At 38.3% G+C, this 72,089-nt stretch overlaps 3 protein-coding genes across 4 annotated transcripts; 2 read left to right on the forward strand and 1 right to left on the reverse strand.

Moving 5' to 3' along the window:
• The first annotated feature begins 27,149 nt into the window (after nt 1-27,149).
• LOC149851455 (ACT domain-containing protein ACR6-like) lies at nt 27,150-32,559 on the forward strand. The gene is made up of 7 exons (XM_090015198.1): nt 27,150-27,379; nt 27,961-28,006; nt 28,136-28,250; nt 28,378-28,445; nt 30,338-30,934; nt 31,692-31,796; nt 31,874-32,559. Exons 1-7 carry the CDS (start codon nt 27,333-27,335, stop codon nt 32,216-32,218), a joined length of 1,323 nt encoding a protein of 440 aa, XP_089871324.1. The 5' UTR covers nt 27,150-27,332; the 3' UTR covers nt 32,219-32,559.
• An 868-nt stretch (nt 32,560-33,427) lies between these two features.
• Nucleotides 33,428-45,816, reverse strand: LOC149851456 (SWI/SNF complex subunit SWI3A-like). Of its 2 annotated transcripts, none has more exons than XM_090015199.1 (7): nt 45,643-45,816; nt 44,626-45,176; nt 35,040-35,510; nt 34,574-34,740; nt 34,410-34,459; nt 33,844-34,007; nt 33,428-33,764 (listed from the first exon to the last, which is right to left on the reverse strand). In XM_090015199.1, exons 1-7 carry the CDS (start codon nt 45,788-45,790, stop codon nt 33,573-33,575), a joined length of 1,743 nt encoding a protein of 580 aa, XP_089871325.1. In that variant the 5' UTR covers nt 45,791-45,816; the 3' UTR covers nt 33,428-33,572. The 2 variants fall into 2 exon arrangements, with proteins under 2 accessions (XP_089871325.1, XP_089871326.1); XM_090015200.1 differs by having other exon boundaries at nt 33,844-33,959; nt 45,643-45,810.
• A 2,490-nt stretch (nt 45,817-48,306) lies between these two features.
• LOC149851457 (uncharacterized) lies at nt 48,307-55,979 on the forward strand. Its single transcript, XM_090008450.1, has 3 exons — nt 48,307-50,158; nt 50,668-50,726; nt 55,890-55,979. The coding sequence occupies exons 1-3, from the start codon at nt 48,307-48,309 to the stop codon at nt 55,977-55,979; spliced, it is 2,001 nt and encodes a 666-aa protein (XP_089864576.1).
• The last annotated feature ends 16,110 nt before the right edge of the window (nt 55,980-72,089 follow it).

The raw sequence follows: 72,089 nt of genomic DNA on the forward strand, positions 1-72,089 counted from the left end.
ATATTTAGTCCCACAGTAAAACATTTTTTTAAAACACATTTAGTTTAAAATGTGTAAGTTGACTTAGAGGGCAATGCTCTCACATGGCTTGTCAATTGAACTTTAAACTTTAAACTTTGGACTTGAACTTGGTTTTGGCTTTGGATTTGGTTTGGTATGATTTGGTCATGATTTGACTTTGACCAATCCTTTTATCACCTTTTTTTGGATATTTTTGTACCTCATAAAATAAAATAAAAACTCAATTTTACCAAACCATTTTGAAGGTTGACTAAGGCAGTCATAAATCATTTTTTACCTATTTGAGGAGCGACATCTAGCCTTAAAGGCTAGACTCAACGTCTTTGACATATTGGGAATGTGAGTGAGTACATGAGGTTTATTTAAAGCCTTAAATGGGAGCATGCTACGTGTTTAAGCATTAATGAGTGCATGCTACCGGTTTGGCCTTTATAAACTCATGCAAATGGTCTTTTGAATCATTATGTTGAGACCTATATAAACCTAAGGTGTCTCATATTAGAACAAGCTTATGATCTCCTCTTCTTCTCTTCTCACTCTCCATTTCTATGTTTTATCTTCGAAGTTATTCAAGGTAACTATGTCATAGTGTTCGGAGTAACTGGTATTGCATGTAAGGTGTAGGTTTGATTGTATCCCATAAGGCACCTAGTTTCAATCCTAGTGAGGTAACTATTTCTTTTAAGAAAGTGTCATTGTTGCATGCCTCCAAGCTTTGGTCCCACCTATTACAAAACAAATTCAGTTATTGTCATCACCATGGTCGACATCCAAATCATGAAGAATAAAGAGTGCCCCTGAAAAAAAATGTTGCAACACCTTTGTAAAATTGATTGTTCTAAAGTTCAGCTAAAAGAGTAGGGAGACAAATCCACAGGGCCAAGTACACGGTTAGTCATGTCTAACTTAAGCTCCATGTTGGGAGCTCAAAGATTAACAATTAGAGTTTGACCAGCAACTTTCCAAGCGACATGATACCTGATAATTTGCTTATCATCCTCATTAGTAACCCTTATAAAGAAAAGTCCATTGATGAGTTCAGAAAACTAAATATTCTTGATGGACGGTCAAAAGGAACTCCAAAGTCTATCGTAAGACCAACAGAAAGCATGTATTTCAAAGGAGAAACCATATCTGACCATAAGAAGCAGATTCCTACCAGTTATACAACTATACCATTGGGTTTTGAACCTGCAAAGTCCCAACACAAGGTGATGTGCACTTGCTACTCCTACCAGAAAAGCGGAGCCCCTTGTTGGTAAAGGAGGTGAAGGTTGGGAAGAAGACGATGACTCCTCAACAATATCAGCCCAAGATTCATGTGGAAGAGGTAGAGGAGTTGAGATCAAAGAAGCGACTAAGTGCCATGGCTACGTGACTAGGGATGGCAGTGGACCGGGACCGGGGCGGGGGACAAGGTCTCCACCCTCGCCCTGTTTCAAAATCCGAAGCTCCATCCCCGTCGGGGATGGATTTAACCTCCACCCCCGCCTCCATCCCCGGTTCAAACGAGGACGAGGCAGGGCAGGGCCCCGTTTCCCCTTGGTCTATAGTCATCACTTGAAGGATTGGGGACAAGGTGGGGGCGGGGCAAGGCGGGGATTAAGATGGGGACGGGGTGGGGCGGGGGAAAGCGTAAAACCATCCCCGCATGGGGATAGATTTTAACCTTCATCCCCGTTTCATGCCCTTCATCCCCCGTCCAAACGGGGTGAGGCAAGGCGGGGCCCCGTTATCCCCCGGTCCACTGCCATCCCTATACATGACACTAGCCAATCACATGATGACATTGCATGAGGCCCACAACTAAGTAGTGCAGGTCCCACATGAAATGCTGTCATGTGATTGCCTGTGTCAAATAGCCATGGCACTTAGCCGCTCAAGGGATCCTTGCTCGGGGTAGAATAGTAGAGGTGGAAAGAAGGTGCACCATCATTAACCATGGTCTCAGTTATGCGTTAGGGGTCGTCAAGAGTTGCTGGACTTTAAGTGCTTCCACTCATTTGGTAGAAGCTACATGTGAATGTGAATGTCACCAAGTTGAAGGGATATCACCAAACTCGCCGGTAAATTCCTTGGCATGCAAAAGGACCTTAAGGTTTTTACACCTATGAGTTCATGAGCAAATGAGGTGGTTTTCCCAGGTTATTCAAACAAGTGAAATCAATCAAGCTAGTTCCTTCTTAAATCTTTTCCAAATCAACTATCCAACTTAGCAAAAAAAAAAAAGGAAAAAAATCATTTGATTAGCTAAGGTATCCCTAAAAATACAACCAACAGGGGCTCTGCTTGTCTGGTAGGAGCAGTTAGTGCACGTCACCTTGTGTTGGGACATTGCAAGTTCAAAACCCAATGGTACGGTTGTATAAGGGAGTCGGTCTCAATGTTGTCAATATCCGAATCGGACATGTATGGTTTGGCCACCTGACTGGACTCAGTGAACCTAGCCAAGAGACCATCAAGTCCAAGCCTATTGGGAAGGTGGTCATCCATTGATTATGCTAAGTTGACCAATAAAGAAGATAAAAAATGTGGCAATTAACCATTGGCCAAAAACTAAAACACCTCGGATATCTTTATCTTTTCTTCCTCCAACTTCTCTCATTTTCTAGCAAGATTTTTGTCATCATCAACTCAAGTTGGGCAAAACCTAGATGTGGACATTGGGCCAGCCCGGCTGGACCCAACCCAAGGCCCATAAAAAACGCAACCCAACTGCTGACGAGTTAGAGCGGTGCTCAAGTCTTATCAGGCTAAGTTCTAAGTGGGTTGGGCAGAGACCTTTAAACACAACCATAAATAGGCCCAAGCTTGCCCAGGCTCCATTGACTTGGCATTTCAGCTAGCCAATTGAAAGGAGTGAGAATTTCAATTCCATTATTAATGAGAATTCCGAACTAGCCAGCCCCAACTTTATTTGGCCTGGGCTACACAAGACAGCCTAGGCCCAGCTGGTACTGGGCTGGATAATTGACCAATGTCCAGCCCTAGGCAAAAACCCATTAATCCAGCACGTTGACACACCAACTACCGGTTCTTTAGTTCTGGTGTTAGCACCCCGAAATATGCTTCCACTTTCGTGGAGTCTAACGAGTCTCATGCGCAAAGCCTTCCACTGTAGACCGAGACCAGAGTTACCGGAAGCTTCTTAGACAGGGAAGAAAATCTCAATTCCCCCACGCTTCTCTTATGTTTTCCACATGGCTTCATCCATTCTTGTTTTTATGTTCTCTTTCTCAACATTTTATGTTTTTTATGTGTTTTCTCTATTCGCAATCACTTCCGTGTGCTTTCTCTAAATTAGTAGTCATCATTTTTAGATTTTGTTAAAAATTTAATTCTTACACTAAAAAATCATGAAATTTAATATTAGTCACTTTTATTTTAGTTTTTATTTGTGTTTCATTTTGATTTTCATTTTAATTCTTATACATATAATATACTTTTTTTTTATTCCTCGCTTGTCATTTCTTATGCATTTTTAAATGCATCACTTCTCACTTATGCTCCCGTATCGTTTCCTGCTTTCTAGTATGGCAACCTTGACTGAGACTATGCATCATTGAGATTGACCCATAAATTTTCACAAGCATGTGGTGCCATTAACTAACTAAAACATACTAGGGCTGCACGACAAGCTAAGTTTGCTGCAGAGAACTCAGGCTCAGGTTGACATCGCTTGCTTACACAAACCTGGTGTGATATTCGTTGTAAACAAGACAAAGCTGAGCTTAGCCTTCCTGATGCCATTTAAGCGTCACTCCTCTGTGCTTTGAACCCGAAACCCTACGATTATGAATTTATGATAGCTACTGTGACCCAACCATCCAGCTATTTCATTAGTCCCCGACTCAAATATTATATTACTATTTGATAAATGACCAAAAGCATATGAAAAGTTAATCATTAACAAATAAAATGTGGCAAGCTTATGTGTGCTCTGTGTGCGTACTTACACCCGCCCCCTTTTCAAACAGTGATTTTATCCACGGTGCTGCCCAACATTATTAGCAAGTCAGCCAGACAATGACTTTATCCACCCTGCTGCCAAACACTACGACCAAGTTAATCACCCCGCCCCCCTCTCTCTCTCTCTCTCTTATATATATATATATATATATAATCATAATTTTTACGATTTTTTTTATTCTTTTCTTTTGAATCTAATGGTACAGATGTGATCCACATGCTTCTCGCTTGAATCATCCAAATTTGATGCATAAATGAAATTTTTTAAGGCTTTAAAATCAATGGCTCATATTCTTCATAAATATTCAAGCATTCAAAAATCATATATTTTCATCAAAAATACACGATCCAATCGTTGATTCCTAACAAATTCATCATGCCAAGCACATCCACATGGTTGGATTTGCAAAAAAAGTACTGAAAATGCTCATAGTTTAAATTCTCATGTTCTAGTGATTATATATATATATATATATATATATATATATATATATAGGTCACAAGAATATGTCAACTAGAAATTCGTGAGATGGAGTGTGAACTAAGCATATTTCCAACACTTTTTTTGTAAATTCAACCATTTCGATGCATTTGGTGAGGTCCATTTCTACGGATTGAATCGATTGCTGGAAAAATGAAAAAGTATAATTTTTAGATGCTTGAATATTTATAAAATTTCTTAGCAGTTTATTTTTAAGCCTTAAAAGATCCCTCATCATAATCAGATGATTCAAGAGTTTGTTTCTATAAAACCAAGCATCTAGATCACAACATTATGGTGAAATTTAAGAAAAAATAAAATAAAAACCCATCAAAATCTTGATTTATACTCCATTTCACATATTCTCAGTGAACATATTCTAGTAGCCCTATATATATATATATATATATATATATATATATATATATATATATATATATATATATATATATATATATATATAAAGTGTAATGTAGTTCGACGTTATGTCGGATGCAACACACATCGGATCATATGCACATATTTTTTTCATTTTTGGGACATTTAGTGGTGGTCCCAAAAATGAAAAAAAAAAACAAAATCAGATGCCTCTAGTGTAACATATGAGATTTTCTTGGCTTTTGAAATTCTTGATTTCGAGTTATTATGAAATTAAGACTTAAGTTATGAAGAATATTACATGAATAATTATAAATTTTAAAATATGTGACTTAAACAAGTGAATAAACAATTTTTTGTATACAATTGTATTATGGATTTTCGATTGAGCTAGATTTAGATCCAAACTTGAGTTTGAATCCAGTGTTGTTTTAGATTTTGGTGTTTGGATATGAATTTTTAATTGGGTTTTGGATTTAGATCTTTTTGTTTGGTTCTTATATCCAATCCAACTAGGTTTTTGGATTTGGATCTGTTTTGAACTTGGATCTGGTTTTAGAACTAGATCGGGTTTTTGGATCCAAATCACCTTTGGATTTGGATCCAAGTGGGATCCACTGCAGACTTTAGAGAGTGCTCTAGACCCATAGAAGGCTCTAGAGAGGGTGGGACGCCCTTCCCTAGTAGAGCCATAATCGATTTAAAATTAATTAGGAATTAATTAAGGTTAAAATAATAGATAATTAAATTAATAACATAATTAATTAAGAAAATAGTTAGAATATACATGGATTATGACTCTTAGGAATCAGCCCTAGAGTATACCACGTGAATTGGTACTCCAAGGAGGGGACGCCCCCCCTTGGTGGATTTTTATTATGAAAAAAAATAAAGAGAAAGAGTTCTCGCTTACTCTTCTTTCCTATTATTTTCTTCTTTTTCTTCTTTCTCTTCTTTCTTCTTCCTTCTTGAAACTTTTTCAGCAGTTATTGGAGCTCTACCAAGGTTCTAAGATGGGAGACGAAGGTCGATCTACAATTGGAAACTTGATTAAGGAAGGTATATTAATCGTGTAAACACCAATTTTTTTGAACACATGTAATATGCATGGGATGATTTTCAGATCTGAACCAATGATGGATCAGACCATGAAACACCTTTCTAAGATTGATATTCAATCTAGAGAACATGTTTTTATGGATCTATATTACCAAAGAATAAAATAGAAATGTGGTTTTTGAAACAAGATGATTTACGGGCCTTTAAAGAAGAAAAAAATGATTTGAGGAAAAGCTTCTTTATTGTTCTTTGTTAGATCTTTTTGTTTCAGCATGATTAATATGTTAATCTTAATTTACATTGATGAGATATAGGTTTTATAAGTTTTGAAAAAAAAATTAAATGCTTGAATTCATATTCTTGTATGCGAAAGATCGATTTAAATAAAGTTTTGGCAAAAACGTTTTTAGGGTTTTGATATTTTTGATAAAGAAAGTTGATCTAAGCATGTATGAGAGATTATTTCATGTTTAGAATGATTAAACAACATGTTAATGTATAAACAATCCATGTTTACATGATTGATTAGGGTTTATTACAATTCTTGCATAGATGAAACCTTATTCGAGCTATTTCTTAATGGTTTTATGATTCTCTAATAATGTATGTTATTTGTTTCAGCAAGATTAACATGGATATGAGCAAATAAATATTGTATAATGATATAAACATGATTAGGGCATCAAAAATCATGATTATATGGATCTTTACCTTTAATCTTGTTTTTTGTTAATAAACCTTGCACGAGTTTGAATCTTGGTTTTTCTGTCTTCATTTTTTATCTTGACTCATTTTAGAAACAAATCTATAACTCCTTCAAAATGAAGTAAATAAATTAAAATAAAAATACTAAAGTATTTTACACATCTAGGACTTCAATTTAGACTCTTGAATTGCTTTATTTGGAGTAGTGTTTAAATGTCCTTTGCAACAGAGCACTGGTTTTCTGCCTTGTCTGCAGAACTGTTTTGACCCATGATTTTTTTAGTTCTAAATACCCAATAAATATTGATCAAAATAATTTAATAAAAATCTGAGTGAAAGAAAACAGGTATAAAAAGATCTTGTAAAATGGGTTTTGTAAAAAGATATTTTTGTAGGCGTGGAGAAATTTTCCAATCCGGGATAAATATCTAGAGATGACAAGATCTGGTTTGTATATTTCCTTAACAGGGTTTAGTCCAAGAATTTTTGTGATTTTTATATAATAAATTTTTGGGTTTTGTTTCTTGAACTATTTTTGTAAGACATAAGAACATTATCAATAAAATTGAGAAAGTGTAGTTCAGTTTTTAAAATTTTTGGTGGGTTTTCTAAGAATGAGTTACTAGGGATCTGAATTTACCCATTAAGGCATGTATGGATGCTAAGGTGTATTTTACATTATGTCGCATGGTTGTTGATGTTTATCTTGATAAATGATCTTATATGCATGCAAACTAAATGTATTTCATGTTATTCTTGATTTATAACTATTCATATGACATACATTGTTAATGAATATTGAATATTATAAGTCATGATCAGTGTAAAGTGAATTGTTACCCATGATGTTACTTGTTTAAGCATAATCATGAATTGCATGTAGTTGCAGCCTTTATGTATGCATGTGGACATATGACATGGTAATATTGATGTGTGTTATGAGCATGTGTGTGGCTCGAGTGCGAGTCAGTGTTCGATGAAACCTATGGGTGTATGTGGTGCACCAGAAACAGAAAAAATATTCATACACATAATCACATAATCGCCTCGTGAAGGTCGTGCTACAATGTTAACTATGGAAACTGGATGGGTCAAAAACTGACTTGCTTATGGAATCTCTAGTAGAGAGATTGGGTTGGTGAGCCCGGGTGTATGTGCGATGTGCACATGTAATTTAATTTATAAGCCTAATAATTAAATAACACCCATGACTCATTCAGAGTAAGTCCTTTTGATTGTGACCCACTTTAGAGAGAGTTGGGGTACACACGACCGGGTGACCATTGAGTCATTTTGGAGAGCGATGACATCTCCTTGTCCTCTGTCTTCGGTCGTAGGGGACTTGGACTACCATGTGTCCTAGGTGGTAGGTCCAAAATCTTTGAAGAGTAAGAATCGATTTCGCGCTAGACCACTGAAAGTTTCTCTCGATTAAGGACCGATCCAGTGGGACCTCAGTGAGAGGTTGACAGGTTCTTTCAGTTCAATGAAGTTAATAAAATGCATGGCATAATATACTCATCATTGAATTGGTTGAACCGAAGTTAGAAATCTGAATGTATACCATCGAGCATGAGGAAAAGTGACACATAAGAAATCAAAATAGAATCATTGTAATATTTTAGTTTGTACATAAAATTGTATGTCATTGACATGATGTATTGTAGCATGTTTATTCCTATAATATGAATGCAAGCATGATTAGTTACGTAAATGTGAATTATGCTTAATTCTGATAATGTGAAGTTGCATGATATAAATGTTATCTAAAAATGTACCAATGCCTATTTATGTGATTGAAATATTTGTGTTCATGTGTTTTGGTGATTACCTACTGAGGCCATGGACTTACACCTCTACTTATAATATTTCAGGCAATGAATAGGCCAATGAGTGATGACAGTAGGTTCAGAATGGCGCCAAGAGGGTCACAGTTCTTTATGGCTTCGATGGGGGACTTAATATTTTGATATTTGTTTATTTCATTAAGTCCTGTTAATTCTAATAAAGTTTGAGACTAGTATTTAATTTATTAAATGCATGGTTTGATTTAATTATTCTAGTTTCATACGTGTGTGTGGTGTCTATAACCCGCCCAAGGCTTGAACCGTATTTAAAAAGAGTTTTTGTTGTATTTCTTGAAAAATAATAATTTAAGAATTTTATCATTTGGATGCTTTAATTTCAAAATTGATTCTACGGAGCTATTAAACACCAATGCATGCGCAGGCTTTCTCCCTAGAGCTTATTTCGGTTAAGACAAGGTCAATGATGAAATACTAGGTTTAAATAATTTTTGTAATGTAATGATTCAATCGGATTTGTTGACGATAGTTCTGTACCGAATCTAGTACTAGGAGGCTAACACACGCTCACGCTTGTGCTCAGGGCCGTTTAATACTTGGTACAGTTGAAACGAGTCGTTTGCATTATTACATTAAAAAAAATTCTAAATTTTTTGGTTTAAAAAATTAGAGTATTACATCTAGCGTGTCCAACCTCATTTGACGCCACAGGCATCCAATGTTACTTGTTTTCATGTACATATATATTGGACCGTGTAACCAAAAGAAGATGCAACATTACAATCAACGATGATCTGATAGTTCTCCTTCTCTGTTGTTTGATGTTTCATCAATTGGACCATATATATTTATTTTTTATAATGTATTTAATAAATAATACGCTTTACGTGAGGATTTTACAACATCTAGGCATATTTTTTGAAACATGAAAATTGGATGGCTTACAATTTTACAATACAAAGTATTGTAAGCCGTTGATTTCTAGCATTTAAAAAAATACATTTGAATATAAAAAATTTATAATCTAAAATATGTTGCTTACTAAATAAATAATAAAAATGCAATAAGTAAAGCTTGATTCACAAAAAACTTCATCGTTGGACCAAGAATGTCGCTAGATCATCGTTGGTTTAGATGTTGCACCTTCTTTTGGTTGCACAACACCCCCCCCCCCCTCTCTCTCTCTCTCTCTCTCTCTCTCTCTCTCTCTCTATATATGTATATATATATATATATATATATATATATATATATATATATATATATATATATATATATATATATATATATATATATATATATATATATATATAAGCATTTTCTACCCTCATGGGTAAGGAACTTGAGAGGGGGTGTTCAGCATGGTCTGAATAGTATGAATCGACTTTTGGATTATAGTTTTTCAATATAAAAATACTATTTTATTAAGGTTGAAAATTTGGTGTATTGTAGGCCATTGATTTTTCATCTCCCATAAAATCATACATACACGTTGGAATAACATGATTCAAACACTGCATGCTACTAAACCCAAACGGGTAGATCACATATTATGCAAACGTTAAAAATTATAAAATATTATAATCTTTTATTAGGGTTTTTTACCCACGAGCGTAGTGTGTGTATATATATACATGAGAGAGAGAGAGCTGTGAACAACCAGCTAACCATACTTTTGAAGGAGTTTTTTTCACGTTTTCTTTAAATCCGTTCGTACATATATGTTCTCCATGCATGATTTTATAGGAATCGACTTGGATCATCCAATTCCGATACACACGTAGGTTTTTATAAGGTTTAAAAATCATTGGTCTAAGATTTTCATAAATATTTAAAGTTTAAAAACACATTTTTTATAAAAAAAAATGACCCAAGTATCGTTCCATAGTAAATTGATCATATACGGTCAGATTTAAGGAAAACATGGGGAAAAAACCTTTTAAAAATCAGGTTAGCTGATCAGTGAGCTATAAAAGTCGTTAGCAGCTACCACCTTCTCGTATATATACAAATTAACTCTCTTAAGGCTATGTTAGATGGCCAGTAGCTACGAGCTTAGAACTGTCAATGAGAAAAGTTCAAGTTTGGTATTTGATATCAATGTAGTCAGTGACAATCTGGATGAAAGCAACAATCTAGATTGTGTGCCCCGCCGAAAGTGACAGGAAGGTCCCATGAAAACCAACAGCTTTCTCTTAAAGCATATTTTAGTTAGGTTTAGAATTCTCAGGATTTGAAGAATTTGCTCCTTCAAGTGCAATATTATTAGTAAGGTCTTTGGAACTCTGCCTATAATATCTGTCTTTGACTCTTTATCCAAACTCTCCTCTTTGGCTTCTTCAAATCAAAAGATGCCCCCCCCCTCTCTCTCTCTCTCTCTATATATATATATATATATATATATATATATATATATATATATATATGAGAACTGAACATACTAGGCCGCATTTCTCGTTCTGCCCCAATAGGTTTAAAGTGTTTTATGATAGATCTGAACCGTTAGATGTGTTTAACATGCTTGATTTAGTAGGAATCTACTCTTAGATCATGTTTTCTCGACAAAAAAAACATATTTTTAAGAGCTTGGGAAAACTGGTACCTTCATATCCATTATCACTGAAAAAACCTGTATACAGGTCAGTTTCTGGTGATCCAAAAGCCTGTTCCCACTAAACAAAGCCTATAAATCACATCTAGGGTGTTAAACGTGAGAACAAATAGTTAAAACTAAGATTTTTGAAGGAGCCTAACGAGACCTAACCAAGAAGAGGGCCTAAAGAATGCATTACACTCTCTATATATATACATATAGAAAGAGAGAGAGAGAGTTTAAGTTCATCCCCTGCCTTATTTTCTAAGCATATCCGTGGGAGCAAGTAGGCTCCACTCAATTATGCTGATTGCAACCGCTCATGCATAGGTCATAGGCGGGGCTTGAATTTCACATCATATATAACCCACTTTCAAGACCCTGTGACAAGGAGACACTGTTAAGACCAAGTCAACAGTTTATCATTTCATGGGGCTGATATATATATATATATATATATATATATATATATATATATATATATAGAGAGAGAGAGAGAGAGAGAGGTTTTTTTGTTAAATTCTAACGGTACATATGTGATCTATGTACTTGATTTTTATAGGGATCAGATTCGATTCCGACACATGGGTGGGGTTTTTATAAGGTTCAAAAAATCAACGGTCCAAAATCTTTATAAATTTTTTAGGCTCCAAATATAATTTTTTTCATTGAAAACACATGATTGAGGTATATATTTCTCGTAAATCGACCATGCCCAACACATTTATGGGCTCGAAACTGCAAAAGATACTAGGAAAGCAGAAAAACCCATTAAGCACGAATCATTAAGCATATTTCATTAAGCACCTACCCAATTCTCATAATATATATGTGTGTGAAGGGAGAGAAAGAGGTATATGCAGACGGAATTAGGTTCAAACTGCATACTAAAGGGATACAAGGGATACTTTTGATGTGTTTTTTTTGAAAATTCAACTCCTCAAATGTGTTTGGCATGATTCTTTTGCTAAGAATTTGAAACTTGAATTTTTTTTGATGAAAATGATGACTTTTTAGCTTTGAATATTTAAAAAAAAAAATTTGAAACCGCTGATTTTCAAACCTTATAAAAACCTACCCACATGTCAAATCAAAATATGCAAGAGTCAAATTCCTATTTATGCCAGACAACATAGAGTATCCTACTCTGGCTGGCACATGCAACTTGCAGCACACACAGTTATTCCGCAGTAATTACCACTTGTAGAATTTGTTATCACAAAGCATACTTTTTTTATATATTTAGTGGGAATTATGCATATGTTCAGGCATGCAATTATGCATGTGCACTCATGTTTATCGTGAAGATATTAAACACCATGATAGCGATATTTTAGGCCTCATCAACTGGAGCCACTGGGCTAGGTGGACATCACCAGCAACTCCAGTGTTGGCACTAGATACCAAGGACCATGATAATGACAACTCTGTATTAACATTTTTTTCTTTGTTTGAAAATATCCACTCCTTTAGTATTTTGTCAAGAATATTCTTTCCTAAAATGCCTGAGAATTATACAAGTCCTTTCCAAGCTCATGTTCTTAAAGTTCAAGATCTTAGTTGCAGATTTATTTATTTTTTGAAAGGCAAGCTGGGGTTAGGCAAACCTCCACCAGTTATTATTCAACTTACCACTAGGGTTTGAATCTGCAACGTCCCACAATAAGGAGATGTGCACTGATAGCTCCTACCAACCATGCGTAGCCCCCATTGGTTTCGTTGCAGAATATTTATTCAGTGGTAGGGGTGGCAATCGGATCGGTCTGTGGCAAACACGAACCCGACCTGTTTATTAAATGAGTAACCCGACATGACACGGTTAACCCGTTTAATAAACAGGTCGGGTCAGGTAAACGAGTTGGCGGGTCGAGTTCGGGTAAACGGGTTGACCCGCCCTCATAACCCGTTTATTAAACGGGTCAAGCGGGTTGGCATACCCCTAACACAAACCCGACCCGTTTAATAAACGGGTTAGGCAGGTCGACCCGTTTACAACATGAACCCGTTTAAGCCAAACCCGAACCTGCCTAAGAAGCGGGTTGGCGGGTCGTGTCAGATTTTGCCACCACTATTCAGTGGTAATGATAATGTGCTCCCGGAGTACCTGCTCCCACCTAATAGAAGCTTTAGATTTTCAAATTTCTTAAACTTTTTTTTTTTTATCAGACCCTATTTCTACAAACATTATTTAGTAGAAAACAAGTTTTGGACCATGTAGTTATAGCATACATGTATGTTTTTTAAGACCTTTAAAAATCAACGGCTCACAATGTATTAAAATTTCATGACTTAAAAAATCTTATTTTTATGTCAAAAAAACATTATGATTCCTATCAATTAAACTGTTGAGTAATGTTGAGTACATTCATAAGGTTTAATCGAGAAGATACACCTACAACCATGATTTCTAGTATGTGGGAGTAGGCAGAGCACCTTAGCATTACTCTTTATTCAGTCAGATTATGTTGCCATCAGACCAAACGCATCAAGTTTGGTTACTTTCTTTTTTCAATAAAATTGTTAAACGTACATAATCATCCAAAAGCCCACAAAAGCTCTATTCAATTGGTAGGGCAACTCCCAGGCATGTTTGGTAACCTCTCATGAGATTCAGAATCCCAGGAAAACCAGAGAATGAATATCATTTGCACAACTGACTAAACATCAGAAAATGAAAATGAGAAACAGAATATGATTTGAAATCACACTACCCCAAATCACATGTGATTCTAAATCATATGAGATGCAACCAAACATATTGAAGAAGGGATGTTACGGATCCAAGATGACACTGTTGGATCATTTTTTGGATCACACAGTTCCATAATCGTCATCATGAAATATAACACGATATGAATCAGGAAATATAATAGTGTAAATAGCATGATAAACAAACGAAAGAAACAATAACAGGGTGCAGGCATGTCGGTTTCCGCAAACAACCAAAATCCAGACGACAGCATAAGAGCAAACAGATGCAAAGAACATAAAGAAAACAACAGACACATGTTTAGATTATGCAACAGGCTAAGGCGTACGAAAGTACTCCCCTTAGAGAAGATTCGCCTCCACATACAGTGCAAACCAGGGTCTGGCATCCTTCCCCCAGGATACAATAGCCACGATGAACCGAACGGTGCACTCCGGCGGATCGTCCTTCGAAAACAGCCTCTTCGAACTAAAGTTGCAGAACAACCCCTTTCGGGATAACTCAGGAAAGAGAGAGAGAGAGAGAGAGACAGGGAAAAGAGAAAACGCAGAGGTTCAGAAACCAGAGCGTCTGTCTCTCAGCATATCCGTAACCCCACCCCTGACCACGCTTTTATAACCCACGAACAGTTGTGAAACGTGGCAGGAGCCCGTTACGGAATCCGAGGGGACGTGACCCGTTAACGGACTTCGAAAGATCGAGATCCGTTACGGAATCCGAAGAGCCATAACGGGCACGGACTCCGAGGAATCGTGACTCGTTATCATTTCCCATAACCTGTGACAGAATCCAAATCCAAAGAAACTTTGGGTAAAAAGGTACTTTGTCTTGATTGGATATGGCCCTAAAGGGCCAATTACCCAAACCCAAACCCGAGCCCGGCTCGGCACGACACGGCGGGCGGGCGCGCGCGCGCGCGTGTGTGTGGTGGTCATCCCACTCCCTTGTTTTCAGGAACAAGTGTATGAGTTCACTAGTTGCTTATAAAGCCCTCAAAAAACTCAAGCAAAAGAAATATGAGACTATTCCACCTCATCAAGACCACCTTCTTCAAGACAGCCCAGTTTCTCCTTTGAATTCTCTCTCCCTTCCTTCTTACACCTAACATTCCCCCACAAATTCAAAGAATGAAACGGGAGGAAACCAAGATGCAAGATGAGAAATCTCTAACAGGACATATCATGCTTTCAGCAATGGTACCTTCCGGTTTGAACCACTACCTTAGTTGACTAACTTTACCCCCACAGGAACGAAGTGAACTGAAGTCTTGAACTTGAACCTTTGGTGTAGGAGTGTCCATTAGCAACAACACGATAAAGGTTCTGGTTGTAATCTTTAGGGGCGGCGCGTTAAAGGCCATGCGCCCGAATCCTATTTCATGAGTGACTTCAAGAATAACCCAATTCCTTAAACTGCGGCCACACGGTCACACTCACATAGGTGGGCTTCTCCAAAGATGCACTGCTAACATCTCGCCTTGAAGGCTTTGAACCCATTCAGAGTTTTAACTCTTCCTTAACTTGCAGCTACAACACCTTTCCAGAGTAAACAGGGGAACAGACACAGATACATAGTATCATATAAATAAGGTGCTATCCAGTTCACCCTACAGCTTGTTATTACAACATTGAACCTACTTTGTGGGATCTCCACTCAGATAGGTTGGGTTGCTACTGTAGATGAACTACTGATGGGTTTCAGTCTCATCCCCTCTCTGGATTTTAGGACTAACGCCTTATCTAGTCCTTTCGTTAATGGATCAACTGTGTTCTCTTTGGATCCAACATAGTCCACAGCAACCACTAACTGAGACACCAGTTCCCTTACAGATTTTATTCTGACTTGGATGTGTCTCCTCTGCTTTTGGTTATATTTTGTGCTTTTAATCTTTGCAATAGTGGTCATATTGTCACAATGCACAGATATCGCAGGAATTGGCTTGCACATTAAAGGAAGTTTCTCAAGAAGTCCCTTTAACCATTCAGCTTCCAATCCTGTGACTAGGGGTGGCAATTTCTGACACGACCCGCCAACCCGACCCGCCAACCCGCCTCTTAGGCGGGTTCGGGTTGGGCTTAAGACAACCCGTTTAATAAACGGGTCGACCCGCGTAACCCGTTTATTAAACAGGTCGGTTCGGGTTGGGGGTATTTCAACCCGCCTGACCCGTTTAATAAACGGGTTAGGCGGGTGGGTCAACCCGCCAACCCGCCAACCCGTCTGCCAACCCGCCAACCCGACCCGCCAACCTGCCTACCTGCCAACCCGATCCGTCAACCCGCCAACCTGACCCGCGAACCTGAAAACCCGTTTACCCGACCCAACTCATTTATTAAATGGGTTGGCGGGTTGTGTCGGGTTACCCGTTTATTAAACGGGTCGGGTTCGTGTTTGCCACAGCCGACCCGTTTAATAAACGGGTCGGGTTCGGGTTGAGGTATGCTGACCCGCCAACCCGACCCGATTGCCACCCCTACCTGTGACATCTAAAGCACAGAGTTCAACCTCAAAAGTAGACAGAGACAAGATGGTCTGCTTTACTGATCTCCAGGCGACTGCGCCGCCACCCAAGGTAAATACATACCTTGTCACGCCATAACTTCTAGAGTTCATGGCTATCCAGCTCGCATCACTATATTCCTCAAGAACTGCAGAGAATTTCTTGTAATGCAAACTCAAGGATATAGTTCTTTTCAGGTATCTAAGTACCCTGTCCAATGCCCTCCAATGAGTGTGATTTGGACAACTTGTGTATCTACTTAATTTTGTCACGGAGAACGAAATATCCGGTCTCGTGCAATTTGCAAGATACATCAAACTTCCAATAATCTGGGAATACCTCAATTGAGACACATGAACACCAGTCATATTCTTATGAAGAGGGATAGAAGGGTCATATGGAGTTGCTACAGATCTCCTTGGTTATAGCCAAATTTCACAAGTACTTTCTCAACAAAGTGAGATTGAGAAATGGTTAACCCTTCAGTTGAACGAGTCAGCTTTAAGCCTAAGATCACATTTGCAACACCCATATCCTTCATGTCAAACTTGCTACTAAGAAACGACTTTGTCTCATTAACAATTCCCATATTGGAACCAAACAGTAGAATATCATCTACATACAGGCATAAAATAATACATCCATCACTTTTAACTTTACGATAAACACACTTATCAGATTCATTGACAACAAAGCCAAATGATAAAATAATATTATCAAACTTTTCATGCCATTGTTTAGGGGCTTGTTTTAGTCCATATAATGACTTAACAAGTCTACAAACTTTATCTTCATTACCAGGAGCCACATAACCCTCAGGTTGATCCATATAGATCTTTTCTTTAAGATCGCCATGCAAGAAGGCGGTCTTCACGTCCATTTGATGGACCGAGAGATCATAAATGGAAGCCAGTGCAATAAGCACCCTAATAGTGGTCATCCGGGTAACCGGAGAATAGGTATCAAAATAGTCTATTCCCTCCTTTTTGTTTGAACCCCTTGGCAACCAGTCTTGCCTTGTACTTATCAATGGATCCATCTGGTTTCAACTTCTTCTTAAAGATCCATTTGCACCCAATTGTGGAACTACCACGAGGGAGGTCAACCAGTTCCCAAGCACCATTAGAGATAATGGAGTCCATTTCACTCTTGATGGCATTTTTCCAATGTTTTGCTTCAGGTGAAGCCATTGCATCTCGGAAAGTGGGAGGATCATCTTCGATAAGGTAAGTGATAAAGTCACTTCCCAAATCCTTGGTAATTCTTGGTCTCTTGCTCCTTCTAGGTTCAACCACTTCCTCAGACTCACCGGGTCTAGGATGGGAACAAGATGGTTCTACCCCCACATCTGTCATCATTTCCACATGTTCGGGAATGAAACCAGAAGTTGAAGGTATATCTAAAGAAGACAGATTCTGAGGTACACTAACTTTCATGGGAAATACATTCTCAAAGAATGTAGCTTCTCAAAGCTCTACAATAGAGTTAACATCTATGCCAAATATCTCAGACTTAATTACTAAGAACTTGTAGGCATAGTTGTTCTCTACATAACCCAAAAAGACAGCATCTATTGTTTTAGGACCCAGCTTCTTCCTATTGTGTTCTGGGATAAGTACCTTAGCAAGGCACCCCCACACTTTAAGGTATTTTAAGTTGGCTTTCCTATTTCTCCAGAGTTCAAAAGGGCTACTATCCTTATGCTTCTGAGGTACTCTATTCAGAATATGGCAAGCCGTATTCAGAGCATCCCCCCACATATAGGTAGATAATCCAAAACTCCCAAGTAGAGTATTTATCATGTCAGTTAGGGTTCTATTTTTCCTTTCTGCAATCCCATTAGATTGAGGAGAATATGAAGCAGTAAACTCATGAACTATTCCAACAGACTTGCAATATTCATCGAGTTTATTAGAGGTATATTCTCCTCCTCTATCAGACCTCAATCTTTTAAGTTTTCTACCAGTTTGTGTTTCTGCTTCATTCTTAAAAATAAGAAATTTATCAAAAGCTTTATCTTTTGATTTAAGCAGATACACATAACAGTATTTAGTGTCATCATCTATAAAAGTGATAAAATACTTTTTATGATTTCTGGTTAATACTCCATTAAACTCACAGATATCTGTATGCACCAGATCCAATATTTCAGAATCTCTAACAATCGTATGGAATGGTTTCCTATATTGTTTTGCTTGCACACAAATTTCACATTTTTTAGTTTTATCAATGGAATGCTCAGGAATCATTTTCAAGTTCATCATGTGTTTCACAGAGTTGAAATTCACATGACCTAATCTATTATGTCATAAGTCAGATGATTATATGTTATATGCAACATTAGACAATGAATCAAGAGAAACATCATTTTCTAATTTATCACTGCAAACATGTTCAACACGAAGTTTAAATAAACCATCATCTAAATACCCCTTGCCAATAAAAGTTCCAGAATGTAAAATAACAACTTTATTATATTTAAAGTTAAATTCATAACCCTCTCTAACAAGACATGAACCACTCAGAATGTTCCTTCTAACTACAGACACATGGTGCACTCTGTGTAAAGATAGAACTCGTCCTGAAGGAAACTTCAGATCCACGCGTCCAATCCCTAACACCTTTGCAGGCGTTGAATTGCCCATAGTCACGGATCTGCCTGCAACAGCCTGGTATGAGACAAAGACAGACTTATCAGCACAAACGTGCATATTAGCCCCAGTGTCAACCAACCACTCTTTTGGCTCATAGACGTGATAGATTTGCGGGTTAACAGAAACATACTCAGTACTGGTCTCAACGACCTCAGTCACCATGTTGACTTGAGGCATTCTTTCTATGGTCCCATGATCTTTGGCCTTCTTGGAAGGACATTCCTTAGCCCAGTGCCCAACCTGCCCACAGTTCCAGCAAGGTTTATTCTTTGCCTTTTTCTGGATTTTGGCCTTAGGTTTAAACTGGTTTTTCATTGCAGATTTCGATTTTTGTCCTTTGCCTTTAAAAGCTCTGGTCATCATGTTCACCTTAGGCGGTTCAGTTGGCATCATGATCTGTTTCTGGCTCCTATGCTCCTCTTCAATGGCAATGGCTACCATAAGATCATCTAGGGAAATCTTCCCTCTACGGTGCTTGAGAGACATACCGAAGTCTACCCAAGACTTAGAAAATTTCTCTATGATGGTCATAACTTGAAACTTTTCAGGAAGTTTCATTTCAGCCTCAGCCAAACTATGGAGCAGTAGCAGAAACTCGTGTGCTTGCTCAGTGACCGACTTGCCTTCTACCATCTGATATTTCAGAAACTTGGCAACAGAGTACTTTTCAAGACCTTGGACTTCGGTATTATACTTCTTGTCAAGTTGGTCCCATAAACCCTTAGCAGTGGTAGACGAAGAACAGTACACATCGAACAATGTGTTGGACAGAGCCAACAGTATGCAACCACAGCATATACTGTCCTTTTATTTCCACTCTACAGCCGCAGTGACTGCAGAAGGGTCAGGGTTAGTATCAGACACCGAAGGGCAGTCGATTTCCAGAACATTCAACAGCCCTATCGTAGTGAACCAGATCTTCATGCGTTGCTGCCAACGTTTGAAGTTCTGACCGGCAAACTTTTTCGGCATACCGGACATGTCCACTTTTGGTACAAACGCAGAAGAAGACGACATGCTTAGAATCTTCTCTAAGACTGTTGGATCATTTTTCGGATCACACAGTTCCACAATCGTCATCATGATATATAACATGATATGAATCAGGAAATATAACAGTGTAAATAGCATGATAAACAGACGACAGAAACAATAACAGGGTGCAGGCATGTTAGTTTCCTCAAACAACTAAAATCCAGACGACATCCTAAGAGCAAACAAATGCAAAGAACATAAAGAAAATAACAGACACATGTTTAGATTATGTAACAGGCTAAGGCGTACAAAAGTACTCCCCTTAGAGAAGATTCACCCCCACATACAGTGCAAATCAGGGTCCGGCGTCCTTCCCCCAGGATACAATAGCCACGACGAACCGAACGGTGTACTTCGACGGATCGTCCTTCGAAAACAGCCTCTTCGAACCAAAGTTGCAGAACAACCCCTTTCGGGATAACTCAAGAAAGAGAGAGAGAGAGAGACAGGGAAAAGAGAAAACGCAGAGCTTCAGAAACCAGAGCGTCTGTCTCTCAGCATATCCGTAACCCCACCCCTGACCACGCTTTTATAACCCACGAACTTTTATGAAACGTGGCGGAAGCCCGTTACGGAATCCGAGGGGACGTGATTCGTTAATGGACTTCGAAAGATCGAGATCTGTTACGGAATCCGAAGAGCCATAACGGGCACGGACTTCGAGGAGTCGTGACCCGTTATCATTTCCTATAACCTGTGACAGAATCCAAATCCAAAGAAACTTTGGGTAAAAAGGTACTTTGTCTTGATTGGATATGGCCCTAAAGGGCCAATTACCCGAACCCAGCTCAGCTCGGCTCGGCTCGGCACGACATGACACGGCACGGCGGGCGGACGCGTGTGTGTGGTGGTCATCCCACTCCCTTGTTCTCAAGAACAAGTGTATGAGTTCACTAGTTGCTTATAAAGCCCTCAGAAAACTCAAGCAAAAGCAATATGAGACTATTCCACCTCATCAAGACCACCTTCTTCAAGACAGCCTAGTTTCTCCTTTGAATTCTCTCTCCCTTCCTTCTTACACCTAACAGACACCACTTGCTGTAAGGTCAAAGCTAGGTGTACAATCTGGTGGGCCGGTCATGACTTCAAGGGTTTTACCAACCGGAAGCCTGCTAATCTGCGGTGGGTCTTTAACCGAGCAGGAAAAAGGAGAAACAATCATCGAGAAGACCAGGATAAGTTGGGATATATTTTTTCCCTGGATAATGTGTGCATCCAAACGTACGCCTGCCTAAAAGCTTGAAGATCTCCCTTGTGTAAAAGCCTTTGCTGTGCTAATCCGAAGAGCCAGAAGAGGGCATCCAACGGCCAGAAACAATCTGGCCCAAGCATAGCGACCATGTTCATGAACTCTAAACTTGAAATCGTGAATTCTGTCGTGTTTGATATACAGCAAACAAGGGGACCTTAACAATCGTCAAAAAATTAATGCAGTTCTATACTGGAAACCAAAGTAGAAGTTGACATTCATCAATGCCCTGATCCACATTTAATGGGTTTGTTAAGAATTTAAAAGCAGAAAGCAAAAGAATAAAAAGGGTGATGGGATATGGGTTGGATGCCTGCAAGGTGAGGAAAGGCCAACATCATCTGGTGAATCAACCCATTGATATTTATTGATCATTTGTGGCCTCATAACTGAAGAGAGAGAAAGAGAGAGACTTTTGATATCCTAATTATTCATCCGGACAATCTTAATATGTAAGGCTTGAATATATATATATATATACAGTTAATAATTTTTTTGTCAGGGAAAAAAAATACCTATGAGAAGTTTTGATATGATAACTTTTCTAAATGAAAAATAATTGGTTGTTTGTGTAGCATAAGAAAACCAAACTGAAAAATATGAGAAAATTGAGAGAGAGACCTAAAAATGATGGTGGATAGGAGGAAAATGAAGATAGAAGAAACTCTTGTGGCAGCTGATGGAATGAGATGTGTTGCAGGTGAATGGTTGCCCTAATGCAAAAAGAAGATTTTTATAGAAAAAAATTCTCCACCCCTCTAGGTATAGAGAAATTTTTCTTTGAAAAATCTTTCCTTTCAAAAATTCTCTCGTTTGAAACAGATATGGGAATAGATCTGATTTTTTACTTTACAACTTTTTAACTTTTCCCACTTCCAAACGTTAGGTTGTGACTTTTTTCCTTGAAGTTGTTATATAAGAAGAAAATCCTCCCCTCAAAAATTTTCAAGTGTCAAACACGCCCTTAGGGTTTATTTGAGAGCTAACTTGGGAAGGAGACTGAGAGAGGGTGATGGTAATGGATTTGTCAGCTATATGCTATTGCTGATGTATTGAGTTATGGGAGTTCAAATCCCTGTCATCTCCTACCAAACTAATGTTGTCAGTATAATTGTGAATAGGCCTGAATCGACCAATTCATATTGGATCGATCCAAAATCACTTGATTCAGCTTCTCTTTGATTAAATCTTAAATATGATTTTAATATTTTTATGACTTGTCATGTTATGGTTAGCGACGAAGAAGTGAGTTATTTATACCAAGCATTCTTTTTATGTCTAGATCCAATCTCTTGATGTAAACCAAAAAGAAAAAGAATAATTCCTTGTGCACTATCCTTTTCAAAATATTGGGTTTCTAAAATACAATACAGGTCGTTCCTTTCTATTGTACCAAACCGACCTAAGCATGCTAACTCGCCTCAATTATTCTTTTATATTACTAATAACCATCCGATACCGAATTGTCTTATACCTCATCAATCAGATTAAATTTATGAAATAACTGACAAGGAGCAACAAAATCCTTCTTTCGCTACTACTTGCTTCCTCGATCTATGATTTAATTGTTGGATCTTAGTGGTGATACATCAAAAGATCAACCATTGATGTTATGGATTCTTGCAATTTTTGTGTATATATGTGCAATTAATAATAATATGATCTATACTACTATATGATTCGACTTCGAATTGGAATCACAGGATCCTCTGAATTGAGTTGGGTCTGAGATGACTCTTACAACATTGTATCAAACAATATGGCAGGCTGAGCCAGCATGACCAGGTCTTCATGGTGGGTTCCAATTCTTCGGCGAATAAATAAATAAATAAAACAGCTTTCGGTTGTCAAGAGGCATGGATTGGGTCCGGCCTGCTTGGAATCTACTCCGTAATATTCTGAAAAATTAAAGAGGTAAAGATATTCTCTCAACCAAAAGATTTGGGTACCTATTGCTTGCAATAAATACTAAATATGTTTGCCTATTGAAAAAAAGATATTAAATATGATTGAATTTGGTACAGCCAACTAACAACCAAGAAATTATTGATGTGGGGTGAGGAGGGGGGGGGGGGAGAAACGGGTCTGGCCCACCCTGCTTCGCCCTATTTGGACCGAGGATGGAGGACATGAAACGGAGATGGAGGTTAAAATCAAAACCCGTAGGGGATGAAGGCAGGGATGGATTTACTCTTTTCCCCGACCCCTTGCCCCGCTCTGTCCCGTCCTCGATCCCCATTAGTAAACCTTTCTCTCCCTTTTTTAGTCGGTGCGGTCGACCCTCCAATGGTTCAACCTTTTTTTAGAGATGGTATTAGACCGAGGAAAAATGGGGCCTTGCCCCGGTCTACTACCATCCCTAAAAAAACCAGTGGACAAAGTTTCAACACTCTTGCCAAACATTGCAAGTTCGAATGCCAATGGTATCATTGTATTAATGGTAGGGGTCTGCTTAACCCAATGTTGTCAGTATCGGTATCGGCCCTGAATCGTTGGGCTGCTGATTCAGCTATATCGGCTGATACCGATACTCAGCTCAATCCTGCTGTATTGGCCCTTAAATAATAAAATATTATCACGTATCAATCATAATGTGACACGTGTTAACATCATTAAAATAATTTAAAATTAATATTAAAAATGTTTTTTGGTATTTTTATAATTATTAAAAAATAGCTGAATTAGCCATGCACCATATCAAAAAATTGCCGATAGGATGTGTACCGGCCGATACACACCTATACTAATGACATTGGCTTAACCCCAGCTTGCCTATAAAAAAAGTGAGGGTCCAACCAAACGGTTTTCAGGACATTTCAATTCTTCTGCTTGTTAAATGACTAAAATTTACCCTACGTTTTTTTTTAACGCGCATATAATTATTATACTACAATTTACAAAAAAACAATCGACCAAATTATGGCACCTTATATATATATATATATATATATTCAAAAAATCATATGATTATCAGTTTGGAAAGACTCACGATTTTATTGGGATATTTACGTTTATATCAACTCTGACATGAGAAAAAGACTATTTTTATTTTTTACATTTTGGTTTTTCTTCCTTTTTACACAATTTTCCTATTCTCTAATTTATTTATTTTTGTCAATATTTTGACGATAAGCAGACTAAAAAAATCAAATTTCACCAGAATTTGTCTTTTAGGTTATAAACTTTTGTCATTATATATATAGAGAGAGAGTTGAATATTTTCTCTAAAATTTGTCATTATGTTTAGTTCCTAGATTCTCTAGATGAGAGCCTCAAGGGTAGGGGTAGGATAAGAAAAAAGCTTCAAATATTTGATATCTTTGTCTTTAGAATGAGATTTCAATTCCAACTACTGTTTGGCGACTAGTCGGGTGGGTTAGGGTTCTAGTCTCATGCTTAGTCGAAACTTGGTGACTCTATCCCTAGCATAAGGGGTCCACCACGAGTTTACACCGTCGGTCATAAGTGCGGCAGGCTTAGCCAGTGCGACTAGGTCTGTGATCCCAAGGGTGCTTGCGCTCACATATCCTAATATTATTTCTCAAATTTCTTCAACTTTCAGTGACCAATAATTCTCTCATTCTTCTTTTGGAAATTCTGAGTGCATCGACTAAGATTTTTGTTTTATTTAATTAATATATCTTTTTCAACTATCCCTAATAACGAAAGTTAATAAAGAAACAGGCTTAATATCTTGTGCCTATACATATCTTTCAAAGTTTAAAATTCTTTTACAAAAGGCCTGTAGGGATGTAAAAGGTTCGGATTCGGATCTGATGTGGCCAATACCAGGTTCCACTAATCTAGCCAAACATATTCTAATTCAGATTCTGATTTGGATGGTGAAAAGCTCATACCATATTTAGTTTTTTACATGTAATCGGATTCAAATATCCATCAAATCATGATATTTGTCAGATTTGATAGCAAAAAATCAAAAACCATATCTGCATCCAATTATAATCTAATAATACTCTTTTGCCTTACTAAATCCTACTTAACGGATCCAGATTCAGTCAGATATTGGGTAAAAATTTGATCCATTGACATCTCTGCAAAAGGGGAAAAGTATCTCCTCTCAGGTCCTCACTTTTTTGGATAAAAATGAAAAGCAAAGAATAAGGTTATCCTCATTGGTATTGGGAAAAAAAGTATGTTACATGGATATGGCTGCGATACGATCATTTTTGTGAAGTTTTCAATATAATTAATATATAAGAGATTACAGAACCAACGGGTGGGTTTGGTAAGAGCAGTGAGTGCAAGTCACCTTGTGTTGGGACGTAACAAGTTCAAATCCCAATGGTATGGTTGTATAACCGCTGACGGTCTGCCTAACGCTGGCGGTCCGCTTAACCTTAGCTTGCCTTTCAAAAATAATAATAATAATAATAAAAGGATACGGAACCGGAGTCAAAATGGTGTATCGGATGCCAGAGTATATCCGCCATGAGGTCCGGATTCAAGGAATGTAGTTGTTCTTTGGACAAGAAAGTGATACCCCACACACTAACAACCCTGCAAGCCAAACAGGCAGCATGTGACCGAGGAACGATTCCTCACCATATATTGGGAGGTTGCAAGTTCTTATCCCACTGTCTATATAGGGGTGGCAAAACCTGACACGACCCGCCAACCCGCCTCTTAGGCAGGTTCGGGTTGGGCTTAAGCCAACCTGTTTAATAAACGGGTCGACCCGCGTAACCCATTTATTAAACAGGTCGGGTTCGGGTTGGGGGTATGCCAACCCGCCAACCCGGCTGACCCGGGTTAGGCGGGTGGGTCAACCCGCCAGCCGGTCGACCCGACAACCCGTCAACCCCACCCGCCAACCTGACCCGCGAACCTGAGAACCCGTTTACCCGACCCAACCCATTTATTAAATGGGTTGGCGGGTCATGTCGAGTTACCCGTTTATTAAACGGGTCGGGTTCGTGTTTGCCACAGCCGACCCGTTTAATAAACAGGTCGGGTTCGGGTTGAGGTATGCTGAACCCGTCGGGTCGACCCGCCAACCCGACACGATTGCCACCCCTAGGTGTATATATTCTACTCATTAGAATATGTTTATCAGAGTATGAACTAAGATTTTTGTGGGGTTTTTTGTTTTATTTTTTAATTTAATTATACTAATGTAATCTGCATGCACGGTTTTATGTGGACTGGATCTCGGTTCGGTCAATTATAATGCATAAGTATACCACCGAGGTGGTATCCCATGTGGTAAGCTGGGTCCAGTGTCAAGCTGAAGGCCCAGGATTGAATCCCTCTGCCATATTTTGTGGCTGTTGTTTTGGGTACGCCTAACCCCAACTTGCCTTTCAAAAAGAAAAATTATAATTCATAAATGAATCTTTTAAGGCTTGTAAATCATGGCTCAGAAATCTCATAAATATTCGAATGCATTAAAAAATCATACTTTTTTGGTCGAACCTATTGCAGTTATGCAAAAGATGGAGGATACTTTCCACGTGGCAACATATGAGCATATGACTTGTTTTTCAAACAATAAATTTCGTCAAGATACCATTTTTTAGAGAGAGAAAGAGAGAGGTCAGGTCAGATCAGGTCAGGTCATCATGGGTGTCTCATGGGGATGGCCCGGAGAACCGGTGGGTCATGCCGGGGATGCCTCCGAAAAACCGGCGAGACGGCACCAACTGTACGTTCCACGTGGCAATGTTCCAGTAGGGCCGACCGTTCTTGGCCCCCACTGATGACGTGGCTGAGAGTACGGATACTTGCCATCCTTGGTGAGGAGAGAGAGAATTGAGCAATAGAATAAAACAGGCAACAAAATTCAAAATCACCCTACACTCTCCGGACACGCGCTTAGTACTTGGGAGTTAAAGCAGGAGGGAAGAGATAAGGGCAATAAAGGCACTGCCCATGACCAAACCACCATCAAATGGTGTGATGACACGTCACCTCGGGCAGGCTGACCGAGTTGCAGGCACAAATATCCAATTCAATCTTAGAAAGAAGCCTGTAAACAGGTTCGAGTTTGAAGTGTAAACAGGTTCGAGTTTGAAGTGGGTAAAGGGCCAAGGAGTTGGGAGGAACTTCTTTCCTAAATTTGCTTTTTAGGGTTTCTTGTGTTACTTGGAGAAGTGTGGGAAATTCGACTGTATTTTCCCACTGTCTGTTTTTCTTTGTTTTGTTGGTCACTGGAGATGGATGATGTGTATGAGAGACTCGTCAGAAGGATGAACCCACCAAGGTAGGATTGCTACCAATGTTTTTGTTGCTCTTTTTTTTTTGTTGGTTTTTCTGGTACTGTATTCTTCTCTTTTTGTTGGTTTTTTTTTATATATCGTATTTGGCTACAAGGTTTTTTCTTGTTTATTTTATATCCTTCCTGCAACTTATCTGCTGTTACTTGTTTCCATCCTTTTCTTCTTCTTCTTCTTCTTCTTTTGGATTCTGTTTTTTCACCTTTTTTGTGTTGGTTTTTGTTTTCATAACCTGCTTGGTGTCTTACATGATTTTTTTCTTCTTTTAGATTGGGGTTTTCTTAAATTGGTTACTTTCCTTTTTTGAGTTGGGGATGCTGCTTAATTTTTTTGTGTGTGTTGATCTCTTTTTGTGTTCTTTAATCCCAACGGAAGAACACAATTAAGAAGTCCCACTTCTGCTAAACTTCTCTTCTCTTTTCAAACTGAATCTGTTTTCTTTTTCTTTTTCTTTTTTTTACCTAAACGGGCTGTTGATTTTCCTTCCTTTGATTTGAATTTCTTTTCCTCTACTTCCTAATTCGAACCCTCTTTTTTTGTTTTTCCTTCTTCTCTTAACTTTTTTCAGGGTTGTGATTGATAATGACTCTTGCGAGAGTGCAACAGTAATTCAGGTAAATCTTCCTACTTTTATCATGAACTGCAGTTTTTTTTTTTATGAAAATTTATCATGAACTTCAGATTTCAAGAAGTTTTGTGTTTCTTTTAGTGCTGAGTGGACCCTTCTCCCTTTCTTGGAATAGGTTGATAGTGTTAATAAACAGGGGATTCTTCTGGAAGTGGTTCAGATTCTTTCCGATCTTAACCTCATCATCACAAAAGCTTATATCTCTTCTGATGGAGGATGGTTCATGGATGGTATGCGTTCAACCAAAGCTTATGTTATTTTTTCAGACTTTGCAGAGAAAATTTTATTTTGATCACTATTTGCTTGAGTTTTTTGTTCTGATGTTTTATTTTTTCTTGTATTTTTCGGTGGTTTTAGTTTTTAATGTGACAGACCAAGATGGTGAAAAGCTCAGGGACGAAAAGATTATTGATTATATTCGGAAGGTGAGAGAACTTATCACTCTGTTATGCTCTGCTTCTTAAGTTTTGTCCTCTTTTATTTTGTATTTTTTTTTTTTTGGGGGGGGGGTATGTTTTAAATTTCTATATTCAATTTTTAAAAACAAAACAGAATAAATAAAGCACGGAGAAGATCAAAATAACATTTAAAAAAACAGAAAGGTTCACGTGACCTTAAATTTCTCCTCTTCAGCTTTTGCCAGTGTAGCAGTATGTTTTTCACAAGTTTAATATAATTATCTAGTGGTACGTATATGGCTCCTTTCTTGTCTATCCATCTAATCTTATCATAATTCTTGTACTTGCCTATTGACTACAGTTCCTTTTTTTCACGCTTGTTAGTTTATATAATATTAATGAGAATAAAGTGGCACTGTTCCTTTCTTTTAATAAATTCAACCTTGCAGTTTGCTGGTTTCAACTTTCAAGAATAGATAAAATAAATAAGGCAAGATGTGCCAGGCTTGCTTTCTTCCCCAAGTTACTAAGATTTGAACTCCTTCTGAACAGTGGAGGCCAATAAGACTATAATTTATTCTCAAGCCCTAACAGACATTTGTCAAGAATAATATTTTTTTTGTTAAGTTGGTTTACCCAAAATAGATCTGAATAAACTATGTGAGTTGACTGTTTTCTTTTCCTACCCCGGGGAAAGTTTGTTGAAATTAGGTGGTGGTGTCCCCTTCTTGTCTGCAAAATATAAAGAAAACCATGAAGGTTACTAATATGACCTACCCTGGACTGAAGGTAAAAGGGTGCAGGTGTTTACTAAGTTTCCGTTTTTTTTTTCTTTAGTATGACCATGTAGATGTGATCTTCATGTTTAATTTTGGATGGTGCAATTCTTACGCATAGGTAGGTTTTTCAAGTTTTAAAAAAACAAAGGTCCAAAATTTTCATAAATATCTAAGGCTCAAAAATTATATTTTTTTTTATCAAAAAACACCAGCCAAGTGTCAACTCTATCAAATCGACCATGTCAAATACATCTGTATGGTCAGAACAAACCGAACACCAGAAGTGCGCTACGTACACAATTCACATGTCTGTCCAGTCCATACTCCCAATCCCCATAAAGGTTATTAATATGACCTAGTTTTCTTTTTTCCATAACAAATATGACGTATTTGCTGTTATTTTATAGGGTAAATATTGGCTACCAATGAAGGTAGGAAACAAATTTGCTAGAAATGATAGGTGCAAAGTTGTATAGACTCAATCTAACCATGCAGATGTGTTCAGCATAGTTTGTTTGTCAAGGATCCAACTTTGAATCCAGCTTTCTTTTGAGTTATGAAATTTTGACACATTGTGGGTAGTTGATTTTTAGACCCCTTTTAAAAACCCAATTACTTATCATAATCACATAATTCAAAACAAGTTTCTTACTCAACAAACTGTGTAGATCACATCCATAACATTTGATAAGTGATTTCTACTCATTAGTTTCATACCTTCATTATTAGTAGCCAATATTTACCCTATTTTTATATTACCCAGTGTTGTCAGTATCTGTCTGAATCAGCCGATATGCAGAAAATCCATACAAAAATGACCCAATTCAGATTTTCTTCAAATAAATCATAAAAATGTTTAAAATAGATTTTTAAATATTTCTTAATATTAGTTTAATATCTTTGTGACATGTGTCAACTGCTGGTTAAAAGTTGGCTGATTCAGTTTGATTCAGAGGTGAATTGAATGGTTGACCCAACGATTCGAGGGCCCATACGAATCTGACAACATTGATATTCCCAGCATGCAGAATGCCATGAAGATTATTAATGTCATAATGTGACCTAGTATTTGCTCTTATTTTGTATTAGTGCATGCAAAATACCTGATTTTGTGGCTTAAATTTTTGCGGAATGTTGCAGTCTCTTGAAACAGATGCAAGTTTCCTGCCACCCTTGACAAGATCAGTTGGTGTCATGGCTTCAATGGAGCACACTTCAATTGAATTAATAGGTGCAGACCGACCTGGTCTGCTTTCTGAAGTATGCGCTGTGCTTACAAGCCTAAAATGCAATGTTGTTGAAGCTGAAGTGTGGACCCACAATGACAGGGCAGCAGCAGTGGTCCATGTCACAGATGCATCTACTGGCGCTGCCATCGAAAATCCCAAGAGGCTTTCATTGATCAAGGAGCTTCTCTGCAATGTTCTGAAAGGGAGCAACGGCTTGAGGACAGCCAAAACTACAGTCTCATTCGAGGTCACACACAGGCAGAGAAGGTTGCACCAAATGATGTATGAAGACAGAGACTATGAACGAACTGAGAAAGCCAGGGCTGAGGATGCCATGCTCAGGCCTCAAGTCACTCTTATTGACTGTTTCGAAAAAGACTATTCAGTCATCACAATCCGGTCCAAGGACCGGCCCAAGCTTCTCTTTGACACTGTTTGCACTCTAACTGACATGCAATATGTAGTGTTTCATGGAAGAGTTGATACAAAGCGGATGGAAGCTTATCAGGTATACTTTTGATTGTTGCACATAATATAGAACTAGAATTTTTTACTCCTTTCTTTATATATATATATATATATATATATATATATATATAGAGAGAGAGAGAGAGAGAGAGAGTAATGGGTAGGACCTGCAAAATGGGTTTTTCAGGTTTTTTCGTTTTATTTTTAAATTCTGACTTTACAGATGTGATTTATGTACTTGATTTTATAGGGATAAACTCTTTAAGTATTCGATTCCAACACGGGTGAGTTTTTATAAGGTTAAAAAAATCAACGATCCAAAATCAACTACTGGTTAAAAAAGCTCCAAATATAATTTTTTCATCGAAAACACATTATCCGGGTGTGGATTCCTCGTGAATCGACCCCAACACGTATCATTTAGCATATTTCATAACCTACCCTTTACTTTATATATATATATTGACTGCAACGTAGTGAGGAAACAGTCGCATAATGAAGCTACAGCTGGACAAACTTAAACTGATCTGTTTCATTATCCTTCAGTTTTCATGATAACAGAATTCTGAGAATTGAGAAACAAAAATTAAACCTGAACTCTTATCCTTTGTGTTCCCAATATAATCATCCGGTTGATCATTTTTCCATCTTTGTCAAATGTCCTATTTGAATTTGATGTATGGACAGATAACTGGGTACCAGAATGTTTAATCAATCGGAGAAGCCATGATGGTGCTCTGACTTTCAGCCTGCTCATTCTCGGTTTCTCCTGATGATGCTTCGTGCTTGATTTGCAGGAATACTTTATCAGACATGTTGATGGCTTTCCTATCAGCTCTGAAGCCGAAAGACAACGAGTGATTCAGTGTCTGGAAGCAGCAATCGAGAGGAGAGCATCAGAGGTACATATTGTCCCAAAACCTGACTCTCAGACCAACTGATCAACTTCCTCTTACTGAATCTCCCTCTGGATGTGCAGGGATTGAGACTAGAATTGAGCACAGATGACAGGGTGGGGCTTCTTTCTGATGTTACAAGAATATTCCGCGAGAACAGCTTATGCATCACAAGAGCAGAGATCACAACCAAAGACTGCAAAGCAATGGACACCTTCTATGTCCGAGATGTCTCTGGTAATCCTGTTGATAGCAAGACCATAGAATCAATACGCCATCAGCTCGGCAAAATGGTTTTGAGGGTGAAGCACAGCTCTGCTCTCCCTCCAAATACTCCAGCCCAAGAGACAATCACTGGATTCCTCTTTGGGAACCTCTTCAAGGCTCGATCATTTCATAATTTCAGATTGATAAGATCATGCTCATGAAGTTCTCAGACAGCAAAAACCCTCCAAAACAGCTGATATACTCTTAAAATCCAAACAGAAAAGGTAAATATCAAAGAGGCAACAGAAAGGTAGTCAGGGATGTGGTGTAATATTTCCCACAGTGCACTATATAGATTAACGCATGATTGAATATAGATTACAACCAGAGGACACTATGACATGTATATATGCATTTATAAACATGTACGTATATAACTACATACATGCCTCTTTAGGTCTGCAAATACTTCATGTACAAAGTGTCGTTTAAACAGTGTACAGAGACTAAACAGAATATGTGCATACTTTAATGTAATTATACAACTTTCACTTTTAAGAAATTCAGCTCTGTTTTCATGCGTCGTGTTTTTGTGCGCATCAAATGGTCAACACTAGTAATATGTAGCAATAATGTCAATCGGAAGCAAAAATCCAAAAGGATGGTTTGGAATCAAGATACAACTGTGAAAGGCACACTACGAGGACATGATACAATAAGAAGCACCGTATGGACAACAGAGAACTGTCCTAGTTGGAGCAAGATGGAGTTGAGCGTTCTTGTTCCATGAACCCAACTGGTTAACTAGTCTCAGGAGCAAGTGTAGAATGAAAGTGGGCAAAATCTAATCATTCTGTTAATGCATGACCAAAATTTTCCACTCCCATCAAATTTCTTTCAGCGGGGAAGCATAAGAATAAAATTGGTAAAAAGGTGGACTTCATGTGAAATCTCATGAGAAATAAAAAGTGCCATAGAAACTGACATTTATTTCTGTTGGTCAGCCATCATCTTTCTTCGAATGAACAAACGTGAAAACTAGTAAAAGGGTGACGACTTCATGTTAAAAACTCCTAAGGAATCCCACTATCATAGAAACTGCTCATTTAGTTAATGTTTTTCAGCCTTGTTCATTTGGCATTTTAGGGCTTGCTTAAAAAAAAAAGAATATATTGCCAAGGTTCTTTTCCTCATTTGAGAAATGGTGCCCATAAACATATATAATGAATACCCAACATGCCACTCTAACGTGGACATGCATAGGGTAGAAAGGGATGAAAAGACGTAGTAACAGTGGACGTTGATCATCATTCCATCTAAAACTAGGTTTCCTTCATTAAAAAAAATTGAAATTAGTTTTGTTTTGGTTTGAGAAAAACTGAAATTAGAAGTTTGGAAGAGTTATTTAACATCTAGTCTTTGTGAAATAACTTTCAAAAAAACTGACCTCTTAAATTATCAAGATCTGAATGCTATTCCCAGTTGATCATACAAATAGAAAGAAAATATCAGACAACAGTGGGTCAATTTCTTTTTTCTTGTAATAAAAAGAATAATTCAGTCGTTAGCAAAGGCCTACATACCCATCAAGGGTTTAACGTATATCTGATGATTCCCTCTCAAAATGCCAGCATTTAGATTCTTCTGCAAAATATCAAGATGAACTGAGAGAACCGAATCTTTCACATTCTGTGTGTGGGTGTATTCTTTGTCCATGATCAACTCCAAGTCCTCAAAATGCTTGATCTTGCACTCAATTTTCCTAATCTGTGAGTTTGTTCACAACAAGGAAATGAGATCCCAATGTTGGACTTACATTGGATATAAAGAGAGAGAGAGAACAAACCTGTGTCTCAATGATGGTTGACAGTAAATGTTCTATCTCCCTGTCTTCTTGGTCTGCAAGCAACTTCGCATTAGCAGCTGCAGCCCCAAGAGCAGTAGCAACAGCAGCTCGCATTTCTAACATAGATGCACCAATCTTTTCATCAACATTGATCACTATTCTGTCTGTAAGATACAGTGGCACATTTCAGAAAATGAATGAGGCTAGGGGTGATCTTTTAAAAATGCTTAGAGAGATGGCGCATCAACAGAAAGAAATAAAAAGTTGCCGCAGTCACCACTAGCAAATGGTCACCAAGTATAATAAAAAATAAAAATAAATATTAAAAAAAACTGATCACCAACTCAGTCAACTTGGTGACCATTTGCTAGCAGTGACTGCGGAATTCCAAACCAATGCAACTCCAGCCACAAATTTGAGCCGTAGCTAGGTCTAGTATTTGCCTGAGCCCAGAGATGCATTTACTAGAAAACTTTATATATAGGCACTATAGCTACAATCAAACAGTAAAATGAATCATGCTTAATATCTCAATAACGTTGTAGAGATCAAACAACAGAAGACACCTGATTGTTTATCCCTTTCTCCAATCTTGCATGTCTCCTCAGCCTCGACTCTATAGAATTTAAAGCAAACACTTGAATGAGAGCAAAACAGACTTGAATGATTCAAGCCCTGAAATGTGAAGCCCTTAATGAACAACTAAGATCATCAGAAAAGAAATGCAAACCTCTCCAACTCTGGCAAACTGGTAGAACCAAAGTTGTGAGCCATTTCCTCCTCGTCAGTGTCTAACAGCATCTTTGCAGATGGGCTCTCATTGCATAGGGCTGCAACAGCAGCCTCAGCTGCAGCAGCCACTACAAATGGGCTAACCATTGTGGATAGAGAAGCAACCTAGTACAATGAAGAACTTGGTCAACATTCAGTCAAGGAATCAACAGAGAAGGATAGCGTTCTTTCTGAGATGGTGTGACCAAGTCTTACTACAGACTCCGACATCTTACTGACAACTCCATAAAAGTGGTGTAAGTTGCCTACTATGTTGAGTTGCACATGGATGCAAACCACATCCAGGCCCTTCAGCAACTTGATACAACTCACGACACCTCTGGTAAGCCAAACTACAAAAACCAAAATTTTGTACAGGAGAAAACAGACCGTCGTAGCAAAAAAAAACAAAAACAATGGCTCACATGTGTAATTAATGAAGTGCCAGCATCAGCAAGTGGAGAAAGGCAGCGTCGCTTGACAGAATGGCCTTCAACACTTTCTGAAGGTACTACCTCGGTATCTGCAGAACGGTCACCCTGCTGATCTTCATTCTTGACTCCAAAAGAAATGGCTCCTGTTCCTTTGCTCTCAGTGTTTCTAGCATTAGTTCTAATATTATGGCTGCCTAACATGTGGTCACCAGATGGAAGTTGTATGAGCTTCAAAATGCAATCATGTTTACTTTTGGTTTTCACGTGACCAGCAACATTGTCCCAATCATCTCCATACTTGAGAGCACCTTCCATCAGAAGCAGGACTTCTGCATTAGACCATGTATTGGCCAAATCACTGCAGGTGGTGTTGGTACAATCTTTCTGAATAAAATCACCGACACACTTTCCTTCACCAAACTTCTCATTTTTGAAGCAATTTGCACAAATCACAAACTCTGCCTATAAATAACAACCAAAGCAATCAATCGCACATGGAAAAATAAGCAGCAAATAGCACAAATGGAACACCTAAGAGCATCAGAGTCCACGAGGTCACAAAGATAGCTAACAGTTGAAGGTGCAAATTTGCAAAAACAAAGTGGGGAGCTTCAGTACGAACATTAATGCAATGTGATCTAGGATAGACTAATCAAAATGGAAGATAGACACGTAATTCAATGTGTGAGTGATACCTAGATGGAACCGGTTATTATAGTTGACATAACAACTTTCAACACAGTGAAGAAACAAAAATGATGACCCATCAGAAAGTTGTATGATTGCATCTCATAAGAAAAGCATAAAACATCTTTAGTATCAACTTAATTATTAAAAAAAGAAGCAAATTTCGATATATTCACCAGGAATAAGTTTGAGCTACAACGCCTTGAAGATATTGACAAAAGAACAGGATAACTTTAAGCTCAAGCCATAACATTTGAGATGAAATTTCTACATAGAACCAGACATCCATATGCCTCAAGGCTAACTCCCATAGAAATTGCTACATGTAAGAATCAGCAGTCCTTAACTATGTGAAACAAAACCACAAGGAATTAAGTAGCTTGTTTAAAGATTGAAGACATTTAGGAGTTGTCAAAGGCAACCATAAAATAAATAAAAAAAGCTATTTTATGAAAATGTACCAGTACCCTGACACAAGACCAACATGGTGCGTAAGTCGGGTTGGATTTGAGTCACTACCAAAAGGCTATCAGATTCCCAACATTGGTCCAGCCGAGTTTGCAACAGTCCACCCACCAAAGTGATGGATAATCAGGGATGCCTGTGAAGAAAGGACGAGTCTTCAAATAAGAACAAATGTCCAGCAAAGATACCAAAGTGGACAAGCACAAAGGGTCACTATGGGCACACTCACAAAGGGCACACACCAAAGAAGGCTCACAAATATAAAAATAATTTTTTTATTAATCCACACAAGTATGCAAAAAACATACTTACAAAGAGGGGGAGATCCCCTATATATACAACCAAGAGCGAGACCTCATAGCCGTTGGAGTTAGTCCAATGACTAGGTTTCTAGCCATTGGACTAGCTCCAATGGCTAGTCAAAGTCAGCATTGAGTTGAGCAAAACAACAAAAATAAAAATAGGAAGAATTATAAAAAAGAATAAAGTATATACAATACATATATATACATTATATATGTACATTTTAACACTACCCCTTAAACTTACAGTAGAATGACGGAAAGTTTGCTGAGAAGGAAGTGGAACCTAAGAGCTGAGAGAGGTTTAGTGAAGAAGTCTCTCAATTGGTATTCCAATATGACAGAGCAGATTAATGTTGCCTTGAAGATACTGAACAATCCATTTCAATGTGCTTTGTTCTCTTGTGAAACGTATGGTTGTTGGTGATGTAGATAACAATCTTATTGTCACACCACATCTTCAAAACACCTTTTATTTGAATTTTCATGTTAGTCAGTAGTCTTCCCAACCAAACCACCCCCATCATAGTGGTCTTCGGCTAGTCCCGATATTCGGCTTCTGTTGATGAAAGAAAGACTTTCTATTGCCTTTTGCACCTTTACGAGATCAGAGATACACCTAGAAAAACAAAAAAACTCGTGGTTGAGTGTTTATTGTTGGGATCACCTCTCCAGACGGCATCAGTATAAGCAATTAAATCAAATGCAGACGAAGAAGACATAAAAAAGCCTCTAGAAATAGAAGTTTTAATGTATCTAATGATTGTCAAAACTGCTCCCATGTGAACAAATGTAGGAGCATGCTGAAATTGACTAGTTGTGTAGACGGCGTGTGCTATGTCTAGTCTAGTAATTGAGAGATAAGAAAAGCATTTTTAACGTCCATTTGGTATATGGGTCAGTTCTTAATGGATGCAACTGCTATAAAGGTCCTAACAGTGGTGATTCAGGCAACAGGGGCAAAGGTTTCTTCATAATCTATCTCATATTCTTGTGAATACCTTTTGGATACTAATCTAGCCTTATACCTCTTAAGGATCCCATCACTCTTGGTTTTTACCTAAATCCTATGGGTTTCTTTCCATGTGGGAGGTTTTGAAGAGTCCAAGGTTTAACATTTTCTAATGCCTCTAATTATACTTTCATAGCTTTTACCCATTCAGAGTTTTCTTTGGCTTAGGCATAGGACGAGGGTTCTACATAGGAGTGAATTAACGGAATGCATGCCTTGTATTTAAATGAAAAGGAATCGTAAGATGCAAACTTCTCTAGGGGCTTTGATACTCTAGAAGATCTCCTAGATAGCACATCATCTTCACTTCCAATCTTTGAATAATTTTCATGTGTACATGGAGGTTTTTGTACCCTACGTCTAGAGTATTGAAAGTAGGTTCTATCACCATGGGGTTGCTCTTCATAAGGCACTTCATCCCTTGATTCATCGACATTCTCAGAACCAAACTCACAATCACAACCATCAATATCATGCTTTGAAACAAAATCAAATAGGAAAGAATACTCAGTTACTTCCTTAGGTTTTTCACAATAAAAAAAATCATTTTACAAAAACACATTTCTTAAAACATATAACTTTTTATTTTCAAAATCATAACCTTAGTTGTCAAAGGCAGCGCCTAGGAGCCGCCTAGGCGTCCTAGGTGAGCTAAGCGCAACCCCATCGCCTGGGAAACTAGGTTTGGGCGGTGGGGCCCTATTTTAGCTCCAAGCACGCCTAGGTGCCGCCTTACTAGGTTGCGACTGACTAGGTGTATCTGCTTTTTATTTTTGTTGACCCACATGGGTCATATAAAAGGGAAAAAGGGAGCCCTAATTGCCCTATTTTCCCCTTTTTCACATACTCTCCCTCTCTCCTCTCTCGGCTGCCCCCCTTTTCGCACTCTCTCCCTCTCTCTTCTCTTGGTTTTTGCAAGAAGAAGAGGACGACCCCGACCCAACCAAGGTACGCCCCCTTCTCTCACTCTCTCTTTTTTGTTTTTTGCAAGAAGAAGAGGGTGACCCAACCAAGGTATGCCCTCCTTTCTCTTTCTCTCTCTCTCATATTCTCTTTTTCTTCTTTTGTGTTTTTTTGTCTTTTTTGGTTTTAATCCATTTGGGCTTGTTTATTTGATTGAAAGTTTGATTTTGTTGTGTTTCTTTTCATGTTTTTTTGGGTGGTGTCTATGTGGATGCTTGTTTGATCGTGGAGATGAATGGGTTCAAGATTTGGAGTTTGTGTTCTTTTTTCTTCCGGATGCAGTGAGGTGGTCTTGTTTTATGTGATTGTGATTAGGAAAGAATTTTGTTGAAGTCTTGGTGGGGTTTGTAGGGAAACTATCATCATTACTGAATTTGTGTTGATCACATGCTTGTGGAGATGATCTGACGAACATATTTAGTCAATTTGGTGTCATGTTAGGGTTGTCTCTGTGTGCATGTAGTTTTTCTCTTTTTTTACTCGGTGGTATTCTTCTCATGATTTTGGATACTATTCAAGAGTAGTGGTGGGTTTTTGTAGTGTGATGGAACTACCTCAAGAATACTCAGATCCAGGGGATAAGGTTTGTAGAATTTGCAGAGCATTATATGGACTAGAACAAGCTCCTCGGGCATGGTTTGAGAAGTTTCGCTCAGCGGTAAAATCACTTGGTTTTGAGCAAAGTCATCACGACCCTAGTTTATTTGTGTCATCTTCTGTGCTTGAAAAATGTGTACTACTTCTTTATGTAGATGATATGATATTCTTGGAAGATGATATGGAAAAAGTGAAGGAGACCAAAGAGAAGTTGGCTAACATGTTTGAGATGAAAGACTTGGAGCGTTTAAAATATTTTCTTGGGTTGGAGATAGCATATAGGTGTTATCAGCGTATCCAAAGAAGTATGCCACAGCATAAGTATGCCACAGACTTGGTGGTGAAGGCAAGATTGGCAGATGACTCAAAAAAAGTCCTCTCATATGGAAACAAATTTGAAGATGCAAGTCACTAATGATGTTGAGCTAGAAGATCCAGTCATTTACATACAATTAGTTGGAAGTCTTATATATTTGACTATATCCAGACCAGACATTACCTAGGAAATTCATGTGGTCAGTTAATTTATGAGCACTCCCAGGACAGTTCATTTAGCTATTGTACTCAGGATTATCAGGTATGTAAGAGACACAATGCACTATGGCATGTTCTTCTCATCTTCTTCTGATACAAAGCTACATGCTTTTTGTGATGCTGACTTTGAAAGTTCTACCCGAGATAGGCTTTCCACTACTAGTTTTTGTGTTTTTCTGAGAAGTTCCTTAATCTCATGGAAAAGCAAGACACACCAGAAGGTTACTTTATCCACTACAGAAGCATAATACAAAGCAATGGCTCAAGTCACAGCTAAGATAGTTTGCATATGATGGCTATTGAGTGAGTAGGAATTTCCAGTGCAGATAAAACTCAATTGTATTATGACAACATGAGTGTTATCTATATTGCAAGGAATCTAGAATTTCATGAGCGGACTAAACACATTGAATAGATTGTCACTATATAAGAAGGGCTTATGAAGATGAAATCATTGCTTTGAATCATGTGAGCTCGAAGAGTCAAATTGCAGATGTGTTTACGAAAAGTTTGGCTCCGGCACATTCCAATACTTTTCTTTCCAAACTTGGAATGATTCCCTTACATCACTCCAAGTTTAAAGGGGGGTGTTGAAACATATATGTAATTTAGCTTTTACTTAGTCTTTATTCTTTTGTATATAGTCTCATAGGTAAGGGGTAAACTTGTAAAATGACTCTTTAGGTTACTTTTTCTTTGTAACCGTTTAGAGAGGTTGACTCATATAAGAGGGTACACTCTCATTCAAGAAAAGAAGAATGAAGTTTTCTACTTGTGTTAGCTCCTTCCCTTTTTATTGTATGTTTCTCTTCTTGCTCTCTTAAGGCTTCAATAGTATACATGTTTCTTATTAATTTTAGTAGTTTGTTTACATATTCTGTATGTTTTTTTTATTTTTTATTTGGTGACCGCCTAGGCCTTTTTAGGGGCTCACCGCCTAGGCTCAGCCTACCACCTACGACAACTAAGATCATAACACCTATAACCTTTTTAGTTATCAGCGTATCCAAAGAAAGCACAAGGAATAGCCCTAGGAGAAAGCTTGTCATTTTTGTAAGTTAAGATAAAACACATGCATCCAAAAACTCTTAATTTGAAATAATCATGAGTGAGTTTGAAAAGTTTTTCAACATAAGAGATGTTTTGTAATAATGAAAATGCATTTTGTTTATAAGATGCACAACAGTCAAAGCGAGTTCAGTCCAAAAAACTTTAGGAACATGACTTGTAATAAGTAAAGTTATGGTGATTTCAACAATGTGCCTATGTTTTCTTTCAGCTAAACCATTTTGATGTGGTGTGTGCGGGCAAGATCTTTGATGTGTAATGCCATGTGAATTAAGGTAATCTTTAAATTCTTTTGACAAAAACTCTCCCCCTTGAATCAGTGTGAAAGATGAAAATGTTATTATTAAACCTATTTTTAACTAAGACCCGAGTGGGTAGCTTAGTTGGAACAAGCCTTGACTGTTATATAGGCAGTCAGGGTTCGATTTCCGCAGGCGTTATTCCCCTTGCATAAGCTGAAGTCGGTGGCTCCCCGGGGTCAAGGGATGCATCCGGGTTTACACCCCTCTAGGGTGGTTTTCCCATTCCTATATATATATATAAAAAAAAAATATTTTAACTAAGTTATGAAAGTTTTGGAAATGCAAGAAAACTTCAGACTTATGTCTAAGAAAGTAGATCCAAATATATCTAAAAAAGTCATCTACAAATATCACATAATATGCATATCTACCTTTTGATATGATTGGTGTTGAATCTCACATCTGAATGAACTAACTCAAGTGGTCTAGAAGAAACATGAGTTCTTTCATAAAGTTGCATCATTTTGCCAAAAATACAATCATTACAAGTAAAATTGTCCATGTCGAAAACAAAATTCAAGCTTGGGAAATATGAAATTTTAGATACATTTGGATGTCTTAATCTTAAATGCCACAAATCCAAATCTAATTTTTGGATATTACAACAAAATGTATTATTGGGTATCTCCAAAAAATCTATATAGTAGAACTATGGTCTTGTACCAAATCATCTTCCCTGACTGGTGCACCCAGCAATCATTTGATGAGGAGACAGTACAACCATGATATGATATCTGGAAGACAGATAAAAGGTTTTAATATAATTTGAGAATATATCTAATTTTTTGGAGTTTTAATTTTTTTTTTAAATTCCCTATTTCTTTGACTTCAAGAGATGTACCATCGACTATAAAAACATTAGACACGCTTGAATTAGTATGACATTCGGATAAAATATCAAATTTTGGGGTCATATGAAACGATGCACTAATATCAAGAAGCTAAGGAAGACTTACTGAGATCGAAGTATGATGAGACCGCGACTCCAGTTGAGGGAGTGCTAAATTATACATATACATATTTGTGTATATAGTATACTATATATGTATATATATTTTAGGGACCAAGTCAACCTAGGTTGACTTGCTCCCAACAGCTAGAAATCTATCTATTGGGAGAACCCTTGATCATCTCGAGTGCTCTCTCTCGCTCTCTCCATTGTATATAAATAGGGGTGTTCTCCCCTTTGTAAAGTTATGCTTTTGCACACTTGTTTCATTCAATAAAATATATATTTTTATATAGTGTGTTTTCTTGTGTGTGTCCCCTTTGTGGGAGAACACGTATGTGGTCCCCTTTGTGAGATTTATGAGTGTGTTCCTTAGAGAACACATTTGTGGTTATACACTCAAGTTGCTGGACTTTTGGTTCGTGATTCAAGACTCTTTGAATCTTTACTTGGTATCAGAGCTTGGCTCTTTTTTATCTCATTCAAGTGTTATGACCTTGGTTCTCTCATCTTCTAAAAGTGCAACTTCCTTCCCGTTCTCCACTTTTGTGAAGATAAGTTTAGGTTCAAGATCAGACCCATTCACAAATCCTTGCCCCAAATATGGTGCTTCATGAATGAAGACCATATTACATAGTTAGTGTCATTGAGTTTGATGGGCATAACAATGACACCTTTTTGGTCTTCTATTATTACAAAGAAGGAGAGAGGAGAGTGAGAGAAAGAGAAGAGGCGAGAGAGAGAGAGAGTGATAGATGTAGAGAAAGAGCACGCCCACTTGAGCCACCAGAAGCACCGCACCACGAACAATTTGAAGAGCAATCCACGAGCACATGAACAATGAGTTTAGCCAACTTCGAAGAACAAAAGCACTACCATGTGAAGAAAGGAGGAGCATTCAAATAAGAACAAATGTCCACCAAAGATGCCAAAGTGGACAAGCACAACACAAAGGCCACAAAGGGCACACACCAAAGAAGACTCACAAATATAAAAATGATATTTTTATTAATCCACACAAGCATGCAAAAAGCATACTTACAAAGAGGGGGAGAACCCTTATATATACAACCAAGAGGGAGATCTCATAGCCATTGGAGTTAGTCCAACGACTAGATTTATAGCTGTTGGACTAACTCCAATGGCTAGTCAAAGTCAACATTGAGTTGACCAAAACAACAAAAAAATAAAAAATAAAAAATAAAAATTACAAAAAAAAGTATATACAATACATATAAATGTATATATGTATACAAATACATATACATACATAAGTATGTATACATATAGATACATGTATATATATAATATATCTATATATAAATTATATATGTACATTTTAACAATGCCTGAATTAAGTGGGTCATCAGGACCCATATGGTACTTGGATCAGGTCAGAAGTGCATGATTGTTTCTCTAAACCTTTCAAAAGTGCATGTAATGAGTATTTTCTCTACCTGATGGAAGAAGATGATCTAGTGTAAGACAAAGGTCTAAAGTTTCCATCCGTTGTGTAAGGGAATGAGCTTGATGAGAGCATTGTCATTATGGCTAAAACGGCTATATTGTTCATTCATCTTCATCAACAATTGGTCGTTACATCAGATGACTTAAGAGTTCATTTGAAAATGAATTCATGACAAATTTATAAAAGCCTCCATCAAGTTTGATGCTTGTAATTCATTTCAATCTTCAGTTTAGGAATTCTATGGCCTTCAGCAAGAGGTATCCGACTCACATCCTGATAGAAAGTATTAGGGCTATTGACTACCGACTCTATAAGCTTTAGTCACAAGACTGTATAGTATTGCAAGCAGCCAACAGTCAAATCCTGACTGGAATTAGGCAAGTTTCGCCTTGGAGTTACAGAAGACCTATAAAAGGATCAATGGTGCTTTGGAGCTCTTTCCTTAAAATCAAGCTCAATTGGTGAAGACTAGTTTCATCATCTAAGACTACATTTGACAATCAATTAAAGTCAAAGGACGCCAATTTCCTTAATTTTAGGCCTTTCTTAAAAGGAACACAAAGGGGGTAAATATAGAACATCATAGAATTGTCACAAATAATCCGAGATTTTGAAATTCTAGAGGTTATCCAGAGAAAATCACAGGCCATGAAAATTTACATAGTATCGTGCAATTTCAAAAGCTAGCCTAATTCCAATTTACTGCAATATTATTCCAATTTTTTGTTTTTAAAATTTTAATTATATTTTTCTTGTATGGCTTTAATCATTATGTACACCAAGACTTTTCCAATACTTCCCCAAAAACAAAATTTTTAAAATCTTGTGAACTTTTCCTTGCCAAGAAGAGCCAGGAACAAGATTTGTTACCCATTCATACTTGTTCAGAGTTGCATCAAAACAGCCAACTTTAGCAAAGACCAGGATAAGGTGCTTAATGGCTAATTATATGAAATTAAAAATCATATAAACTAAGTGCTTCAAGGTCTATTAGCAACGCTTGTCACCTTCAGGCAACTATGAGCTCCTTAAATGTGAGAGATTAGAAAATATGAAAAAGTTTCAACTGAAATAAATTCAGAAAACATATTCTCAAGGAATCTTTCCCCATACAAAAACTGAAAAAGGAAAAAAAAAACACCAATGAACACACTAAAACAAGCACATGATCAAAAGGCAGCTCATTTGTTGGGATAAAATGATCAAGTAATCTTTTCGACAGAGAGATACCTTCTCACAAACATAATGACTGGAACCATATTCTTCCCAACAATTGTTGCAAACCAGTCCAACTGGAGAGACATTTTCGACTCCACCATTTTCTTCCGAAGTCTTTGAATTGCTGAAAACATCCACATAAGACGTCAAAGGTGGAAACTTAAATTTGTCATCAGCCCTTTCTCCAACGTTACCGGCAGAATAATTCTTTGCAACATTCAACGAGGGAACCACTCGAACACCCAATGGGAAGCCTTGTTCGACAACCACCGAAAATGGCGCCTCTTCGCAAGCTTCCTTAAACTGATCAGAACCCTGAAAGTTAATCAAACCCCAAATATCCAAAAAGTTATACACTTTGTGGATCAAACTAACATCCCCAATCAACATTTTCCTCAACTCCGTGAACGTCAATCTTCTCGAAGTATCCTCCCGGTACTTGCTAATCATGAAATCCCGATACTCCTTGTATATTTTGGGCGTTCTAGAAATCGAGCTACCATCAAAGAATTCTTTAAGGTGATGCCTCTCTACGTCATGAATCTCATCCCAAGAAAACCAACCTAAGTTACCAAAAAATAAAAATACATAAGAAATACTAATAACTAAAGAATTATCTCATTTTCCAACTGTTGATGAATCACAACTGTTCTAGTAGAAAGAGTGCGTGTAAATTAAGGCGATATTACCAAACAAAAACCAACCTAAGTCGCGAAACTTCAAGCAGAAAATTACATCAAAACCCATAGGAAAAAAAAAACAAAAAAGACCTCAATTTCCAACTTCAACATAGCCCTAATCGATCGAAACAAAAGCAATGAATCTTCCTCACAAGAAACCCGAAAAAACAAAAATCACTGTAAAAAACCCTTAAAAAAAGTACTTTCGAGTAAAAAAAAGCGATAATCACTCGATTAAATGAATATCTCGCGAAATATTCAATCAAATATCCATTATTCTAAGATAAACACTAACGAACCGAGCGAACAGATAACGGGAGACGGAACGCCGTGTCGCCTGAGTGCTTACTCGTGTAGTTAGGGATCGTGTACAACTCCCGGGCCGTCTCGGACGAGTCGGACGCGGGCTCCGCCTTCAATTCGTGGGTCGATGGCCTCGACCCCGATTCGTCTCGGAGCATTAAGGAATCGAACAGCTCGCCCGAGTCTTGCATCATCCTCTGTCTCTCGTCGCCTCCCTCACTCGAACAGAAGACCCAAACGAAGCGCGTCGCTTTAAATACTCGACGCGAGATATTTAGCTCAGGGGCCTCTTTTTCATACTAAATTGCAGAATGGTGCTCCGACCTAGTTGCAACCAGGATCCGACCCATATTATGAAATCCAGATAGTATGTATCCGAATCTGGCTGAGATCCAAAACAAAATACGGTTGGGACCATCTGGGTCCATGTCAAATTTGGATTAGCAACCTGTTTTGGATGAACTCAGTGCCACAGAAGCTCAGATCCTATCCATGAAGTTTCACTATGATAATTGGATGAGATCCAGACCCACTATCAAAACAAGATGCATTGTCAGGTTATGTCTGACCCGACCCATTTTATACCCATGATAACTTTCCCTCTTTCTCTTTTATCTTTTTTCTTAGAAGGTGGTTGTGCCCACAGATCCTGTTGGGTTTGGAACCCATTAGGGATGCAAATGGGTCGGATTCAGTACGGAGGCTTTGCAATTTTTAGCTGTCTCTGATTAAATTTTGATCCAAATCCTCATGTATTTAATTATTTTGGATCCAAACTGTTTGCATTTGGGATTTAGAAAATTGTACATTTCAAGAAACATGTTATTTTTGTAGTACAATACATTTATTTTCGTATTAATATACACAATCCCTACTGACAACACTCAGTCCCGTATATGGATCTTGATCGAACCCAAACGCGGCACAAGACCAAATCGGTCCATAGTAACCCAATGGGGTCCAATTTGGGAAACCATCTGACCACACAAGTAGCAATAAGTCTTCACATCTTTCAAATTGAATTAGGGGTGGCAACTGGTAGGGTTTGTTTCGAACCTAGGTGAAACCGGACCCAGATCTGATTTGAGATGTTGGTATTGGGTCTGAACTCGACTCAATCGGACCTACCATAAGAAAAACATACCTGGATTCTATAAGGATTACATCAACCCGACCAGACCAAACCCAGTAAAATAACTTTTTACATTGAAAATTTGCGGATCTTAGACAAAACTCTAGTCGAGCCGGGGTGGTATGAAATTTCACAAGCTATTTGAGTCTGAACCAAATTCTAATCGGACCCATACATGAATAGGGATGGCAGCGGACCGGGGGAAAGCGGGGCCCTGCCCTGCCTCGCCCCGTTTGGACCGGGGATGAAGGGTATGAAATGGGGATGGAGGCGGGGACGAAAGTTAAAATCCATCCCCGTCCAGGGATGGACGTGCACTTTTCCCCGCCCCGTCCCCACCACGATCCCTGCCTCATCCCTGCCCCAACCACTTTTCCCCGCAATATCCCTGCCCCGCCCCGCCTCATCCCTGTTTGAACCGAGGATGGAGGACATGAAACGGGGATGAAGGCGGGGGTGGAGGATAAAATCCATCCCCGCCGGGGATGGAGGCGGGGCGGGGGTGGAGACCTTGTCCCCCGCCCCGCCCCGCCCCACTGCCATCCCTATACATGAACCAGATTCGGACCATATCTGATAAAATAATATTTTTTATCATTTTTACACAAACTATACCAGAATCCATGTATTAATGGGATATTCGTGTCTGGACTCAGGTCTTATTATTTATCACCATACCCAGACACTATAGGGTTTGGTCCGGGTCGGGTCCTGGTAAACCAGACCCATTGACACCCCTAGGTCAGATAGGTAGCTCAAGGAGTTAGATTGGGATATATCCAAATAAATCATATATCCAACTAGTTCACACCTGACTCATGATGGGCCAGGTGAGCTTGGCCCACCGGGCTACCCGACGTGTTGCTCACCCTTATCATGACAATATATGATTAGGGGTGTCCATAGGTCAAGTATGACCTGGATGTTGTCACGTACTGGGTCAGGTAGAGTCACAGTTTGGTAACAAATGAACGAGTCCAAATTAACTATTCGGGTCAGTTCCATGAAGTCCAGTTAGCATATAGAGCCAGGTATGGTTTATGAAATTTCATATCAAATCTGAATCCAACCCGACTTCCGATTAAGATCATAAATTTTTAATGTAAAAAACATAAAAACAATACTATTTTACAGGGTATAGATCGGGACTAATTTATATAATCCCTTTTGAATTCGGATATGGCTTTTTCTATGGAAGATTCATTAGGACCCAAATGCAGACCCGGTACCAACACCTCTTAGGCAGATCTGGGTCTGAATTCACCCATTTCTGGCAGAGGTCTGACCCGTTGACTCTCCTAATCCTTCACCAACTTGATCTTGACACCACACTTAGCGTTTGTCACGGTTTCTCAAACCCACCGACCCTCTCTCTCCTTCACTTGGAGTGAGACACAGAATCCATGTCTGCTCTGAAACTCTCTCTCTCAAATAAACAAAAGAAAGCACCAAAGAACTGAAACAGTGGAAGAAGAATAAGGAATAATTCAGGGCGTTCTCTCTCTCTCTCTGTGGTTTCTTTCTTTCAATTTTTGCACTAAAGGATATCGTTTGGCTGGAGAGAGAGAGAGAGAGGGTATGAAGAATTCGGGTAGGAATGCAGACAGTAAGGGCTTGGGGAGAAGAGGGGAAGAGGAGGCCTCCAATTTGGGGATCCCCACTATCCCCCACGACCACGACCAAGTCCCTGCCCTGGTCCCCATCCTGATCTCCCCGGCGGGGAGCTGCTCCGACGACGACGATGGGGCGGCCGCCGCCGTCGTCGACCCCGAGCCCTACATCTCCACCCAATTCTACACCTTCAACCGCGACTCTCACCGACTCATGGCCCGCTGCATCCTGCAGTCGGGCTACCCCTCTTCGGACGAGATCAAGGCGGCGACGCCCGCCTCCGTGCTCGCCTCCTGGCGCGGCGTCTGGAAGGACCGCAACGAGGACACCGCCTACGCCACCGGCTGGAAGCGAATCCAGGACAAGCTCGGCGCCTCCCCCGCTGCCGGAGCCGGCTCCGGCGAGGATACCCTCTTCTTCAAGAGCAATCCCAACCAACTTGTCCCCCACGTTAACCAATGGCAAGAGATCGCCATGAACTGCCACTCGAACGGCTCCGAGTCGAGGCATTTGGGGTTGAAGGAGACCATCGATCGGATCAAGCAGGCGTGGACGGTCGGGGCGAAATTCTACGGCATCCCTGAGCCGTTTGTCCGAGCCTGCGTCTCGAATTGTGCTGTTTGTCTGTCGGAGGGGGTGGCCGGGGCGCAGGGGAGGTCGAAGCGGAGGCGGTTCAAGTACACAGACACCTTCGAGGTGCCCGCGAAGGAGGTGCCGCAGCGGCTTCAGCAGCTCGCGGCCAAGCACGAGGTGGTGCTCTGCATTCGGCAGAAGTACATTAGATACAAGCCATTCATGGCTGAAGTGAAGGACTACTGCTGCCACCGGGCCGGCGCGCCCAATACGAAGAAGCTGGGGTTGCTTCAGACGAAGCGGTATAGCTCCAAGCGCTGCGGGTGTGGGTTCAGGATCAGGGCAATCGTCCCCATCAAGGATTACAATCAGAAAGACAAGAGCTTTATCTATGAAGATGATGGCAATGCAGTTTTCAATCTCTACGCGGTCCATTCTGGCCATGAGCCCGGTCCCCATGAAGGCAGCGCGCGGATCATTCATCGGTTTGTTGGGCCTGCCAATTCGGCAATTGAGAGGGGAGAATTCATCTGTATGGATGAAGAAGGGGGTAAAGGGGAGTGTTTTTCTGCGATTGATAAGGAGGAGGAGGATACGCGGTTAACAGTTTTTAAGCAGATTGAGGAATTGAGGGACAAGCTGGGGAGTGTGGTGACCAAGATACCGAGTTTATCTGAAGACTCACTGCAATCGTTGTCGCAAGAGCTCTTTGGGATCAACCAGAGGCTGAGGAGTATTGGGGAGGCTTCGCTGTGTGATAAGATGATCATCAGCAATCAACATCTGGAAGCGGCTTTTCTGAATGATGCAAACAATCTTGATGATTGGGGAGATCATCATGAATTCAAAAGTGGTGTTGGTGCTGCTCAGTTGATGAATGGTGGTCATAGGCTTGACTTTCTGAATGTTGATGATGGCATTTCTCGTAGGACGTGTAGCCCCTCGAGAACCATTGTTGAGGGGGTGAATGGTGCCGGTTGCACCAGTAGTCTGAAGTTGAGGGATTGGAATTTACCTGTAAAAGAGCCTGGTGAACAGTTCAATGATGACAAAGCTATTCTTCTTGGGGATGATGTTAAGATTTGTAATGTTTCAGATTTGGGTGTTAGGCATGATTTATCTATAAGTGGGGAAGATGAAAACCTTGTGGATATGCATGTGGACGGGTATTATAATGACAGTATAAAGTGGTATTTGGATCCTAGCCCTGAATGTGGGGATAATCTGTCTATATCTTTGTCGGAAAGTTTCAGACATGCCATTGTATGAAAATATAGATTGCACATATAACCTGCCCCGTTCTTTTACTAATTAACAAGGAGTCATTCATCGCTCGGGTCTTTGGTAGGATGCTCGATGAGGTTTGTTCTGATTTAGCCCTCTCCTCTATCCAAGGCTTCTATGGTGATAGCGGATGACTGACTGTAGATTGTCTTTGTGGTCATGGAACTGATCATTCTAATACCTGTAATTACTGAACTTTCCACTTACTGTTCCTAAATGTGCGTTGGGAACTCGGGAGTTCATTTAACCTGTGAGATGTTCTTCCTTTTTAGATCAAAGAAATATATAGTGGAAATCCTTTTGTCATGGGAAATTGCTTTAATTTTTCGAATGAGTACAGGCTGTTGGTTGTAAAACTATTTTTTATTAGTTCAATTGAATTTTCTTCTTTCAATATGAATCTATTCTATTTTTCACTGGGGATTGTATCTAGTTTGAGTTTATATAGCAATTTGTGGTTCTGCATTGCAGGAGGTGTCAAACTTGCCATGATAGCCCAGTACTCTTGGCAGGCTGGGCCTTACTGGCAGGTTAGAGCTCAACAAAGTGTGTGTGTCTGAATGTTCAGCTTGCTTTGTGTAACTTTTGTAATGTGTTTGGACACGGATATTATCAGACCAAACCTTTTGGTTGTGGAATGATATCGGCTTAGCTCCGACTAAGTGAATTCCTATTCATTCCTGTATGTGGCAACTATATCAGCAACCTGTGAGTTCGAACAAGAAGTGATAATTGGCTTTACACTTATATTCTTGCTAAGAAGTGCAGGTTGCCGTGAGTTTTCCGTAGTACAAAATATCTGTGCTGGGACAACCACGAGTCTGGCAGGATTGGAGATGCACAACGTAGAATACAGGAAATCTTTTCAGAAAAAAAAATCAGAATACATAATTTGCATCTTGATGAAGTTCCTAGTGGAGCTTGGACATTTTGGCTCCAAATACAGAAATAATAACTCCACATGCAAAAACATTCAGATAGCTTTAACATTCCTTTAGTGAGATACATATATATTCTCTTTTAACATGTATCCTTATTGTATACACTTTGGCCTTCTCGATAGAGCTAGTTAGCCCCACATAGTACACTATTGATTTAGTGTAGCCATAGACTTTGGAGCACTTGAATGGTAAATGATCAGTAAATTCAAAGAACATGATGAATGACACTGGTCAGATTGCCAATTAATGTTGAAAACTTGTGATAACAGAGCTTTGCTTGATGAATTGTTGGGGAAAGAAATCCTCGTATGGATTTTTAGCAGGGTGCATTTGGATTTTGAGATGAGCATTCTTGTAGATGAGAATTCTCACTGGGCCCCACAATTTTATTTTGTTTGGGAACTCACGAGAATCCCAATTCCACCATTTTCTCATGAATTCCCCAAGTCAAGGATAGAAGTATGCGTTCACCATTATAATTTAATTTACCATCTATAAAGGTGGCAATTGTATTTTTTGAAGCTGCAGGTGTCATTAATTTTATCTTTTCTTATGCAGTCACTTCCAGTGAGAATTCACAATTAGCTAGTTGATCTCTCTGCTAAATCAAAATGCAACCTTAATTATAATGAAACTTGCTAATATTTTCTTTATAGCAATTAGCCATGTATCAACGGTTTTGGATCACTGAGGCTGGTTTTCCGTAAGGAAAAGGTGTGTGTGTGTGTGTGTGGTGGTGGGGGGGGGGGGGGGGGGGGGAAGTGAATGGTTGTGTTTGTTGCACTTCTGAATTATGGTTGTTTAGTGGTGGTAAACAGAGTGATTTTGTGTTTGTTGTACACAAGTTGCACGCATTTTTATTTGGATCATGATGCGCCTTCCAACCCTGTGGCAGCCCTAACAGCATGATGTCTAGTATCTGTATTTGGTTTCTTTATAGGGATAGTTATGAGTAACTTATGCTAGCAGTTAGCAATTACAGGCATATTTTATTTTGGATAATTGGTTTTTCTAATTGATTGTTGTCATTTTCATTGATTCACATCAACTAGGGTCATCAAAGTCAGATCAAACTGGGCTTACCTCCTCATTTGAATTGGGAGTGTGCCACCAACCATCCTTTCTTGGCTGTGGATATTTGTTAACAATTTAACATGTACTAGGATGAAACTGGTCTGATCTGATTCTCCGTCACTGATTCAGGTGATTCGGTGCAACTAACTTGTTTGTGTTCAGCAGGAACTACACTCCAGAAAATGTATAGAAAATGATGTAATTTTTCTTTTGAAAGTGTGGAATTGGATTTAAATAACTTCAATTGGCTCAGCTGAAAAGTAGACATTTTTAACCATCAAAACTGATGTGATGCTATAACAGTATTCTGTTTTCTAACCTCCCCCCTTTGCAGACTTGCAGTTGATCTCCATCTGGTCTCATTGAAAAGTCTCCCATCTCCATGGACTCACAATGGTGGAAACTTAGTACAAAAGGGTGAGATTCACCATGGGAAAAGGCATAGTTCAAGAAGAAGCTGGACATTCATCTCTCTCTCTCTCTGCTTATGAACCTTTTTTGTCTTTTTTATCCTTTTGATTCTTATATCTTTTCTTTTGGGTTCCTAAGTTCTATTTCCATTTTCGGTTCTCATTTTGATCTGATCACATTCACTTCAACCATATATGCAGGTTGGTTTGTTCTTTACTGCCTTTTGTTAAGAACTGACACTTGATTCTGATTGCTATGTCCATAAGTAGCAAGGCCCTTTCATGTTATACAAGCCATGGTTTCTAACGCTATTAGATTACCGTCATGATTTGTCTTGATGGAGATATGGAATATTATTTAGTCATGCTGGATGTATCTGATTGGAGTTTTGGATTGTTAACTTGCTTTGCTTTTCTGTCACATGGCACTGTAGTAGAAAGTTTCTCCTCTGTAAATCATTGACAATTTGAATTAATTCTGCAATAAAAACAGAATTCATGGATAGTTTAGCTTTAATGTATGTATCATATTCAGATGTTTCTCTTTGCAAAAATATTTCTAGTCAACCTGATATATGTGTAATGAGGATTTTTTCATATTTCACATAAAATTCTTCAAGTCAACATTATTCGTTTTCCTACACTCGACTGGTTTTTGAAAGTATTGAATTTCTTTGCTTTAATCGGAATAGTCCAACAAAGTTCATATGCCTTGTCACTGCAATATGATTACCAACCCAAGTAATAAACTCAGTTATGACTGCAGCTGTTGGTCTATCTCTCATACTTTATTGTGCTACTGACTTTTTACTTGCTTAGTTTGGCCTATATCCAACCCATAAATTGTAGCAAATGTATTTTCATTATATGCACATTTAGTTTGAATTGAAATGCGATTTTTAGTAGTATTTGGTCTTTCATACCAATATACATATTTACCTCAGGTGAACACAGGCTCGGATAGCTTATTTTGCTTTAGTTATTTAGCCTACAGAGGTTGTGTTGTGGTTCAAATGTTTGGCTGAGGCTGAACACACTGGGTTAGGTTGGCTTATTAGTAACTGGGCCGAGTTAGCCTTTTCAGTACATTTGTATCTATAAGCTCTCATATGACCAAAATAACATGGAGCCTAGCCCAAGCCTCTGGGTCAGATCTGGCCATGCACCCTGGCTTTTGACCATGGTCCAGGCTGAATGGTGGCTTGATTGAAAGATTTGTAAGGCAGTCAGGAATACTAAGCAATTCTATTTAGCTGTGTGATCTTTTCCTTTTTGAAACCAAGAATAGAAATCTTACATTAATCAGAAGATTGATTCATAGTGGAGGAGAGGAAAGAGAGAAGGTGACCCGTCTAGGACAAGGTGGTCCTAGTAGAAAACAGGCGGCCGTCTACTTGGACAGAAAAACCACGGTTGGCACCCTTACCCACTAGGAAGGCGCTCTCATCACTTTAACACAAGTGCACACATGGGGAATAGATAATGGATGCCATGGAGAGAACAAACGATCACACATCCTCCTATTCTCTTATTGGGTCATTGCAAGTATGCCAATGTGCCGATCATAGGTCCTGCTTCCACTGAGAGTGTCGATTCAGGGAACAGTTAAACCTTTGAAAAGTTTTCACATGAAAAGTGTAAGTTGTTTTGCTAAAATGACTGTAAAGGGTTGAAAATTTGTCTAAAAAAGTTTTCCCCTTCCATATGGTTGTGATTGGCTAAGAGGGAAGTTTCTTATAGAAAGGAATTATCATTAATGTGTATTCTTAGATTTTTGGTTCTAGGAATGGCAGTGGACTGAGGGAAAATGGGGATCCATCCAAGCCCCATTTGGGTGGAGAGGGAGACATGAAACTAGGGATGGCAATGGACCGGGGGAAAGCGGGGCCCCCGTTTGGACCGGGGATGAAGGGTATGAAACGGGGATGGAGGCGGGGACGAAGGTTAAAATCCATCCCTGTCCAGGGGTGGAGGTGGGGATGGACGTGCACTTTTCCCCGCCCCGCCCTGCCTCATCCCCGTTTGAACCGGGGATGGAGGACATGAAACGGGGGTGGAGGATAAAATCCATCCCCGCCAGGGAAGCGGGGCGGGGGTGGAGACCTTGTCCCCCGCCCCGCCCCACTGCCATCCCTACATGAAACAAAGAATGGACCGGGGGTGGAGGTGAAAATCAAAAGCGATGGAGACGAGGGTAGATTTCCTTTTTTCCCTGCCCGCCCTCATTTTTATTATTAAAATTCTTAGTATACCTTTAATATTTTATAAAAATAACATTTTATTGGTAGTCATAAATGTAAACCATACCTAAAAATGAAGCAACTTCAGCCATTCAACGTCAAGTCCAGCACACCCCAGCCACATCTACTGGGTCTACAGGAAAGGACAATTTCTTCTTGTTCAATCACATGGTTTGACACGGCGAATGTTGACAACCAGAGCCATGGAATTGACTCAGTTCAGGTCTTGGAAGACTTGGACCAACATTTAGCTGACCCCTAAACCAAAACCACTTGAACGACGTAGCGAACTATTGGATTAGATTTGTTATTTAAATGGCCAACCTTTTTTTTGGCTAGGCTAACGGAGAACCCCCAATCACTGGCTGGACATTGGCAGACACACAGTTGGTAAAACCCTTGAGGTCTCTTCTGTCCACCAATGAATACACCCAGCTTCGACCTTACAGCAAGGGATGCCCCCTATGGGTTTCGAACCCATGACATCCCATCAACTTGATGAGGTTCATAAGTCACCCTCAAGAGATGAGCAAGCCCTTGAGCCAAGATATGGAGGGTCTTTAGAGATGCATCCTTGGTACTGTCATTGATCCTCTAGAAGGAGAGGGGGGCAATTGAGTCAGAAAGAACCAGAAATCTTATGTGAAATTAATAGTAGCAATCACAGTCCTGACAGGTACCTAATAATATATCATTTTGAAGATATTTTCTTCTGTCTCCTTCCACTATAAGTAAGCTCACCCCTGAACCCCATAAAAACAACACTCAAATTGAGAAAAAAATGGCTGCTGTCTACAATATCTTGTTTGTTCTCATTCTTTGCATCTTCTCTCATGGCTCTCTCTCTCTCTCTCTCTCTCTCTCTCTCTCTCTCTATATATATATATATATATATATATATATATATATATATATATATATATATATATATATATATATATATATATATATATATATATATATATATATATATATATAGAAAGCATATAATTAACTTATATTGTTCATGTTTTCAATGTTTGTTTCAGCATTGGGAGATTGTGAGAAATCAAACATTACCATCAGCCAGGAGAAAACAGGGAAGGAGATACAAGGAAAGGCTGAATGGAAGGTGGTAGTGATCAACAATTTCCCATGCTTGCAAGGGGACATATACATCACATGCAGAGGATTCTCAAGCATAGAGAAGATCAATTCCAAGCTCTTCAGGAAGACCAGCAATGGCCTCTGCTATCTCAACGATGGGCAGCCCATCCCTCCCAAGGCCAATGTCACGTTCAATTATGCATGGGACACCTCCTTTGCTCTCTCTATCCATGATTGTGTGCTTGGGTGTCCATGAAAGTATTTCTTCTAGTTGCTAATGATAGTGATAATGTTGATGAGAGCTCCATGGTTGTATTTTGGTATTTTTCATAAGTATCATATTGGAGGAAAATGAAAACCTCCCAAATCTACCTAATAAGAAACATTTATAGGATTTTCAGTATTTTTTTTGAAATTTTGACCTTACATAAGTGTTCATTATGATTGATTTACTATAAATCGACACTTGAATCATGCATTTTGGATGAAAAAAATGGTATTTGGAGCCTAAAAATTTATGAAATTGTAGGTTGTTGATTTTTGAAACATTATAAAATCATCCACCCATTGGAATCAAATGCTCCAAGAACTGATTCCTACAAAAATAAGCGCATAGATCAAAGGTCATAATTTTGAAAAAATACCAAAAATCAGATCAATGTTTCTTATTGGGTAGGTTTTCTATTGGATAGGTTTTTCATTTCCCTAGTATATGATATGAATTTTATGAACAAACATAAATTGTTCAAAACATGCTATAAATTGCATAGATTGGTACATTCAGTTGACAATCTTTTTCATAGGAAAGCATGGCGCAAGTGGGTCAAGAAATGTCATAAGCATAGTCGCAAATCTTGTAAAAAATCTCAAGAACATATCAGAATATTCAAATTTTAAAATATATAAAAATTATGAAAGTATAAAAAATATAAATATATACCACATTGATAATGTGATATCAGGACAAAAATGCAACATTAAAAAAAACTGTGATATTATATTTGTGATTATGGCCTTAAGCTAGGCCTTCTCTCTCTCTCTCTCTCTCTCACACACACACACACAGCTTGTTCACCAAGTCATCTAAATGTTGTTATCTTGGCAGACTTCGTCAATATCTAATGGTTAGGGACAAGTCGACCAATTTTGACCGGCCCCTTGAAAGTCATATTTTCAAGCTTCAAGATCAACCGTCTTGCTTTTTTTTTTGTTTAAGAGGAAGAAAAACAAACTTTATTGATCACTAAAGCAATCAAACATCAAACAGAATAGTACGATGGACAAGGGGGGCCTCAACAGAGTTTATCCCTAAAATAGCGCCAGTAAAAGTTTTATTTCTTGACATGCACGCCACACAACCCATCAAAGTTGATTAACCAACCCTCCAACAATGGATGTGAGCAAGTTACGGGGTCCAAATAAGAGGTCCTGACCCACGACTTGTCTCGAACCTTAGGGGTGCGTAGGAACCAGGCCGCCTGAAATAGGGCTTGAACCAATGAGCACCCCGAGAAAAGGTGAACAAACGTCTCCTCAGCCTGCTTACATAGAACACAGCAGCTCACCAAGGACGGTACCCTCTCCGGTTCAAGTTGGATTGGGTTAGAGCCCGATCCATACCCTCTGGGATGGGCCAGCACCCCAAATGAGGTCTTTAGGCAAAGAGGAGGCACCCAGAGAAGTACTAGTAGACGAGAAACAAGAGGATGCAGCTGGGTAGTTGCCATCTTTGGTCGAGAGCCACATGAGATGACGACCAGGATTGTTTGGATCCGGCTGGACAGTGTCAACAAAAAAGTCCAGATTTTTAACAAGAGCAACCACGACGAGCCTGCAGACGCTGAAGATGGCTACGTTGAAGGTGGTACTTGGCCCTGCAAAAAATGGATCCATGCTGAATGATCTCCCTCATTAAGCGCAGCTCCCAGGACCACCTGCATAGAAGAGCAATTATTTAGACTCCCCATATTCCTATAATGCCCAAGCCATCCCTTTGAAACTCACCCAATGTAGCATAATCAACCGTTGGATTACTGGATCCAGTGTAGCCATAGGGTCTTACAAATGAAACCCATAACTCATATGTATATTGGATTTAGGTACTGGATCAAAAGTTAGTCATTGGATCTCACAAGAGAATCCTGTGGGCCCTTGAAATGTGAGCCACAACTAGAGTGGTGGACCTACATCTCACTCAATTCTCAACATGTTTGGGAATCCAAAAGGCAGTTAGGCTGGGTTGAGAACGACTATACCAAGGAGGCTTTAAGAGCCTAGCATCTACACATAGAAGATGCATAATCAAAGTGTAGATCCCTCTTGATGCTTGTCATTTTTCTACTATCCCATTCTTCTCTCTTATGTCCCTCACTGTGCACACCCTTATCATAAAAATTCGAGCATGGTTACCAAGTGTGCATAGGATCTCGGCATGTGTGTGACTCGATCACCATCCAAAGCGAATCAATTGTGTGCATGGATTCAACCACCATTGGGAAAACCGTGTCTGGCCATCGACGACAGGGAGAGAGTGGGGCACATTTTTGGAGGCTGATGTGAGGAGCCGGTTGATCCTAGAAGAGCGATCGAAGTGCGATCAAAGTGCTACTTTGGACGGTTGCGCTCGACAGTCCTCATTGCCGGTGTGAGGCGGTGCAAGGAGGTCATGCCCACCAACTAGGACGTCGTTGCTGATTGATTCCACAACCACCCCATCTTTCCCTTCTTTATGGCGTCATCCCCGTCAAGCCTTACTAGGAGGCACTTTCTCTACAGGGTCATCCCCGAGTGCGACGAGTCAGATGTGTTGACAACAGGCAACTCGATGTCCTCCAACTGGTGGGTCAGGCTCCTAGCAAAGGCAGCAAGGTAGGCTTGTAAAGGAGGAGATCCCCTCAGTCAGGTGGTCGTCAGACTCCAAAGAGCCTATTGCCAACATTAGAGGAGGAGGAGGAAACCCCCTTTGTCACGTAGTCATCGAACTTCGATGACTCCTGTTGCCAGCATCAGAGGAGGAGGAGGAGACCCCCATCATCAAGTGGTTGTTGGACTCCGACGATTCCTGCTTCTAGCATCAGAGGGGGGGAGTGGAGAACCCCTTGTGCCGGTGTCAGGGGCAAAGTTACTATCAGCGTCAGATGGTTGTGCCAGAGTCGCTGCCGGCATTAGGTGCTCGTGCCAGAGTCAGAAGCATAGAAGACCTCTCCATCGGATGTACGAGAACTATGACCCGTCGAATAGTTGCCAAAACCCGTGGTGGTGAAAGTGGAGGAAACAATAGCAGAAGAGGAAGAAAAAAAATGAAAGGGGGAAGAAGAGAGGGTGGTTAGGGTTTAAGAAAAAATTGAGAACCCTCGATTTTTCCTTTTAAACAATTTTAAGTGTTTTTACATGTCTGCTCCTTTCCTTTTCTATTAATTCTCGTTATACCCTCTTAACATAGAATTACATATCTGCCCCTACTCTTTTTATTTATTCTTATTTCCTCTCTATTTTCATAATATAGGCCTCTATTTCTGCAAAATTCTAGAAACAAACCTGCTCTCTGAAAAATATTCAAGACAAAACTGTTATCTCTGTTTTGTTTTAGAACAACCCCCAAACTTTTCTAAAATTTTTGAAAAGCTCCCAAAACTTTCTATTTAACTTAGACAGTTCTGAAAATTCTATTTTAGGGTTCTAGTTTATTGTTTTTACTCAAAACAACCTTTTGACTTTTTTTGATATCGCAGAAAAGTGTTTCACGTTTGCTGAAAACCTCTCAATGCTTTATTCATACATATTTGGATATATTATTTGGATCATGGATTATTTTATTCGATATTTGGTTAAGTTAATATCCATGGAATTTAGATATATTACACTTTTGTGATCTAGAAACTCATGGTTGATTTGGTTTTCTTGGATCCAGTTATGATCTGGATTGGATTTCTACCTTGGTATGAGAGAGGTTGGATTTTTAGCATGTATCTATATTGGATCCTGAAATGTTGTGTAATTGAGAATTAATTTTTATATGTTTTTATGAGTTAATTCATGCTTTGGATCACACTAATATATGGATCTGGTATAGTTAGTATTAATCCAATTTTTATTATGGATCAAGTTTAATTAGACTAAGATTCATTGGATTAGATGTTTAGATCTAGTACCGTAACATAGACCTGATTGGATCTAGTAATACATATTGGATCTACTTGAACCTGAATGAATCTGAATAGATCCAGTTGAATATTTTTTGATCCATAAAATACCATTGAATATGCTTGAATGGGTCATATTATGGGTTTTGAGGTTTTTTGGGTGTTGAGTAAAATAACTCAACATAGATCAAAGGATTGAGATCCAGTTTTGAAATTGATTTTGACTCAAAACTTGTGGTATGACATGTACATAGTTATGATCTGAATGAAATCTGTACATGTTATAGGTTAGTTGGATCCATATAAGATCTGAGAATATTTTATATGATTGCATTGCATGTGCTTATAGATATGCTTTTTTAGTTATATAGAACTATTGTGGTTTCAAATTAGTCTAATATATTCGAGTTTATTTAACTTGGTTATGTGAAACTATGTATGATTTGCTACATGTATAATTTGGATAGTTTCTTATTTGATCATCTTATTGGACATATTGAGTAATGGATCTAGAAAAGTACAATGCCTGAATATGGGCTATGGTTTCATATTTGATCAAGAGTTTATGGTGGATCAAGATAGTATCAAGCCGAATACTTGGACCTAATAATATATTCTTTATAAGTCCTTATTTGACATTGATAAAATTAGATAAGTATAATGTTGGATGTGTGGTGCGGATTCATTTAAATTTAGAATATATGGATATGGATTTGGATAATGGTCAAATCTCTTTTGATGCATGATTTTATATGAGTTATTTACACTTGTATGAGATCTATTTTTTCTCTATGGATCATGTTGGACTTGATGATAACATCTCAAGTCGGTTTTAGATATGGACTCATTAAGTCTAATGGATTTGTATATAGATGTTTTGTTTGGATCTGTTAATAGATCTAAATTTATACATTGACAAACTTGTGGTTTGAGTGCTTATTATCATATTTGATATATTTAAAGCCTTAAAAAATGAATGGGCTTATCATGTTTGGCATATCCAAATGATACTGAGATAACCCTTATTGAATATGGATTGAGTGCATATCCAAATTAAATATGGATATGAGGACTTATGCTTTACTTTTAATGCATATTACTTCTAGTTTGATATGTCTTAATGTACATATTGCTTAATTGTAATATGTTCAAAAAGTGAGAGTTGAATTATTATTTGTACATACATGTAGATTTTTATTTGCATATGATGATAAATAATCATCATAAGTCATACTCATTATGGTTTGTTGTATGAATGCATAAAGAAATATTTTTCATGCATTAGAAGCTTATGCATGACATGCAACATAATATTATTTATGTTTTTAGTATTACTTATGATTATTTTGATATGAATATATATCGATCCAAATCAGGTGGTAGTTAACCTGATGATAGTTAAAGCATGTGATGTGATGCACATGGATACTAAAAGTATTAACTATAGTAAAAGTTTTAAAAAGTGAGAGTATTTGTTATGTTTGACAAACCATATTTTATCATAGATTCATAAGTTGATGAAAATTCATAGTAATGGTTGTGGACATGATGTTCGATGGTATGGTCATGGAAGATCTATAAGAACCCCATGACTAATTAAGAAAGTGAGACATATAATATGATGTATTTGTTAGAATATGATATTGCACAATAAGGTCATAATTTAAATTATAACATGATAAAAAAAACCCATATAGTTATGTAAAATGAGTGAATAAAAAAATGATTTTATGGCTAAATCCATATTATATGTAGAAAGAATAATGATTCATATGATAATAGAAAGACCATATGGCTATGTGAGAAATAACTTATTACTTATATTAAAAACATCATACTTAAAAATGAAGTAAAGTGCATATAGTTACGTGGAAAATAACCCATAGCATGTATGAAAACCTGTACTTAAAAATGAATGATGAAAAAGTTTACATACTTATGTAAAAATAACCCATAACATATAGAAAAAACACCATACTTAGATATTGATATAACCCAAGGAATTATTCAGGTTTATTTGGTGCATGATTTTTGACATAAAGTGTTATATGAAACACATGATGCACCATTTATAATATATCATGGGTGTTGGCTTTCATATGGCCAAGTGAGAGATGTTGAATCATGATATTAGATCGAGTGTGGCCATAGGGTCTTAAAAATGAAACTCATAACTCATATGTATGCTGGATTCAAGTATTGGATCTAAAGTATGGATCCAAATGTTTGATTCATAGTTAGCCATTGGATCTTATAGAAAAATACAATGACTAACTGTAGTGGGCCCTTGAAATGTAAGTCACAACTAGAGTGGTTGACCCACATCACATTAGATTCTCAACATGTTTGGGAATTCAAGGAAACAATTAGGCTGGGTTGAGAACGGCTACCCCAGGGGAGGCTTTAAGAGTTTAATACCTGATCACAGAATATACAAAATCGAAGTGTCGATCCCTCTTGATGCCTCACTCTCCCATTTTTCTCTCCTCTGTCTCTCTGGTTCTTCTCCCTCGCACACCTTGATCATAAAAATCCTACAACAAACAAGTTCCTTGATCCATGAAATCCATCTCATTCCCAAGGCCACTTGATAAAGAGTATCATATAAGAAGTTGCGAGACACTAAATCTAGCACGCTTGCAAAGTCCACCTTTACCTTGAGCAAGAGAAACTATGTACCAATTCTTCGGCCAAGATGGATCCCTCTTGGATCTGATGGCCAGAAATGAATGCCCTTTGGGAATCATCAATCAATTTATCGATAACCTGTTTTCGTCTTAGTGTGAGGACCTTCCCAAAATTATGATAAATAGTCTATTATTTCGGCACGAAGAGATACGTAAGAAGGTAGGTGTTGCACCCATTGAAAATAAGATGCGAGAGAATCGTTTACGGTGGTTTGGACATATTCGGCGAAGGCCTAATGATGCTCCAGTTAGAAGGTTGGAGAAATGGGAAAATATATTAGTTAAAAGAGGTCGGGGTAGGCCTAGGAAGACTTGGATGGAGATGATAGGAAAGGATATGAATGCTTTGAACCTCACCGAGGACATGGCGTTGGATAGAAATGATTGGAGGAAAAGGATTCATGTGGAAGACCCAAAATGAATTTCTTTTTTGGTTCATATCGCTGACCCCAATTGTTTTGGGATGAAGGCGTAGTTGTTGTTGTTGTTGTAGTCTATTATTTCGGCCAAGTATGGACATTCTCGAGTCTTGACCAAAGTGAGAAATATGGGTGATATTTTCAAAATATAGCCAAAAAAGGGATGTTGCTAGTTGCACCTCAACAATTATAAATTTGAAAATTCAGCCTTATGGCACCAATGGAGTAGGTTGGTTGTAACTTGTAACTCATGAATTCAGAGTAAAAACATCGAGTGAGAAATTGGAAAATTTAGACTTATATACGGAGCCAGTTGAGTATAGTTATCATATGATTTTTCTAATATAAAGGGAGAAACAATGATGTAGATGTGATTTATATTATAAGGATTCTTGTGGTTCCACAGTATAGAGCATTTTCTTTATAAAGTGGAGCGCTTCATAATATTAGCTTCATGATATTTATGGTTATATTGATTATATCTTGGAAAAATTGGTTATTTGATATTTTATGTGTTTTTTATATTTTATCTTTTTCAAATATTTTTCCTAATTTTTTAAATTTATAATTTTTTTTGATAAGTTACCAAAAAAGTGAGAAAAGCAAAAAATTTTAATTTCTCATAAGAATTTGGCTGATATTATTTTGCTATTCTAACTTTTGTCACAATGGGCTTGACTCTTGAGTCTTGACTGTTCACGTTTACATGGTCAGATCTTCAAGATCAATGCTTTATTCAATTGGATGTAGGAAGAGATAAGGAGGTAAGTCAAATAAAGAAAACAAATGGGGACCACTACTTTATGGAGTGCTTTTGGACTATGATGATGTGGAACAGTCCCATATTGAAGAATCTCAAAAAGGTTGTGGGCTTTATAACCTACATAGAGATTCTAACACTTGTTCCAAAGAACAAGGGGATGGGATGGCTACCACACACACACACGTGTGCGTGCACCCGCCGCGCCGGGTCTGGGTTCGGGTAATTGGCCATGTTCCGCATTATTGTTTTTATTTGGATTAAATAATGGGATAAGAGAAATAGATAACGGATAGATCTGTTATCAGGTCAAGTTACTTCGTAATGTGTAATGGGTCTCTTCCACATTTCGTAACCCTTCAGGGGTTATAAAACATGGCTAGAGGGCTGGGGTTTCACATACGAAGACGCAAATGACTCTCGCGTTTTGGTTTTCTCTCTCTCTGCTATATCTCTCTCGCTCTCGGTTTTCCCTGTGGGTGTTCCCCTGAAAGGGAAGTTTTGCATCATCTATTCGCTGAGGTTGTCTTCGAAGGACAATCTACCATTGGAGTGCATTAATCCAGATCGTCGAGGCTATTGTATCCTGAAGGAAGGGCGCTAGACCTTTTTGCATCATATATAGGGGCGAATCTTCTCTAAGGAGAGTATTTTTATATGCCTTAGCCTTTGTATAATAATAACATGCTTTCTTTGTTGTTTTTATTTTGTTCAATGCATATGTTTGATCCTTTGATCTTGTCTGAATTTTGGTTTAAAACCGTATGTGACATACTTGAACTCTCTTACAATTTGAATCAAATATTTTATTTCTATATCATGTTATATGAAAATCCGATTTACAACATGATATTGTTTTTTATTCTAACAGTCTTAGAGAAGATTCTTAGCATGTCGATTGCATCGGGTTTTATACCGAAAGTAGCCATGTCCGGTATGCCTGAAAAATTTGTCGGTTAGAATTTCAAGCGCTGGCAACAACACATGAAAATCTGGTTCACGACTATAGGCTTGTTATCTATTCTAGAACTCGAATGCTCTTCGGTTTCTGAGACTGGTCATGATCATGCTGTTGTTAATGCGGTTGTAGAGTGGAAAGAGAAGGATGGTATATGTCGTGGTTGCATTATGTTGGCTCTGTCCAATACTTTGTTCGATGTATATTGTTCATCGTCTACCACTGCTAAATCCTTATGTAATCAACTTGACAAAAAGTATAATATCGAAGACCAAGGTCTTGAGAAGTACTCGGTTGCCAAGTTTCTGAAATATCAAATGGTTGAGGGCAAGTCGGTCACTAAACAGGCACATGAGTTTCTGTTGTTGCTTCATAGTTTGGCTGAGGCTGATATGAAACTTCCTAAGAAGTTTCAAGTAATAACCATCGTGAAAAATTTTTCTAAGTCTTGGGTAGACTTTGGCATGTCTCTCAAGCACCGCAGAAGAAAGATCTCCCTGGATGATCTTATGGTAGCCATAGCCATTGAGGAAGAGCATAGAAGTCAGAAACAGGTTGTGATGCCAACTGAATAGCCTAAAGTGAATATGATGACCTGATCTTTTAAAGGCAAGAGACAAAAAGCGAAACCTGCAATGAAAAATCAATTTAAACCTAAGGTCAAAATCCATAAGAAGGCAAAGAACAAACCATGCTGAAACTGTGGACAGGTTGGAAACTAGGCTAAGGAATGTTCTTCCAAGAAGGCCAAGGCTCATGGGACCACAGATGCAATGCCTCAAGTCAATATGGTGACTGAGGTCATTGAGACCAATACTAGGTATGTTTCTGTTAACCCACAAATCTATCATGTTTATAAGTCAACTGAGTGGTTGGTTGACACTAGGGCTAATGTGCACGTTTATGCTGATAAGTCTGTCTTTGTCTCATACCAGGCTGTTGCAGGCAGATCCGTGACTATGCGCAACTCCACGGCTGCAAGTGTATTGGGGATTGGATGCATGAACTTAAAGTTTCCTTCAAGACAAGTTCTATCTTTACACAGAGTGAACCATGTGCCAGTAGTTAGAAAGAATATTTTAAGTGGTTCATGTCTAGTTAGAGAGGGTTATGAATTTAATTTTAAATGTAATAAAGTTATTATTTTATATTCTGAAACCTTTATTGGCAATGAGTATTTAGATGATGATTTGTTTAAACTTCGTGTTGAACATGTTTACAATAATAAATTAGAGAATGATATTTTTTTTTAATTCATTGTCTAATGTTGCTTATAATATATAATCATCTGATTTGTGGGATAATAGATTGGGTCATGTGAATTTTAATTCTGTAAAACACATGATAAACTTGAAAATAATTTTTGAACATTCCATAGATAAAACTAAAAAATGTGAAATTTGTGTGCAAGCAAAATAACGTAGAAAACCATTCCATATGGTTGTTAGAGATTCTGAAATATTGGATTTGGTGCACACAAATATCTGTGAGTTTAATGGAGTGTTAACTAGAAATCATAAAAAGTACTTTATCACTTTTATAGATGATGGCACTAAATAATGTTTTGTGTATCTGCTAAAAGCAAAAGATGAAGCTTTTGATAAGTTTCTTATTTTTAAGAATGAAGCAGAAACACAAACTGATAGAAAACTTAAAAGATTGAGGTCTGATAGAGGAAGAGAATATACGTCTAACAAACTTGATGAATATTGCAAATTTGTTGGTATAGTTTATGAGTTTACCGTTTTATATTCTTCTCAATCTAATGGGATTATAGAAAGAAAGAATAGAACCCTAACTGACATGATAAATATTCTACTTGGGAGTTCTAGATTACCTACCTATATATGGGGAGATGCTCTGAATACGGCTTGTCATATTCTGAATAGAGTTCCCCAGAAGCATAAGGATAGTAGCCCATTTGAACTCTACAGGAATAGAAAATCTAGCTTAAAATACCTCAAAGTGTGGGGGTGTCTTGCAAAGGTACTTGTCTCAAAGCACAACAGAAAGAAGTTGGGTCTTAAAACTCTAGATGTTGTCTTTTGGGGTTATGTAGAGAACAATTATGCCTATAAGTTCTTAGTAATTAAGTCTGAGATATCTGGCATAGATGTAAACTCTATTGTTGAACTTCGAGAAGCTACATTCTTTGAGAATGTATTTCTCATGAAAGTTGGTGTATCTCAGAATCTTTTTTTTATAGATATACCTTCAACTTCTGGTTTCATTTCCGAACATGTGGAAAGAATGATAAATGTGGGGGTTGAGCCATCTTGTTCTCACTCTATATCAATTAAATCCAAGGAAGTGGTTGAACCAAGAAGAAGCAAAAGACCATGGATTGCCAAGGATTTGGGAAGTGAATATATAACTTACCTTATCGAGGATGATCCTCCCATTTTCTAAGATGCAATGACTTCACCTGAAGCAAGACATTAAAAAGAAGCCATAAAGAGTGAAATGGACTCCATTGTCTCTAATGGCACTTGGAAACTAGTTGACCTCTCTCGTGGTAGCTCCATTATTGGGTGCAAATAGATCTTTAAGAAGAAATTAAAACCATATGGATCCATTAATAAGTACAAGGTTAGACTAGTTGACAAGGGGTTCAAACAAAATGAAGGAATAAATTATTTTGAAACATATTCTTCGGTTAATCAGATGACCACAATTAGGGTGCTTATTGCACTGGCCTCCATCTATGATATCTCAGTCCATCAAATGGACGTGAAAACTATTTTTTTACATGACGATTTTGAAGAAGATATCTATATGGATCAACCTGAGGGTTTTGTGGCTCCTGATAATGAAAATAAAGTTTGTAGACTTATTAAGTCAATATATGGTCTAAAACAAGCCCCTAAACAATGGCATGCGAAGTTTGATAAAGTTATTTTATCATTTGGCTTTGTTGTCAATGAATCTGATAAATGTGTTTGTTGCAAAGTTAAAAGTGATGCATGTATCATTTTATGCCTGTATGTAGATGATATTCTATTGTTTGGTTCCAATATGAGAATTGTGAATGAGACAGAGTCGTTTCTTAGTAGTAAATTTGATATGAAGGATATGAGAATTGCAAATATGATTTTAGGCTTAAAGTTGACTCGATCAGCTGATAGAATAGCTATTTCTTAATCTCACTTTGTTGAGAAAGTACTTAAAAATTTTGGCTATGACAAAAGAAGATCTATAGCAACTTCATATGACCCTTCTACTCTTTATAAGAATGCGACCAGTGTTCTTGTGTCTCAATTAAGGTATTCCCAGATTATTAGAAGTTTGATATACCTTGTAAATTGCACGAGACCGGATATTTCGTTCTCGATGACAAAATTAAGTAGATACACAAGTTGTCCAAATCACACTCATTGGAAGGCATTGAACAAGGTACTTAGGTATCTGAAAAGAACTATTTTTTTGAGTTTGCATTACAACAGATTTTTTGCCATTCTTGAGGGATATAGTTATGCGAGCTGGATAGCCAAGAACTCTGAGAGTTATGACGTAATAGGGTATATATTTACCTTGGGTGGCGGCACAGTCGCTTGAAGATCAATAAAGCAGACCATCTTGTCACGATCTACTTTTGAGGCTGAGCTCTATGCTTTAGATATCACAGGAATGAAAGCTAAATGGTTAAAAAGACTTTTAGAGGAACTTCCTTTAATGAGCAAACCAATTCCTCCAATATCTGTGCATTGTGACAATATGGCCACAATTGCAAAGATCAAAAGCACAAAATATAATAAAAAATAAAGAAGACACATCCAAGTCAGAATAAAATTTGTAAGGAAACTGGTGTCTGAGTTAGTGGTTGTTATAGACTATGTTGGATCCAAAGAGAACATAACTGATCCATTAACGAAAAAACTCGATAAGTCATTAGTCTTGAAATCCACAAAGGGGATGAGATTGAAACCCATCAGTAGTTCATCTACAGTGGCAACCCAAATTATCTGAGCGGAGATCACATAAAGTAAGTTTAATGAGGTATTAACAAGTTGTAGGGTGAACTGAATAGCATCTTCTTAATGTGATACTATGTATCTATGTCTTTTCTCTTGATTACTCTGGAAAGGTGATGTAACTGCAAGTAAAGAAAGAGATAAAACTCTGAATGGGTTCAAAGCCTTCTAGGCAAGATATTAGCAGTGCATCTCTGGAGAAGCCCACCCATGTGAGTGTAACTGTGTGACCTCAGTTTAAAAAATTGGGTTATTCCTGAAGTGACTTATGAAACAAGATTCGAGCGCATGGCCATTAATGTGTTGCCCCTAAAGATTACAATCAGAACATTTATCGTGTTGTTGCTAATGGACACTCATACATCAAAGGTTCAAGTTCAAGACTTTAGTTCACTTTGTTCCTGTGGTGGTAAAGTTAGTCAACTAAGGTAGTGGTTCAAACCGGAAGGTACCATTACTGAAAGCATGAAACGTTCAGTTGTAGATTACTCCATCTTGCATCTTTGTTTCCTCCTATTTTCATTCTTTGAATTTGTGAGAGAATGTTGGATGTAGGAAGACATGAGGAGGTAATTCAAATAAAGAAAACAAATGGGGACCACTTCTTTATGGGAGTGCTTTTAGACTTTGATGATGTAGAATAGTCTCATATTGAAGAATCTCAAAAAGGTCATGGGCTTTATAACCTACATGGAGATTCTAACACTTGTTTCAAAAAACAAGGGGATGGGATGGCTACCACACACATGCATGCGTGCGCGCCCGCCCACTGCACCGCGCTGAGCTGATTCGGGTTCGGGTAATTGGCCCTTTTAGGCAATATCCATTCTAAGTCTAATATTTTTTTTGTCCCGCATTATTATTTTTATTTGGATTAAATAATGGGATAAGAGAAATGGATAACGGATAGATCCGTTATCAGGTCATGTTACTTCGTAATGTGTAACGGATCTCTTCCACGTTTCGTAACCGTTCAGGGGTTATAAAACGTGGTTAGAGGGTTGGGGTTTCACATACGGAGACGCAAGTGACTCTTGCATTTTGGATTTCTCTCTCCCTGCTATATCTCTCTCTCGGTTTTTTTTGTGGGTGTTCCTCTGAAAGAGAAGTTCTGCATCATCCGTTCACTGAGGTTGTCTTCGAAGGATGATCTACCATCAGAGTGCACCGATCCAGATCGTCGAGGCTACTGTATCCTTGAGGAATGATGTCAGACCTTTTTGCACCGTATGTGGGGGCGAATCTTATCTAAGGGAAGTATTTTTATACGCTTTAGCCTTTTGCAGAATAATAACATGCTTTCTTTGTTGTTTTTATTTTGTTCAATATATATGTTTGATCATTTGTTCTTGTCTGAATTTTGGTTTAAAACCGTATATGACATGCTTGAACCCTGTTACAATTTGAATCAAATGTTTTATTTCTATATCATGTTATATGAAAATCTGATTTACAACATGATACTGTTTTTTATTCTAACATATTTGTGGTTTATGCACCAATAATATACAATGTTTATCCCAATTAAGCTCAAGGAAGGTTTGGAAGCAAAAAAAAATCTCATAAGAAAAATTTTTTATTGCCTATTTGAAGTTTTGATATGATAATTTTTCTAAATGAAAAATGTTCGCTTGTTTGTGTAGCATGAGAAAAATAAAATGAAAAAATATTAGAAAAATGCGAGATTAAGGAAGGGGGGTAGGGTGGCGGTGGCGGTGGCAGTGGCATAGGAGGAGGAGGTGTTGTACTTAAGGGAGACCATGAGCTCGGCCCGAGCAGACTCTTTGGAGGCGAAGATAGAAGCATCGTAGTCTCCTCGTTGCAGGACTGACCAAGCCTCCATTTTGTGCTAGATGATGAAAGTGATGATCGGGACGACGAGCAGAACTATAAGAAAGTTGGGCTACCCCAAATCTCTATACCTGAGCAGACTCTTCGGAGGTGAGGATCAGAAGCCTCCTAATCTCCTCGCTACAGGACTGACCAAGCCTCCATTTGCGTCGGATGATGAAGGTGATGATTTGGATGATGAGCAGGACCAGAAGAAAGTTGGAAAGCTCCAAATCTCTGTAGCAAAGCATTGATCCTGCCGTGAACACGCAGGATGCCAAAAATCCCAGCCTTAATTCCAATTAACAAAGTTGAACATTGGGTTGGGAAAAAAGAGACAAAAGCTTCCTTGCTCTCGGTGAGAAAAATGAAAGGGAGAATAAATTTTCTATTGCTCATGTAAGATGGGTAGTGGTGGTGGTGAGATGGGTAGTGTGATGGTGGGCGGTGGTGAGAATGAGTGATGGAAAGTGTATATCTAACATTTTCTCTTGGTAAGAAACATTCTTTCACCAATCAGGTGGAGGAATGTTTTCTATTAAAAATTTTACTTTTTGGGCACAATGATGTAGGAAAAGTGATGTAAAAATGAAAAAGCTGTACAGATTTTACTAGAGACTTTTTTGCTCAGAGAGTTTTTCTAAAATGTACACCTTTTTTATAGGAAACATTCTTCTACCTCCTCCCCTACGGAAGAATGTATCCTACAAAGAAAAAATTATTTTCATGCTCCCCACCACCTATCTCATCACCACCACCCACCATCTCACCGTAACCACCACCATCCATCTCACCACCATCACCCCCACCCTCTTCCTCTCTCTCATTTTTTCACTCTATTTTACTCATGCTACACAAACAAGTGAAAAAAATTCTTTTTGAAAAACTTCTCCTATCAAAAACTCTCATAGGCAAAACTTTCTTTTCCTACTAGAGCTTTTCTCTCTTATAAATGTGCCCTTTAAAAAAAACTCTCAGCCAAAATTTCTTTCTTGTTAGGAGCTGTCGAAAAATCAGTACTTTTTTTCTTGGCACCTTGACCTTTTCTATTTCTTTCTCCCTTCCAAACCAAAGAGAAATTCTTTCTTGTTTGGAGCTGTTGAAAAATTCGTACATTTTTTCTTCCTACCTTCACGTTTTTTACATCTTTCTCTCATTTTTTCACTCTATTTTACTCACGCTACACAAACAAGTGAAAAACTTTCTTTTTGAAAAACTTCTCATAGGCAAAACTTTCTTTTCCTACGAGAGCTTTTCTCTATCCAAATGTGTCCTTTAAAAAAAAAACTCAGACAAAAATTCTTTCTTGTTTGGAGCTGGTGAAAAATTCCGTACATTTTTTTTTTATCATTTTTACATTAAAAAATTACGGGTC

This window comes from Nuphar pumila, chromosome 1, assembly GCF_984573655.1.
Source record: "Nuphar pumila chromosome 1, dmNupPumi1.hap1.1, whole genome shotgun sequence".
NCBI classification, from domain to species: Eukaryota; Viridiplantae; Streptophyta; class Magnoliopsida; order Nymphaeales; family Nymphaeaceae; genus Nuphar; species Nuphar pumila.

Bases quoted from the DNA above. Each gene is read 5' to 3' on its own strand.
- LOC149851456 (XM_090015199.1), bottom strand. From the start codon at position 45,790: ATGATGCAAGACTCGGGCGAGCTGTTCGATTCCTTAATGCTCCGAGAC. The intron at 35,511-44,625 runs GTATCTCTCTGT...TGTTATTTATAG, and splicing joins GTCATTATGTTTGTGAGAAG to GCAGAGTTTGTGATTTGTGC. The intron at 34,460-34,573 runs GTTTGCATTTCT...TAAATTCTATAG, and splicing joins AGTTTGCCAGAGTTGGAGAG to AGTCGAGGCTGAGGAGACAT.
- LOC149851457 (XM_090008450.1), top strand. From the start codon at position 48,307: ATGAAGAATTCGGGTAGGAATGCAGACAGTAAGGGCTTGGGGAGAAGA. The intron at 50,159-50,667 runs GTTTCAGACATG...TCTGCATTGCAG, and splicing joins GTCTATATCTTTGTCGGAAA to GAGGTGTCAAACTTGCCATG. The intron at 50,727-55,889 runs GTTAGAGCTCAA...TGTTTGTTTCAG, and splicing joins AGGCTGGGCCTTACTGGCAG to CATTGGGAGATTGTGAGAAA.
- LOC149851455 (XM_090015198.1), top strand. From the start codon at position 27,333: ATGGATGATGTGTATGAGAGACTCGTCAGAAGGATGAACCCACCAAG. The intron at 28,446-30,337 runs GTGAGAGAACTT...GGAATGTTGCAG, and splicing joins TTATTGATTATATTCGGAAG to TCTCTTGAAACAGATGCAAG. The intron at 31,797-31,873 runs GTACATATTGTC...CTGGATGTGCAG, and splicing joins TCGAGAGGAGAGCATCAGAG to GGATTGAGACTAGAATTGAG.